Below are 60,948 nucleotides of genomic sequence, written 5' to 3' on the forward strand. Positions count from 1 at the left end.
AGTAATCAGTCTACTCCTTCTTGTCAGTTCATTTATATCTTTTTAAAATATACTGATATGACACCAGGATGTTTTCCTTTTCTGGAATTTCTTTGTTATGCCAAGATTATTAAAAATTAGCATCAGTGATTGACTGTGTGATTCTGTAGCGAGTTTACAAGACCATTTGATAGACTGTGTAGGTAACCTAATATATCTGAAGGCATATGATATTAGTACCACATATTTTAATACACACACACACATGCACACACACACAAACACACACACACACAAAAAAAGCCCATTCTGAACTCTAAATTCCCTCACAAGAAAACAAGCACTCAGTGGAGAAAAAAATAGACAATAAGTCTTTAAAAGGGTAGGAACAGGCAGTGAATAAAAGTTTCAGCTGAATTTCTCTGGGAAAAAATTAACTACTCAATAATTTCATGGTCTGAAAACAAATAAAAATCAATGCTGCCATTAAAATATCCAACATGGGTAGAATGGCACATAATGATAAAGTCAAGCAACCAGTCGGAGTAACCTGAATATCTTGATAAAACCAGTTCAACAAAGGATGTGTCTTAATACCATTGCAGAAAAATACGGACAAGTAATGAGTTCCTATCTACCAAGTGTTGTCTATATCCTGGGAAGTAGTGACTGTGAAAAGGACCTAGCATGACGATGAAGCAGGACAAAGTGCTTTGACAAAATGCTAAGGCAAACAGAAATTATTGGGTACCCTACAGGGAGAAGGGGTTGAATGTAACAGTCTGTGAAATACCAGAGCCTGGTCTGGGTGAACTAATGGTCCCTTCTGGCCTCATCTGTGAATGTTGATAAGACTTATTTCATCTGAATGGATTTGTGTATTCCCTGCTAGACGTTCTCGGTTATTGCTGAATGCAATGAAATATATAGTGTTTCTTAGCTACACAGGTTTTCTAAGCTAGAAGGGACCGTTATAAACAGGCCTCATGTGTAATGGGGCTATACTAGCTATCTTGTAGTCTGTGGTCCAAAATATGTTTCTGTACCCAGTAAGAAAAACATGAATATGCCATTCAGGAAATCTGTACATTAGCTTGGGTTGCTAAGCAAATAAATTAATCAGAATTTCATAAATGAAGATTAAATAACTCAAAACATGCTTTCTTTCTACTCCTGCTATTGTGGGCAACTACTAAATCTCTGCTTATAGGATATACTAACCCTATACATAATTTAAATTATTCCACTGCTTCACAACAGTCTTTTATCAAGTAGTTCTTGTGTCAAAGCAAAACATTTTCACAGAATCACAGAATCGAAGGGGTTGGAAGGGACCTCGAAAGATCTTCAGGTCCAAGCCCCCTGCCAAAGCACATTCCTTAGAGCAGGCTGCCCAGGTAGGCGTCCAGATGTGCCTTGAATATCTCCAGAGAGGGAGACTCCACAACCTCCCTAGGCAGCCTGTCCCAGTGCTCTGTCACCCTCACCGTGAAGAAGTTCTTTTGCATGCTGGTGCAGAACTTCCTGTGCTCTATCTTGTGGCCATTACCCCTTGTCCTATCCCCACAAACCACTGAAAAGAGGTTGGCCAAATCCCTGTGTCTCCCACACCTCAGGTATTTATACACATTGATGAGATCCCCTCTCAGTCTTCTCTTCTCCAGGCTGAACAGACCCAGGTCTCGCAGCCTTTCCTCATAGGGAAGATGCTCCAGGCCCCATATCATCTTTGTGGCCCTCCGCTGGACTCTTTCCAGGAGTTCCCTGTCTTTTTTGTACCGGGGAGCCCAGAACTGGACACAGTATTCCAGATGAGGCCTGACCAGGGTGGAGTAGAGGGGGAGGATCACCTCCCTTGACCTGCTGGCCACGGTCCTTTTAATGCACACCAGGATCCCATTGGCCCTCTTGGCCACGAGGGCACACTGCCAGCTCATGGTCAACCTGTCGTCCACCAGGACCCCCAGGTCCTTCTCCTCAGAGCTCCTCTCCAGCAGGTCGTCCCCCAGCCTGTACTGATACATCCGGTTGTTCCTTCCCAGGTGCAGGACTCTACACTTGCTCTTATTAAACCTCATTTGGTTTATTACTGCCCATCTCTCCAGCCGGTCCAGGTCTCGCTGAATGGCAGCACTACCTTCTGGTGTGTCAGCCACTCCTCCCAACTTTATGTCGTCGGCGTACTTGCTGAGGGCAGACACTATTCCCTCATCAAGGTCGTCGATGAAGATGTTGAGCAAAACTGGACCCAGCACTGACCCCTGGGGAATGCCGCTAGTCACAGGTCTCCAGCCGGACTCTGCGCCACCGATCACCACCGTCTGAGCTCAGCCAGTCAGCCAGTTCTCAACCCACCTAACTGTCCACTCCTCTATCCCACACTTTCTCAGCTTTGCTATCAGGATGTCATGGGAACAGTATCGAAAGCCTTGCTAAAGTCAAGGTAGATGACATCCACTGATCTACCCCTATCTACCCAGCTGGTGATGCCATCATAGAAGGCAACGAGGTTGGTCGAGCACGACTTCCCCTTGGTAAATCCATGCTGACTACTCCTCATAACATAAATAACTCTCTTCCAATTGCTTGGAGATGACATCCAGAACGAGCTGTTCCAACACCTTTCCAGGGACAGAGGTGAGACTGACTGGCCTGTAGTTTCCCGGATCCTCCTTCTTGCCCTTCTTGAAGACCAGAGTGACATTGGCTATCCTCCAATCTTCAGGCATCTCTCCTGTCCTCCAGGACCTTTCAAAGATGATAGAGAGCAGTTCAGCGATCACCTCTGCCAGCTCCCTTAGCACACGTGGATGCATCCCATCGGGACCCATGGATTTGTGTGCGTTGAGCCCACTCAGGCGCTCCCCAACTAACCTCGGGTCAACCACAGGGGAGCCCTCCATTTCCCAGCACCTTTCTCCCCCCACCAGGGTCGAGGAGTCCCAGGGGGGAGTCCTTAAAGCAAAGACTGAAGCAAAGAAAGCATTCAGTATCTCCGCCTTCTCGGCATCTCTCATTACCAGGACACGCCCCTCGTTCAGCAAGGGACTTACATTATCCCTAGTCTTCCTTTTACTGTTTACATACTTAAAAAAACCCTTCCTATTATCTTTTATCTCTTTTGCAAGCCCCATCTCTAGGTGGGCTTTAGCCTTCCTCGTTGTGTCCCTGCAGGCCCTGACAACACTTCTATACTCTTCCCAAGAGGACAGGCCCTTTTTCCACATTTCATAGACCTTCCTCTTCCTTTTGATCTTATCGATTAGCTCCTTGCTCATCCACGCAGGTTTCCTGCCCCCCTTCCCCGATTTCCTACTCTTAGGGATGCACCGATCCTGAGCTTGGAAGAAGTGCTGTTTAAATGTAGCCCAGCTCTCACAAGCACTCTTGCCTTCTAGCAACCTAGCCCAGGAGATACTTCCAAGCAGGTCCCGGAAGAGGTCAAAGTTGGCTCTTCGAAAGTCCAGGGTAGCAATCCTGCTTTTAGCCTTACTTCTTCCACCAAGTTCCATCTTGAACTCCACCATCTTATGGTCGCTGCATCCCAAGCTGCCCCCAACCTTCACATCCCTAATAAGCCCATCCCTGCTGGTAAGGAGAAGGTCCAGAAGCACCCCCCCACCTCGTTGGCTCCTCTACCACCTGCGTCAGAAAATTGACTTCAACGCATTGTAGGAACCGTTTGGACTGCTCGTGCCTGGCCGAGTTGCTTACCCAACAGATGTCTGGATAATTGAAGTCCCCCATGAGAACCAGTGCCCGTGATCGTGAGGCTACTACCAGCTGTTTTTAGAAGGCCTCATCGACCACGTCCTCCTGATCTGGTGACCTGTACTACACCCCCACAACATATTATTTTGCATAATATGAACATTTTAATTTAAATTTTATCTATTTATTTATTTATTACTAAAAATGTTAGAATGGGATCTTATCTAACTGTTTTAGTCTTAGGCCTTTAGCTGTTTTTTAGCTTATTCCAATGAAATTTAAGTGATTTTTGAACTTTCTCATCAGCATCCGCATTCTCCATATCACCTACAGTCAAAGGATACTTTCGAGTACTTGTATAGGAAGACCGTTTTTTTGTTTGTTTGTTTGTTTTTTTGTTTTGTTTTGTTATGTTATGTCCCAGTGGTCATTTGGCATCACCTGACTTTCTCATCATAGAGTCACAGCCACACACATGCACGTGAAAGGAAAAGAACCACTTATGAAAACTGAAAGGCACAGATTTGTCGGGATTGTATTGTTTTCTGAGCTGGCATCACCATATTTCGTCTAGGCTAATACAATAAATACAGACAGCAAAAAATTAAGTTCCAAGGACAGCTTCAGTGTTAGAATACTGTCTTTTCCAGTCTAATTTGCCTCTGGTCCAAGAATAAGATGGTTTTATAAATGAGTTGGAGGGTTTTGTTTGTTTGTGTTTTTCCTTTTTTTTTTTTTTTAATCTATGTTTGAATGGTCTCAAATGCATCATGTCACCAAGGACCTGACCTACTCATGGCATAAATGAAAGTAACCCCAAGGCCACTTTAATTTACACCATTATGTTTGTACGACAAGGAACTTGTTCTGGTGACAAAGACAGTGTGGGTTGTAAGAAAGTCCCAGACAGGGTTATTTTACTTACACTCTTGACACCAGAGTGGCTTATACAGCAACTACTGAGCTTGCTCTTCACCATCTGGAGATTTACCCACACAGAAGAAATTCTCAAGGGGACCGTTAAGCTGGTTTTCCAACTGCAAAACAGCCTGAGCAAGGACCAACATCTGGCTAAGTTAACCTGTCAGGGGTCTATGTTCAGTGTGCATGATAAACATGGCTCACAGTTATTCTTAGTTTAGTTTCCTCTGTCACTTGAGATTATAAGGAAAAAAATAAATAAAAATATAAAAAGCAGCAGATAGGCAAAAGGAAAGCAGAAATGATGTGGTAAAAAATTGCAAGAATTTTCAAAAATTTTAAGTTTGAAATGACATCACCTTCCTTAGTAATAAATAACATTTTATAAATGAACTATGGTTTTGTTCTAGAGCCATTAATTAATGCTCATGGTGACATTAATAACAACTCTCACTGGCAAAGTGCAGCACATTGTAAATATTGTGAATTACTCTTAGAATTTTCATACCTGAGATTGTCATTAGTTCCTGCCCAAGCTCAACCAATCTGCCATCCTTTCTTGCATTTACGCACATTCTCATCAACTGCAAAGAATACTTCATCTTCTTTTGCAGAACCATCCAACCTTAGTTATCCTAAATCCAAATCACAAGCAGCACTGACTTAAGAATCCCATCATTTTTAAATTTTTTATTCTCCACATCTCCATATGATCTATAGCAGATGTACTTTTATTTTACCTGTAGTCTATAATACTTGTGGATCAGTGCATAATGCACCCAGCCTGGACATCTTATACTTTATTCATTAGCGATATATTTCTAAGTCCCAAAGCTTAATCCAAGTTTTAGTTTACACATTGCCTATTTCTATTTTTTGACACCTGGTACCTTCCCAGCCGTCCATTCATTCTCCTCCATACCTTTGGTTGGCATAAGACTGTCAGCATCTCATTTCTCATCCATGAACCTGCTGCACTGCCTTTTTCCTAGTCCTTCTGTCTGACCCCTTTAAATCCATCTTCATTAAGATTATTTCTACAACGTAATATCCAAAAAGTGGAAATGCTGAAGTATCAACTTGACTTTACTTTGTACCTTGAAGTTTAATTTCAACAACCTTACTAGTCTTCCAACACTAAAAAGTTCCTAAATGTTTATAATATCCCGTGCTATCAGTATCTTCTCTTATAACTTTGATAGTATGATTAGATAGGTTTGTATATTTTTATAATTATTGCTGGGTTTTGTTATTTCTAATATAAATATATTTTCTAATATTTCTAATACGAGTAACATATACAGAAATAGTTTTTGTCCTGTTTTTGCCTTTAAGAACCCCATACTTGGGAAATACCTGTGCTCTTGTATTCCCTTTAATGGGGTATTTATTCCTCTGAGACACTGGTCAGCTAGGAGAATATTTATGTGGTAATAAAAAACTTTAACAGAGGGTTGTTTGGATCTAATAGTCTCAGGTATTTCAACACATCTCTGCTTGTCATGTGTCATGCTGAATTACATCGTGGCCTGCATGTGACAGCAGCCTATAACGTGACCCATGTAATATAGTTTGAAATGTAATGTAATGGGAGGGGGGCTTAAGGGAAATATCCCTTGTTCGTGCTGGATAAAAGCTGTGGATTCAGAAAGAAAGCAACTTCAAACTGTCAAGAAACTGGAAAAGATTAAATGACAGCTCAGCTGCAAGCCTACAAAGAAATCTGCAGTAATAGATTAAATGACACCTGTAACACATGGCATTAATATTAATAACTTCCATTAATATTTTTCAGTTTTACAGCACAGTTCATTTTTTGTCTAAGTCATCATATCACTGCTAAATGCTAATTTGTCAATCCAGACTAGGCAAATTATAAATGGTTTACAATTAAATACAAATACAGAAAGGTAAATAAACTTTCACAGAGGATAAATGGCTGGCTGGGATATAGGGACAAAGCCACAGGGAGAAACCAGGTGTCCTGATTCTCAGTACTGAGCTTTAAAAACCTTTTGGTAACATCTATTTTCTGCAGTCATGCACTCATACCAATGTTTCCTGCTTCTGGCTACAGAAAAGACTTGGTCTTTTACTGGATAATATGGATGTATCTGGTAGAAAAAGAATGTTAGAGAGATTTCCATTTGAGGTAATAGAATGAAAAAGTCCTGTTTTTACAGAGGATGTGATTCTCTAGGGAAATTATGCTATTTGTCTAGCTGAGGAAAAAAGGAAAAAAAAAAAAAACAAACCTGTTTTTTGCTGGCAGGGATTGTAAAATTTCACCCTTCAGCAATTTGGTGAAAACTGATAGTTCTGGACACTTCTCAGCCTGGGTAACACAGCAAAAGACTGTGTCATGTGAACTGGCAGATGCAAAGAGAGAAAAAAATATATAGCACCTTAAAACTCTGCACCAGACTGTCCATCTCTGATATCTGCTCTGCAGTCCTCCTTGCTTGCACAGGGTTGGTATAAACAGGAGAGAACCACGCTCATTTTTGCCAGCTGAGAATTCATCATGTGATAAAGCAGATCATTGAGAAGCACTGGTGAAGGGGTTGCTCTTTAAAGGGATTCTTTGAGCATAGGGGTTCACTCAGAGGCACACCCCAAGCTGTGCCATGATCGTGGTTCTTCTTTCCTGCATGAACAGGAATTAAAACACAGATCAGACCAACCAGATCAGATTTAATTTTTGGAGCTGCATATAGAAGTGGGACCATGACACCCCTCCACAGGAGAGGGAAACAGGCCAAGCCACAGAGGAGAAATGGTGAAAAATTCTAACACAGGACAAAATGTGCTTGCTGTATTTTGCACAAGTCAACACTGGAAAATAAGTTCAATTTTAAATACCAGGAAAAAAAATACAGAGGAATGTTTGACACTAGGAAAGACAGTTGCACTTAGATCCAGAGGCTTTAAGTGAACAATTCATTTTGATCAAATCTTCTTCTCTTTGAATGTCATACCGAATTAAAAGATTGATGTACCTAATATCTAATTATTACATCATAATTACTACATAATCCCATATATTATTTTCTAAACAGAGCAGGCAATTTGAATTGCTAAAATAAAATGAAAATGAGCATTACAGTGTCTATGCTAGTATTATTATTGTTGTGTTGTGTTGCAATTGTTTCACTTCAATTTAAATTTCAGGAAGTCCTGGGTATGAAGCAAGAAAAAATTTCAAAGTTTTTTTCCTGCAGAGTAGAAATGCGTGTCTCTCAATTTTGGACAGTCCACACCTTAACCTAATTTAAGGCCATTGTATCAGACAGGGAGTAACTATTCCAAAAATCAGCAGTGACTTGCCAGGGTTTGAACAAATCTGCGCTCAATGTTTTGCTCACTATCAAGCTCATCTCAATGTGTGCCCCAAGAGAAAATGTTGCTTTTGAATGAATACTTGAATGTTCTTTTCAGTACTTTTTGGTCAATAATTAGGGAAACCTTGCCATAGAGAATTTAGTAGAAAGCTTTGAAAGTACCTGGGTACAACACCTGTAGGCATCTTGTGCAACCTGAGATGCCCCAGGGTACCCAGGATGGCCACACAGGGCTGGCACATGTGTCCCGGGATCTATAGGAGAACAAAGCCCACCTGGTGTGGATGCTGGAAGCTAGGTGGAAAACCTGGGGTATCTCCAATGGCACTGAAGACTTAAGTTTAGTAAAATAAGTTGAGCTCCCTGTTTCTCTTCATTCACTATAAAGAGAACTGGAGAAGACTGGTTCCAATATAGACAATTATAGATCTATTCAGTCATGTAGGCCTCTTGTGCCATCTGAGACATCACAGGTTTTCCCCCTGGCCTCCAGCTGTCGCTCCAGAAGGCTTCTGGTTTCCATCAGTCCTATGTCCTATCTGTCAGTGCTGTGCAGACGTCTTAGATATCCTGAAGTACCTCAAATGGCATGAGAAGCCAATGTTAAGGCAACTGAATTCTGCTACTATAATAGAATTCAGCTTCACATTTAGACAAAACTCCAGATTTAGTTATTAAACACAGGCTTCTAGTGATGTTTGAGGTGCTTCAGCATTCCTGAGACATCTGCACAACACTGGCAGATGTAACACAAGTCTTACAGGAGACCCACAAGGTCTGGAGCAGAAATTGGAGACCAAATGGAAAATCTTACAATGCTGGAAGCAGCACAATGTGCATAGGGAAGTAAATCTTGTCTAGCTGACTATCCAGATGATCAGGACGAGATGTTTACACCAAGAGAAGCTTGCTAGTTGCCCAAGCTCTGTTGGCTGTATGGATTAGATCTCCCTTGATTTAATGGGAACTTCAGCACACAGCTTACATGGTAGCACTACCTCTATGTATGCAATTCTGAAACTGAATTCTACCCCAGTGTTTGTATGATGAATCTTACCCTTGTTTAGAGGAAGGAATGAGAATCTCTTTTTAATAAGGAACAAATTATTTATTTACTTACTTATTTGTTTATTTCCTGAAGAAGAATTCATCCTAAAGTTTCCACTATTTTCACTGGTCTCTCAAGTACTCATACATAAATAAAATGGAGATATTTGCCCAGTTCTGATCTGACAAGGACTTTTTCCTAAGTCCTCTGTTATGGGTTCACATAGTAAAGCTTTAAATGAGCTAGTAAAACCTTTGCCAGCAATGTAAGTCTACTATTTTGGAGCTATTTTTCCCAGTGGATTCTGAATATCATACTTTACGCTGCTGTAGTTAATGTTGACACCTGAGTCAAAGTGAGGTAGTTCTTCAGTGTATCTACAAAAAACTGGAGGTGTTGCTTTGAGAGAAGGAGTGTGAAAAGTAACCTAGACATACTCTATAGTATGTCCAGTATGTCCAGTAAAAGGTTATTCTCCCTGGGAGTTAAGGAAATGTCATATTCTGATGAACATTAATGCTTTTCAAAGTATTCTGTCTGTCCGTAATAGGCAAGATGTCTGTGCTTATACTTTTATAAAGGATAAATGAGACAGATTTGAGATTAATTTAACTTTCTAATCAAATCATTAATCTGATGAAGTGTGGAGATTTGGGGGTTCTGTTTTGTTTTGTTTTGTTTTTTAATTCAGACAAGGTCGACTATGACATCCAAGGCATTCCCTTCTTAGCCCTAAATTCATCCTTTGTCCTCTTTACCTTGTCATAATATTTGGAGGTGGGACCCGATGATCTCTTGAGGTCCCTTCCAACCCCTACAATTCTGTGATTCTGTGATTCTGTGATAATATTACACGATGAACATCAGGAGGAAATACAGCTTGTGCTGGAGAGACCCAGACATGACTGGCCATGAAGGTTGATGGGATTTGTAGGCAAACTGTTTAAATGGGAAATTTGGTCTCAAGGAACTGATCTTTCAGAAGGCCCATGTCTAATTACCCACCACAAGTGTCATTCTGCACATATGTAGCCAATGAAATTTCACTACTGAATAAAAGAGTCACTTTGAAATCCTGTCTACCCTGCTTTTTTCTTTCTTCACGGCATGTAAGGAGTAATGCAATAGCCAAGTGATACAACAATAACAACAATAACTCCAGCAAGCTATGCTTTATTCCATTGCAGTGCAGCCTATGAGGGCAATCTTTTCTTTCTTTTAATAAAGATTTTATTGTACAAATTTAACAGAATTATGCCCTAATTATAGCTTTTTTTTTTTTTTTTTTTTTTTTTTTTTGCCATTGGGTGGAAATACAGCAGATGAAGCTGTTTGAGACAGCATGGTTTGTACAGCTGTATTAAAAGCTTCCAACTACTGTCTTTATGGTTGTTGACAAGTCAGGGCCAGACACGCACGCATTTTCTGAGTGCCTTTGAGGATGGCATGGATTATAGTTGTATTTTTCTAGAGCTGCTCAAATTACTTGCTGAAAAATAATGTCCAGCTGTACTTTTGGAACTGTTGTCTATAACCCAACTAGAATAAATGGATCCCTAAAGACAGGAAGTGACATTGCACAAATTTAGGACCTAAAATTTGCTTGTCTATAACTTGTCTACATTTCCTTTGGAATCAGCAAAGGAAAACAAATACTTTCTGAGGGGGTTCATTTCTCCCTGAAAGAGATGTGTAGCAGTAGGCCACAAAACGGAGTCTAAAAAGATCCTTATTTTTCTCCATCAATTTTAAAGGGAGCTTGGGGTGAGTACTTCACAGACAGAAATCTAATTTGTAAACACATACGTTTAGGTGAGATTAAACCTACAAAAAAAGAACTTAAGTCTTTTGGGATATAAACTAAAGCTGAACAAATACTGTGGTAAGATTTACGTATTCCTTAGTAACCAAGATAAAAAAAAGAGTCTCTTGACCTTATTAACTCATGCACCTTGTTCCTCCCCAAGTAAGAGATGAGTTGTTCATTCCTGTCCTGTTGTAATCAGTGTATGCATAGTTATACTCACATAGATCAGATTACAAACTGGCAGAGTGGGAAGCTAGATTTGGAGTCACTTTAGCCTTGTGATATTTTGAGTGCCAAGTGTGAAACAGGTGCTTGATTTTCATAAAATCAAGATCACACATGAAAACCCACACCAAAGCAAATAAAGCAAAGTTGCTATCCACAGCCAGTGACATCTAAAGCAACTGGTTTTCAAATATAGATTTTTGAAAGTTATAGCTTATATTATCATCTCATATCACTAGCATAAATCCAGAATCATTTGAATAGTTCCATTAACAAAGAAAGTCTTGGCTCTTTGACCATTGGCAGATGCAATAGACCAGGTTCAGGTGACTGATAAGTTTCTATAAAGTTTTAAATATTCAAATGTTTTATCTTAAATTCTACTCCATGGCTTAATATATAATTTACATTGAACAAATATTTTTTCTTTCTCTCTTTTACTAGATTGGCCAACAATAGAAATTTGCACATTGTCTTCAACAAATGCTTGTAACACCTAAACATCATTGTAGAACTAAACAATCTGGAAGAAATCCTAAGAGGAACAAAATTCCAATTAGAAATTCTCAAGTGTTTTTCATTTTCTTCTTAGTTGTGGCTCGTATAATAGAAACAAGAGGTGGATAAGATCAGCTAGTTAATATTAGTTCCCAGTTTTGCCTGCACATTCCTTCTTGTTTACTGAAGTGTGTCCAGTTCCCTGACAAGGCTATTGACCCTAGCAAGAAGTTTAAAGTGACAAAGTTTATAAAACTCTCTAGCATGAATCATTTACTCTTTGCAAGAAGTTTTTGTTGTTCCTGTTGTTACAACTGATATATTGCCAAATGATTGTCAATGTTTTGTTTTGTTTTGTTTTTCTTTCTTTATTTATTTATTTACTTTCACCTGCCTACTCAGAAGAATTGAATAAACTCATTGCTTCATGAAAAGAGATGTTCACCTATTCCTTGTGCAGACCAATTAGAGGAAAGTTGTTCTTTTGGTATTGAATTTATTCTGTAAGGATATGACTTGACTTCCTATCTTTGCCTTATAATTTCTGTGTGGTTTAGTTAAAACATTTACTTTTCTTGCATTTTTGATTTTTCATATTTATGGTGAGAAAATAATAGTTCTTTTCCTCATGAGGGGTTTTGTAGCTCATTATTGTTTGATAGAAGTCTTCTGGGGATGTTTTGAGTAGAATCATTCATCTCTTGAGGCCAAAATGACCTCCCCAGATCCCTCTTGGCCCAATTTTCTAAGCCTCTGTGATTGCCTAGATGATGCAGTAATAGGGAGCATATGATGACCTCGACAGATATTTTTAAATGACTCAACCAATAGAGCATCTGTGGTTACCTCTGGGAGACTCTTTCACAAATGATCTAACAGACACTTAAGAAGTTTGTCTAGATACCCAGCCTCGTTTTCCCTTTGCTCAATTTCATCTCATTGCCCCTAGTTATGAATCTGTGAACCACCCTCAACAATTCTTCTCCCTCCTCGCTGCACACATCCTTCAAATGCTCACAGAACTGCGAACATCTCACAACGCAGTTGGGGACAGCAGGGGAGAAGACTGGATGAGCACCTCTTTCATGCCCCTAAGCACTCAGGAAGAGAGCACACTGCCTGCAGAGATGCCCATGTGGATTGTCTATATTAGAGCAATGAGCACCTGAGGAGAAACCCACCTGGTGAGTGAGCTTGCTTTCATTTATTTTTTAAATATCATCAAATAATGTTTGCCTTACAATCTTAATTCAAGCACTTAATTAAAGCCAACAGAGGATACTAAAGTGAAGAGAAAAATTAGAGCAACAACTTTTTAATTGTGCTGTAGGCATTTTATCTCTTACTTTCTCTAAAAATGAAACGTCTTCTCTAAATACACAGTTAGAAAAGACGATGGCACAGTGCTACAATGGGCTAGAGTTTGCTAAGTGCTTAGCGAGCAAGTACTGGAGGTTGTCTGCTCAAATTCATGACCTAAATAGCATGGTCATCCCTTTCCAGGATTCACCTCAGAGTCACTCTTTAACAATCCATTCCCCTAGTCAGAGAAAAGAAGAAGAGGGAAAGAAAGGACAGGAAGTAGCTTAATCTGCAGGAATGTCTACCAAACAGAAAAACTGTCTAGTCATGTTGAAGTGTTACTCATCCAATGCTACAGCAAGTGGCCACCTGCCTTGAAATACTGGGAGAAATGAAGTCTTCTGGAACAGCACAGATACTGCCTCTTGACAGTAAAGAGCTGAACCTACAATGACCGCTTTATTCCTGCAGCATTACCAGATGCATAGCAGAAAAAAAAAAAAAAAAAGCCATCATTTTTACAGATATCAGGTGATTTTAGACTATTTGCAATGAAAAGAGAGATATTGACTTGGAGATCATCAGGCTTTAAATGTAGGTCCTATCAGAGTCTGTTGGAAATAGCTTAATGCAGACCCCTTTGCAAAAGAAAGGGGATATTTTCATCAATCCACATAAAAATATGAACAGGTTTACTTCCCTTCTGAGTGCAGTGTCTCCTGAGACTTTATCATCTCTGTTTTCTTAAAGCCACCCTATGTCAATCTTCAAAAGGATCCAGAAGATCCTTTTAGGAAATGTCTGGCTTAGAAATACTATGATCTGTACTGAACCTTATTCAGGAGAACATATTTATCGTAATCTGTGGAATTTGCCAGGGTAACTCTCAGTGGATTGTGTCATTAATTGCATCAAAAAAGCACATTAAAGAACAAAGGTCCTGGGAAAATAAACCTTAAAATGCACCACCTTCCTCATGGAATCATAGAATGTCTTGGGTTCGAAGAGACCTTAAAGATCATCCCCTGCTGCCATTGGCAGGGACATCGTACACTAGACCCATTTTGCTCAAAGCCCCATACGGTCTTATCTTGAGCACCTCCAGGGATGGGGTATCCACAACTTCTCTGGGCAACCTGTGCCTGTGCCTCACCACCCTCTGAGTGAAGAATTTCTTCCTAATATCTAACCTAAATCTCCCCTCTTTTAGTTTAAAGGCATTGCCTCTTGTCTTTTCACTATCTACCCATGTAAAAAGTCAGTCTCCACTTTTTTTTATAAGCCTCTTTTAAGTATTAAAAGTCTGCAATGAGGTGTCCCTGGAGCCTTCAGTTATCCAGGCTGAACATCCTCAGCTGTCTCAGCCTTCCTCCATAGGAGAGGTGCTCTAGCCCCTTGATCATCTTTGTGGTTTCCTCTAGACCCACTCTAACAGAACCACATCCTTCTTGTGCTAGGGGCCCCAGACCTCGATGCAGTGCTCCAAGTGGTGTCTCACAAGGGCAAAGCAGAGGGGCACAATCACCTCCCTCGATATGCTGGCCACTCCTCTGTTGATACAACTCAGGATGCAGTTGGTCTTCTGGGCTGCAAACCTACACTGCTGGCTCACGTCAAGCAGAACCTGCAAGTCCAGCAGACTTTTTGTCCAGCAGAACCTGCAAGTCCTTCTCTGCAGAGCTGTTCTCAATGACATGTTCAGCCTGTCTGTATTTGTGTCTGGGATTACTCTGACCCAGGTGCACCACCTTGCACTTTGACTTGTTGAACCTCAATAGGTTCACATGGGCCCACTTTTCTAGCTTGTCCAGGTCCCTTTGGATAGTATCCCTTCCTTCTGTTGTATCATCTGCTCCTGGTGTTGTCTGCAGCCTTTCTGAGGGTGCACTCAATTCCACTGTCTATGTCATTGATAAAGATACTAAACAACACCTGTCCCAAGACAGATCCCTGAGGGACACCTCTCGTCACTGTCCTCCACCTGGACATAGAGCCATTAGCCACCACTCCCTGAGTGCAGCCATCCAGCCAATCCCTTATCCACTGAATAGTCCACCCAGCAAATCCATCTCTCTCCAATTTTGAAATCAGGATGCCATGTGGGACCGTGTCAAAGGCCTTGCAGAAATCCAGGTAGATGACATCAGTCAGTCTTCCTTTGTCAACTGATGCAGTCATTCCATCAGAGAAGGCCACCAGATTGGTTAGGCATGATTTGCCTTTGGTGAAGTCATGCTTGTTGTCTTAGATCACCTTCTTGTCCTGCATGTGCCTTGACATTGCTTCCAGGAAGTTTTTTCCCATGATCTTCCCAGGCACAGAGGTGAGGCTCACCACTTTGTAGTTCCCCGGGTCCTCCTTTCTACCCTTTTTTAAAATGGGAGTGGTGTTTTCCTTTCTCCAGTCACCAGGGACTTCACCTGACTGCCAGGACTTTTCAAATATGGTGGAGAGTGGTTTGGTAACTATATCAGCCAGTTCCCTCAGGCCCCTGGGATGAAAGTCATCAGGCCCCACAGACTTGTACCTGTTCAGCTTCATCAGGTGGTCTCTAACCTGCTCTTTGCTTACAGTGGGAGGGACTTTGCTCCCCTTTGCTGTCTTCTGAAAATCTGGTAGACCTCAGTTGCAATATTCCATTTGTATGATTCATCCCACCAATCATAATTGGTGTCTACAGCTCTTGAGTGCACTGTGGTTTCCAGCTCCTCCTGCTTCTTTCCCATGCTGCATGCATTGGTGCAGAGGCACTTCAGCTGGGCTATTGGCTTCATAACCTTTCAAAGGAGCCCTCCCTAATTGCTTTGAGACAACTCATAGGTATTTCCCTGTTGCTGTCAAAAGTGTTGGTGTTCCCTAGTTCTTCTCTGCCACTTAGAGGTACATCCCCTTCCCCTGTTGAATCTAGCTTAAAGGCCTGCTAATAAGGCCATATAGATTGCTGCCCAGAGCATGCTTACCCCACCTGGTCAGGTGTGTCCCATCCAGAGTCAACGTATCCAGTCTCTCAAAGGTGCATTCGAAATCTTATCTACATTCACTCTGCCATCATTTGCTGGATTTTGGTCTAGAAAGAAAAGAAGAAAAATTAAAGCTGAAAGGAGGAGAATGTTTTGAACATTTCTGCAGGTTGTTCCCTTTCACAGTTACACAGACTTAAAACAAAGCAGACTAAGGCTTGCTAACAGTGAGAGAAGAGATTGTGGTCAGGATAGCAGAACTGGATCTAATTATGTAATGGGCGTTCATTTGTAAGAACATTGTCTTTGTGTGAACAAGACCAGATGTCTCATGTCTCAGCCTTTCTAGGACAACAGGCTGGAGATATTTCTTGGCTTGACTTTCCTTTGTTTGTGCCGAGTGGTTGGACTGGTGTATCTACTTCGCTTAGCCTCTGCACTCAAGAGACCCCAGCTGGGGCTCCCAGGGTGCAAATCCCATCATGTATTTTTATAGCAAGGATACAAACCAGCCAGAAACTTTTCTGAGATCAGGTATCATTTTTCATTATCTTTTTCAGACAAGTAAGGGACAATACATCCCAGTTGGAGAATCAGTCATATTCTGCCTCATTCTAACCTTTGGAGTGTCAAGTCGTAGAACAAAACCAATTATATTTGGCTGAAAAGAAAGATTTTGAGTTGTCAGAAAATTACGATGTTCTTTATATATAATGTAAATGTCTAAATTGTCCTGAAACAAAACCATTTCAATATTTCACATCAATGAGAAACCTCCTGTGACTCAAAGAAACTGTAATTATTTCAATATCACTCCTAAAAATAAGAACCATGAATTAACAAGAGTGTCCCTTTTATGGGAGATATAAATGCAGTTCCAGAACCCCACAAGGCCTGAGGGTTCATTCTAGCTCCTTCCAGGATTAAGCCATGGTTCTACAGCAAGAAATCTAGTTCAGATAACTCTGGATCCAGCCAGATTCCTCTGTGTATTTGTACTCCTTTTTGCAGAAATGAGATTTGACTCAGATAGAGTCAACTTTTGGAAAGACTTGAAACTCTTAATTTTATAACAGAAATCTGGGAAGGTGTAAGATTACTGGTTTTTACAACTCTCTACTAGTAAACTCAGCAAGACTGATGCATGGCTTAGGCCAAAGTCCTTGTCTTTCTGTGTTGCTTAGTAGTTAGGACAATCCCAGGCATGGACTCAGCCTATGCTAACTTGCATTCTCCCATACAATACCCCAACATGGTTCATGGTTGACCTAGAAGAATACAGCCTTTATCTAGAAAAATCTCGTCAGACCTGAGGCATTTAAAAAACAGTAATGATTCGTAAAGTCACATTGACCAATTGTTTTTTTCCTTTTCTGATTTATTTTGCTTAATTTCTCTTGAAAGACAAGATACCTGACATGACCCTAGATGTAATTGTTCCTGCCTGTTCAACAAGCCTCGTCTGACATTTCACAAAACACTTCATTGATATATATTTTATTTCCTCACCTATAATCATCCTGTCTCTTACTTATTGTTATTATCTGTCTCATTTATTTAAATATCAAGAGTGTGTTTCACTGAAAAAGAAAAGCCTTAATTGGACTGCAGCATTTTGGTCTCACTGGCTTGCATTTATCTCTGAAAGAACTGAGAGAAAAAAACAAACAAACAAAAAAAAAACAGAGAAAAAGAATGTAGAACCAACATCAGTAAAACACGTCATGATAACGTGCATTCTTCCCCAAATTGTGAGGTTGACTAGATACTTTAAATAAAAAGAAATCATTTATAGGTTTTAAATCTGAATTTAACAATATGCCAAAGCAAATTAAACAACCCTGTCAAATATCGTATCTACCGCATATTTCATCTCTAGATCAATCTGTCACCTGAAAACTTCTGGCTGTGTAACATGGTTTTGAACGTACTTTCTTTACATTATTTTACTGTGTCTTTGTTGGAAATAACTCAGGAGACATTATGAATCATTTTCTACTCCATTAGAATATGCTCGAAAGTGACTGACTGTACAGATCTTATCCTGCAGCTTCTTTGACTGGCTATTAGTTGCTTTCTCATTCTAATTAGCATGTCAGAAGGGTGTAGGGAGTGTATCCTGAACAGTTGCCTTTCTTTTTTATGATCTTTCTCATTAAAATGAAAAATATGGAGCATCTATCAAAATAGCATAGCAATTTACAGTTTTTAATATGAGATGTATTGAGAACAGGAGACAGTACATAAAGCATCCAATATAGCCCTTAAAAATGATCAGAAGCCTTCTGAAGGGTTTGAAAAATCTTTTTTGTAATGTTAATATTGGAAATAATTTCATGGCATGAGGCCATACCCAGAGTTGACATATAAGAAAGGGACAAATTCTACCTTGGGTATGTGATTCACATCAGTATCTGAGACTGATCTAATTTTATTCTTGGTCAAATCACTGGAAAAAAAAAAATCAGTCAGAATAGAATGATACTGAATATTTTTGAAATTCTCATTTAGGATTTCAGGCATTCTCTTTCACATACCAGCTTACCTGGTTGATGTTAATGTGGGCCCAATTATTTCCTCGTATTAATCGTTAAGGAATTTATTTTCTCCACAGACTTGTGACCATATTTTTGGTCAAACAATATTTTTTTTTCTGTTTTATACAGACACAGCAGAACTAAAGAAAGGTATAGAACTGTCTGCGTTTGAGACCGATGCCCTAATTTAATCACAGAACATGGGAAGCAGCTATAATCATCTTTCCCACATTGTTCCAAATATTATACTTTTATCCTGGTGTTTAGGATCAAATATTTTAGCTCCTTGCCCTCATATCCTCATTCAATCTTTGGCTTGGTATATGGGTGTGCCAGAAAGGGCCCCTTGTGTTCCCAGTCATGGGAATTATTTTTGTCATATTGACATTTGTCCAGAAGATGCTAAACTAAGAATGCTTATTTATTCCATGCACGCAAGTTAGACATCACCCTCCCCCAATCCGATTTTTAAAATGATCTTCAGTAAATAAATTATGGAGAGCTGTGCAATAAGATTAACTTGGGAACAGCTCTTAAAAGAGCATATATCTTTTCCTGCTAACCCTTATCTGGCAGACAATCATAATGGTTTGAAAAGTCAAAAGATAGGATTACCAATACTGAAAAGTAAGAAAGTGCCTGTCGCACTAATCTGAAAGTATTTGGATTATTATATGGATTACTACTGTAAACTTGTGTACACTGAGCTGGCAACAGTACTGCGTATTTATACCCGAGGCAAATGAATAAAATTGCAGGCATAAGCAAGCATGTACACTGCTATAGGAATCACACGGTGCATTGGTTCAGTAGGAATCAGATAGGTACCTCTGCCCAGTGGAAAAAAAAAAAAAAAAAAAGAAGGCTCTTAGTTGCTTAATAACCTAGAACACAAGTACTGATGTTGTGGTTTAACCCGGCTGGCAGCTAAACACCACACAGCCGTTCGCTCACCCTCCCCCCTCCCTCTCTGGGATGGGGGAGAGAAACGGGAAAGTGAAGCCGGTGAGTTGAGATAAAGACAGTTTATTAAGACAGGAATATAATAATAACAATAATAGTAATAATAGTGATAATGATAATAGTATTAATAATAATAATGTGTAAGAAAACAAGTGATGCACAATGCAATTGCTCACCACCCGCTGACCGATGCCCAGCCTATCCCTGAGCAGCCGGCCCCCCACCCCGGCCAGCCACCCCTATATATTGTTTAGCATGACGTCAGATGGTATGGAATACCCCTTTGGCCAGTTTGGGTCAGCTGTCCTGGGTCTGTCCCCTTCCAGCTCCTGCTGCACCCCCAGCCTGCTCTCTGGCAGGACAGAGTGAGAAGCCGAAAAGTCCTTGGCCTGGTGTAAACACTGCTCTGCAACAATTAAAACATCAGCATGTTATCAGCGCTCTTCTCATCCTAATCCAAAACATAGCACCCTACCAGCTACTATGAGGGAAAATTAACTCTGTCCTAACTGGAACCAGGACAACTGATAAATAGGAAAGTACATCCCCAAACTGAAAACTCAAGACAATAAGACATCTTCCTCTGTTTTGCGCTGATGCTATTTATGAGTAGGTATTATTGAAATGAAAAAATCTCTGAATCTCATAGCACAGATGAGGTTCAGAATTTCCCCTTTCTGTGCTGTAGACTGAGTATGGAAAGTTGCCTTTGCTCAAGACGTGATCTGTAATAATCAGAAAATAAACAGAAGGATCCAAATTTCCTTTTATATCCTTTGGGAAAATGGTGCCTACATCATAAGCTATGGATAATACAGATATATTTCTTCTGGCAGCTTCAACCTTCAACTAGTCTTTGGCCATATTTTTATTTTTTTTCCCAAGTTCTTTGTTATGTTATCCATCTTCATTTCTTACTTTTCCCACCTCTGTCTTTGACATTCCTGGGCTATATCTCTCACTCACTTCATCAATTTCCTCTTATTGTAAAGAATTCAGTGCAACATCTACAACCACATTTTCTTTCTTCTGCTTCAGGATAAATTTCTCAACCCCTCTGGAAAAAAAAAAAAAAAAAAGTGACACATGGGATACTGCCGTCACATAGTTGTTCTGCTGTATCTTTCAGCAACCCTCAGTGACTTCCCTGCTTCACCAGTGTGTATTCAGTCTCTTCATAAACACACTCCCAATCACTCTTTCTTATTAATAACTTTTTGTTCCCTACAGTTTTTCACATCTGTTCTCAGGAAGAAATAAAACAAACAAACAAAATAAAAGGAAAGCAAATTTCCAGGCAGATTTCATTTTACCTTTAAGAATTCCCCAAACTGGAAGTCTCAGCAAAGACACTCAAACACATTTCACCTACCTTTTGATGTCTACATTGCACTTCCAAAATGGTTACTGCAATTTCCCTTTCCTTTCAATGGGAGTAAACAGTTTTAATGGTGTTATTTGTCTGACCCACTTTCTAAGGATGAAGGAACTCCCACTCTGGAGTGGTCTCCTTCTCTCTGTTGCTATTATAGGCAGTCTTAACAACCAACTTTATCATAGATATCTTCATTATAGACATCTATAAGTAGTTGGATGAATCCCAAATTAAACAGCACAAATATGAGCCAATGATCAGTTAAGATGTCCTAAACAACAGGACAAATTCTCCTTTGGTTTAGACTCCTAGCCAAATGTATGACTCCTAGCAATACAAAATTCATCTTATTTTCAAAGATCAACATCACATTAAATAATAATAATAATAAATAGACAAGTTTCACTGAGACATAGTTAGAAATTTGCCACAGTTTTGTTAGGATTTTGACCTTGTTGCTTTGACTCTAGCCACACTGAACAGGTTATGAACCACTGCAACTGCACATAATTTACCTGCAGGTTACCTGATGACTTAAGATGTAAAGAAGGGTCAGTAGATCCCTCTCCTTCGTCTGAATTTTATCTGGAGATTCTTGAATGCTCAGGGTGTTCTTGGGCTGCAACGGCAAACTGGGCCAGCTGTGAGTGGACTTCCACTGAACACAGCCAGCCCAAATGTATTTGTCTTCATCCATTACTTCCTCACATTTTCTTCAACTTTGACTATTTTTTTTTCCTTTCCTGAGAATAGTTTGGAGTTCTAGCAATGTCCTTGGAGAAATATCTTGCCTGAAAGAAACATTTGGTTAAAATTACAATGGAAAACAAACAAAGCTAGCTGCTGCCATGTTTCCCTTAAATCCCTCTTCTGCTATTAAGCAAAGATTTCAGTTGAGCAAGGAAAGGGAAGACTGGGATTTTTTTTTTTTTTTGCTTATGTGTTTACTTATTCTTATTATTTAGATGTATTTAATGCCTCTAGAATTAGCTAAATTAATAGTCTTTTTGTCTTGCGTCTCTTTTCCTCTTTGTGGTACCTATGGAGCACAGCAGTCAATCTGCTTTGCTCAGTCTGACACTGTGTGGGCAGTGTTTTATGTGTTGGTGCTTTACACCTACCTATGTTACTCTTCCCCTAAGCTACTGAACTCGTGACAAGGAATCTCTTCTCTTGTCTGCTCATTTGTCTATTGCTTTCTTTCTTGGATCATATTTTCAAGTTTACCACCTTTCCTGAGTTTAAACTTCAGGTTTGCATGCCTTAGATCCATGGCTAGATATTAAACTTTGGATTACCCTGACAAAAACTAGCAAGAATTTATGTTAGTCATCCAGGTGTTTTACATAGGGTGTTATAGCATAGAAAAAAAGCTATTTTAGGGCAAAGCTCCTTTTATCTTTGGATACATCTATTGTTTATCTCAGACTTTTTTCATCTTAGAAATGTGTATTTCCCCTAATCAGCTATGAAGGAAATTCAGGATGGCTGGCTCAAAATTAAATATGTATATTGCAACATTAAGTGAAATTAACTCCACTCTTGGTATCCACTTCTCTAGTCTGCCTAGGTAATGAAAAAGTAATGCAATGGATGTGTTGTGCACTGAAGTAATGTACATAGAGCTCATCCTGAGCTTCCTGAAATCTATAGTAACGTGAACAACATTTTCACATATGAGAGTGGATGAGTTTCCTATAGGAATTAATGCCTTCAAGAAGTGAAGGTCCCTAATGGTTGAGCTGCAGGGTCCCTTTTATCACCTGTTCAGCAGTACTGAACAAGATAAATTGTAGTAAAACATGCCTGAACTGGTACAGCATTGAATGGACTAGAAGCAAAATACCTATTTAAACTCAAAGTCAAATCTGAGTTACTAAGCCTTGTTTGGAGGATCAGGGTTGTCTTAATGTCACATTAATACGGCTAGACTGCTTCCAGGTCTATGATCACTTGAATGCTTAGCCTCAGCGTTGAAGTCCCAGCCATTCTGGGTTTTGACTTACCTGGGCAGAACAAAAGCAGGTTTTACTGGTCGTGGCAGAAGAGATATATCAAGTGAGATTCAGCTCACCTAACTTCAGAAAACTTTCCTCATTGAAAAATTATATGTCTAGTCATGCCTTTTTCTATAATCAATGCGGAGAACAATTTTCATCTCGTCTCTGGAGATACAGACTATTGACCATAAAACGAGGGAACTGATCTAGAGGGAACCTGGGTTTCTGGTTATATGGGACTCTTGTCCCTCGTTAAGGTTGCAGGGACATGACAAAGCTGTTGAACAGACTATGTGAAGCTACTGGGCTTGATTTGAGAAACTGCTGGATGTGACAAGTAACAGTGCAAGAAGCAGAGAAAAGTTAGATTGCTTCAAGAGGGAAGGATGGACAGATGGTTACAGAAGGTTATGTAATAAACAGTCAAATATCACAGATAATTGGAGAGGATTACTGGGGACATCTTGGTCCACTCGAACCGAACATGTTGTCTGACCATATACATTAATCAAATCTTCTGCAGTCATGAGTACCAGAGGGATGGGATAAGATGAGATTAGGATAGGATAGGACAGGACAGGACAGGACAGGATAAGATGGGACAGGACAAGCTATTTCCCAGGACTGATACAGATCAAATATCCTTGCTAAAAAATGAGAATCCATTGGTTGTCTCTTTTTCCCTGACAAAAGATATATACAGTATTACATACATAGAAATAAACAGATTAAAAGGGATCTATCCTTGAATATAGGCCCTCACAATATATATCCCTCTTTTATTATGTTTCTGTCCTAAGAACCTGAAATCCTCCTCTTTCATGAACAGACAGGACAACTAAGTCCAAATGTCTTATATCAGCCATGAAATTTAAATTTGCACCAGTAAACTAAATAATTCCAGGGCCTGTTCTTTGGCCAACCTCAGGATCTGGTCATTTCCTTACTCTTAAATCCTCATAGCCTGCATCTAACCTGCTTGTTAGGAATAGTTTCAGGCCAACACGAAAACATGAACCGTTCTTGGGAATTATTCAAATACTGCTAGTTTTCCCTAAACAAAACTGTACCAGGGACCATAATCAGTTCTGTTGTCTGAATCTAAGCCCTGGAACTGTTTATTTGTTACAACAGATACAATAAAAGAAGTGAGTCTATTGAAACAAAGTCACTGATTTTATTTAAAGAATTTCAACCTGATACTTAACTTTTAATTCAATCCAAAACAGCTCTCGTGTTTTGTTTTTTTTTAATCTTTGTTTGTTTGTTTGCAAAATTCTTTCTTGACCTGCAGTCAATCACCAAAGAAAGAAATAAAGAGTAGACAACTTGGTTTCGCCACAGTAATCAACATGATATGTTAAAAGGAAGGATGAGTAGGGAAGGTAGGAGGGCTTCAGTTGCCTTTTGATTTGTTTTATGCCAAAATCATCATTCTGCAACCACTTAGTAACATGGTTTTTATGATGTCTCATATTTCATCCCTAATTATTTCTCATCTTCTCCGATCTGACTGAAATAAAACCTCAAAAATTGGTTTCAGCAGGGCACAGTCTGGTAGGAAGAGTACACTATAAATACAGTGTAGAAAGATATAGCTGTTGCTTTTATTTGACAACCTAACTGTTCCCCAAGCACTCATCCACCAGCCTTATAAAAGGAAATGTAGTTACTGAGGTCCAAATTCACCGTTGGCTTAAGTGTGTGCAATTCCACTGAAGTCAACACAATTGTATCTGTTTACTTTCATGGTGAATTGGGACCCAGACCTTTGCTGAAGTAATAAAAGGTCAGTCAAACATACAGGCAAGAGACCAACTTATTGTTTAAATGAAAGCTGTGGCTTTGCTCAAAGTTTTTGACATAGATGATAGCATCAGTTAACAAATGAACTGAAGAGGTAGTGAAAGAATAAGCATTGTGGTATATGAGTGATTTACATAAGTTTATGGATATGTTAAGTTAGCTGAGCTATGATAAATAATTTAATTTTTTCACCACCTCTAAAACTGCAGAGAAGCATGTCTTAGCTTATCTCAAATAGCAAGACTGAGTACCTTTTAAGTAAACATGCGATATTTGCCAGTAAAGACAAAATGAGTCTGATACAAAAGAGTTACATATACTTATGTTTCATTCCCTCTGAAGACATTAGGTTTTGTCAGTAGGACTTAAAGCCTCACTTGGTTCATGAAAACAACAAAATTCATCTGACAGTCACTCAGTTGTTTTGGGGAAGCTCATACAGTATCTTCATCTTTACCCCAACAAACGTGTCTAAGATAGCAGAAGTTGTAATACATAGCTAGAGAAAAGGATGAGTCCTACTAGCTGGATTTTATTTGATCTCAAGGTTAGAATCTCATTTACTCATATTACCATACTGCATGGGAACATAATGGGAGATTTATTAGGATTCATATTGTCTACATTGAATGTGTAATTAGGAAACTAGTTTAAATAGATAAGATTAAACCTAGGCTCCTCCTATAGTCGGTGGAGGCTGTATAATTAGTAAAAGTGATTACCATCCTGACAGTGATTCTCCACAGCAAAGAGATATGTGTTACTTGTAGCACAAATAGAAGATATGCATGCAGGGGGACATTGGAGGGCAATATGGGTGGGAACCTACGGCCAAGAGAAAGACACCGGTAAGAACAATGTTGATAAATACACTACAAAGCAATCTTAGAGCAGTGAACCTACAGCAGCATTATTCAGTGTCTAACTCACACCTCTGGATCTTAGCCTAAGACACCAGAAGGTGTTACATGAAAAAAATGCCAACCATATAACACAAGAAAGCAACAAGAACACAAACAAAGCAGTAATGAAACTTTCAGAATATACCTAACTTATTAATTTATCACTTAAAAACGTTGTGTACAGATTGAAGAAAACAGATTGTATTCTTTCAAAAGCTAGATGGGTAGAGATAATAGTTGACAATGGCTAGTATACCTACTAATCTCAGTTGCCCTGGTCATATAATAGCAATGATGACAACAGAAAGATCTTACACAATTTTAAGAAACTCTCAAGATGAATTCCTTCTTTGCAGAGAAGGCACTTTCAGCTGGCAAAATGAAGACAAAAAAGGGAGGTGTCTATGGCCTCCTGCGTGGGGAAAAAAATCTCTGAAGAGAAACTGAAGAGTTTCTCAGGTTAGCACTTCATCTGCTAGACCATGTAATTTATTTATTCCCAACTATTTCTGTTAACTCTGTGTTCTTGATACACAGATATTATTGCTCCATGGTTTAGTCCGTTGACTTTACCTTTTGTGTTCATAAACAAACACATCAGCATCTACAGTAGTAAATGAAAAGGGACAGGAACAAGTATCTAGCCTGAAAGCCAGATGGCACAGTGTAGCTTATATCAATGGCTAAACTCTCTTATGTCCAAACAGGTTGTTGCATGCAACCTGGCTGTTGGGAACAGCCCCTGGATTGTGCCATCTTTGACCCAGGCACTAACTGGAGAAGTTCCAGTTGGCCCAAGCCATGAACCAAGCAAACAGTTTAACAGTATGGTTGACGTAATTGCGAGTCATGAGCCCTTATTCTGGCCTTTTTGAGTTTGCTCTTTGCCTTAATTTATTTGCTACATAAAGATGTAACTGATGTGTTAAACCAGAGAGGAAATCATTTCAGTCTAGGACATGAAAATTCTTAATTTTAACACATTAAGATAGAGGCTGCTCCTGAGAGGCAAAATGTTGTTTTATGACATTTTTCATTTTCAAGATTCAGGTACAATATGTAAAAATAGGCATAGAAAATAGGGCTCTGACTAGACCTCAGGAGATCATTTAGTCCATCGTCCTTCCTCAGGGCAGGGTCTTCTATATCAAACTGTTTATGGAATATGTTTATTTAACCTACTCTTAAAATCTTCCAGTGATGGAGATTCCACCACCTCCCCAGGCAGTGCTAGCCTATACTTTGAAAGTTTACCTAATGACTGACTTAAATCTTTCTTGCTGCAGTTTAAGACCATTGCTACCCATCCTTTCCCCAGTGGGCACAGAGAACAAGTTATTTGCTTCATCTCCAGAGCAAACTTTTCTCTATCTGCAGCCTTTTGTCCTCTCTCCCTTCTGGTTTCTTTATTCATAAGATTAATAATAATTTAAAATAAGTATAAAATATTTAATATGCACATTAATTCCACAAACATTATATTAAACAAGATATTTGTAAAGGTAGAAAATGCATATATGAGATTTTTCAGCAGTGTGCTTGTTTAAATGCATTCTCTATTTTGATTTTCAGCTGGGAGCTGTTTCAGTCATGGGGGTTTCTTTGCATCTTTTAAAATATCCAGGTCAATCTGTCTTTTCCTTTAACTCTCAAAGGGTTAAGTCCCTGGCTGATTATTCCCCTTGCAAGTCAGATCCGTCATTACAAACAGAACCTTTACAGGAGGACATATTTCATTTTTTAACTGGAGCATATCTAATGATCTGGGGGAAAGCCCTGTCTCGTAACATTTGATCTAGCCTCAGACAAGAGGAGCAAGGTGGCATCAGCCTCTTCCTATTTAGTCATGAGCCAGGGAACTGCACCAGTATACAAGTGACATGCAGAACACATGCATCAAAGTAGCAGCTCAATCTGTACTGCAAATAACACTCTTTCATGTCTCAGCATGGTTGCTGGCCCTGAGCTGTAGTTCCAGTAATTGACATAGTTGCCCAATGCTAGAAAACAAACTCGAAAACTATTCTCATTAGACGTCCCCCTGGTTTGCTGCTCCGTTATTGTAAAACCCAAACACTGAGCTTCCTACCAGCGTGGCTCTGTTTTTAATTAGTTCTGATGGCACTGGGCGACGCGCCAAGGAAAAAAATGAACTTCCTGTGATTGAGGCTTGTTGCTCAGTATGTTGCTTCCTCCACACAGAGATTGTTTTCACAACATTTTCTGAAAGGGAGCTACTGACAGAAATAATACAAGTTTTTACTGCTTTTGATTTTTTTATTCTCCCTTCCATGCTTATAAAAGGCAGCTCAAAGTCAAGGATCCTTTAAGTTACTGTGCTATTATTCTGCTTTTGTGTGACCTGGCTGATTAAAGACATCCTAGCAGACTAATTTTTTAATAGAATAAGCACAGAATCCTGTTAAAAAAAATTAAGACTGAGGACTTTTAAGTGTTTTAAATAAATTAATTTGGATATGTGCAGGCATGGGGTGGGGAGGGAGTTGAGGCTTACATTTAACAGCGGAAGCTGTCACAGTGTGAGTATGAATGAGTGAAATGGCAGATGAATGTGATTCAAAATAGAGTGCTAGTGTGGAGAACTGACCAGTGATGAGGTATTCGGTGTCTTAGCAGTCTCCTTCATTTCTTTTATGAAGTTTCTCAAGTTGATTCCTTATGAAACAAGGCTCAAACCCAATTTCATTCCAGTAAGTGCTGTGTGTGACACAGACTCAGACACCTACATTTAGGTGCCTCCGATGAGCATGTCTGCATTTGCATCTTCTCTGATTTGAGTCAGAGCCATTGAAGATCCAGCTGATACCCTCAGTGTAGTGACCAAATGCACGTAGGTATTCCTAGTGTGAGCTGAGCTGCTTTCCAGGCTCCATTGACTGTATGGACAGGATTTCCATCAAGTACAGTGAAATATCTAGAGCAGATGAACATATCTAAATTTTAGTTTCCTAACTACAGACCTACATAGAAGTAAGCATGTATCTTTGGGTGTGTTGAACTGATCTCTATTTTCCTACCGACAACACATGAAGGGCTTGATTTAGCTGTCCACACATGTACTAAGTGTTATCTCAGATCCCCCTAACTCTCATCTCACATCCAGCTGCCTCTCTAGAAGGGCATAAGTCTCCTAGTAGGTCCGGTGATATATCTGCGAGTCACACATGGATGTCTCATAGATCCTTGTGTCTCAGATGGCACTAAAAAACTATGTCAAGTTAAACCGAATTAAGCTCTAGATTTCATTGACTATAATGAGAGCTTAGGCACCAGGTACAGATACAAATTTCCACATTGCAGTCATCAAAATCAGGCAGCTGAACCAGGGGAGGAATCTCCCCTGCCATGCGACATTCCCTGGATGAATGCTACTCTATTTGATACACAGGTAGGTGTCTCACAGCTAATTCTGTGCTTTACAAATTTCATTTTAAAAGATGGTTTGAGAGAAAAGGGATAAGCTCAGCCTGAAAACTTCTGAACCTAGTTTGTATGGTTGAATGCAAGCTGTGACAGCCTGCTGCTAAACTATTTTGTGGCAGTCTCATTTGTATAGGTATATCTAGAGATAAAAGATCCATCCAATTCAATTATAATGTCAGTCAAGTCAAAGACGAAATACAAAGTCTGTTTTCCTCTGTCACTGGGTTTCTAGCATTACTTGTTTTACATTTTAAAATAAGAGTGTGAGGTGCATCAAGATGCATAACAAGTATGCCATACCTTGGTGACATTCGTGCACACAAGATGGCAGATTTCAAAAGTGACCAGCTCTTGCAGTGGGGATTCAATGGCTTCAACAGACTGTGTGAATGACTGGAGGTTAACAACTGGGCACTAAACAGGGTGGGTGATCTTAAGACTATTCTCTAGTTCTGTTATTTTTATTTTTTTTTTGTTGTGGTTTAACCCGGCTGGCAGCTAAACACCACACAGCCGTTCGCTCACCCTCCCCCCTCCCTCTCTGGGATGGGGGAGAGAAACGGGAAAGTGAAGCCTGTGAGTTGAGATAAAGACAGTTTATTAAGACAGGAAAATAATAATAACAATAATAATAATAATAGTGATAATGGTAATAGTATTAACAATAATAATGTGTAAGAAAACAAGTGATGCACAATGCAATTGCTCACCACCCGCTGACCGATGCCCAGCCTATTCCCGAGCAGCCGGCCCCCCCACCCCGGCCAGCCACCCCTATATATTGTTTAGCATGACGTCAGATGGTATGGAATACCCCTTTGGCCAGTTTGGGTCAGCTGTCCTGGGTCTGTCCCCTCCCAGCTCCTGCTGCAACCCCAGCCTGCTCACTGGCAGGACAGAGCGAGAAGCCGAAAAGTCCTTGGCCTGGTGTAAACACTGCTCTGCAACAATTAAAACATCAGCATGTTATCAGCGCTCTTCTCATCCTAATCCAAAACATAGCACCCTACCAGCTACTATGAGGGAAAATTATCTCTGTCCTAACTGGAACCAGGACATTTTTCTAATGTAGAGATTCAGTCTCTTCAAACTATATCTATGGATAAAGAATGTTACTGTCACTTGAAGTAGATTATCTTCTTTGTTTAAAAATATTGAGAGGTAGAAAGTGGTAGAAAAATCCACTGGCAACTATTACATACTAAGACTCAGCATTTCCAGAGTCACAGATCACCAGGAGACAGAAGAAATGCCTAGAAGATTTTGCCATAGACTTGCTATTTTATACAATTCCTTAGGCAGCCTTTGTGGAGATCAGGCACAGGATATTTGACCCAACAGACCCATTTTGCATTCAACCCATAATGAACTGACCTCTTTCTCCTATTCTTCTGTGGGGATCCTTCCATGCTTTGTTTTGAGCAATGGCAGCTGTGACAAAGAGAAATGATGTTTCTGTGTTGCCTTTGGTTATCCTCAGAGGGCTGCCAGTCAGGATATCATTAAAGACTGAAGTCCTCTATCATCTCAGACTGCTTTTGGATTATGAAGAACCTTATGAAAATAGATTTGAGAGAGATTTCACATGCAGATCTTTATGTGCTTAAACACTTCAGGGCCTACAAGCACCCAAACAATATCTAAGGATGATTAAAAAAAAAAAAACAGGTTAAAAAGTTTTAAGGCATGTATCGACTATCCCCATGACAGGAAATATGGATATGGGAAATACAGAGAGTAACCCTGCCCTCAGAAAAAAATATGTTCCTTTGATTGTACAGAGCCAAATATTCCTCAAACAGTTCCCAAATCTTAGGCCTTGCTATGCCTTTGGGCTACTATTCTCTTGTGTTTATATATTTCCAGTGTGCTTGAGAAGGCACATTCTGTTGACTGCTTATATATTTTGACCCAGTTTGGTGCCCACACTGGATAAGCTAAAAGAAGAAGTATAAAAAATGTCTCCCTTTCATCATGACAGAGGCTACAGAAGCACTTGAGACTCATGTTATCCTTCTTCAAAACCCTGTTCATTGATCTCAATAATGCTAGACATGAAGTGTTGTTTTGTTTTGATTTGATTTGTTTGTTTTTGTGAAGTTTGTATAGTTTGTACTAGTCTGATAGGTCTGTGCTGTCTCTTACACCCTCAGAGTCACATTTGCCTTTCATCCCTCTGTTTTGTCCAAAGCACAGCCTTTGGACCCTGTACATCTCCACTCACCAGTATGCCTTATACATGTAGCTGACCAGCTTTTCTTAAGCTTCTCCAAGGGCAACCCTGTGTGTTGGGGACAGGCAGAGATCAAACCAGGGTCAAAGCAGTGCCTAATTTGGGCCAAGGTGTGTTTGTGTGTGCATTTTTGTCTGGTTGTTTGCTTTGGTTTAGTTTGGTCTGTTTTGTGGTTGTTTTTGTTTTGTGGTTTGGTTTTTTTTTGAGAATACAATAAAATGGTTATTCCTGAGGACTGTTCCGATGCAGTTGGACTTCAGCAAACTAGTAAAACAAAATGTAATTCATCTAGTTCTATAACCCTGTGGTCTAGTTGTATGGTCTATTCATGCCAATACTACTAAATCTTTTTGATCTTCAAAAAAGTGTGGCTGCACTGAGTCTACCTTTTCAGATTTCATTCCCTGGCCCTGTTATCTTCTTAGTTATGTCTAGGTGTAATATATTGGGAGACCACTGGCTGGCATGACAAAGACCATTTTTATGCTGTGTCTGTATAGATAACTCATTTCCAAGGCCTGGGAATGTTCTTTGGCACACTGTAACTTACTAAGATTGAAGCAGCCTAAGGGACTAGATATGTTTAACTTAAGTCACCAAACAGGTATGCAATGCCCCTCTGGGGAGATAAGAATCATGGACCAGATACCTTGGGAAAACCGTAAATGCTGTTAAAACCTGAAATCCTGACCAATAAAATATTTGAATTACTTTCTTTAACAGAGGAGGTTAATTCCATTTTCTCAATCAGTTTCTTGTCCAAATTGTTCTGGTTATTTTTCTTGCTTCTTAAATATCCATGCAAGTTTGATTTAAACCATGTTTTCTTAACTCTCTGTCTTAACAAAGTATCTGGGGAAAGGGATTGGGTATCTCAATTGCCAGTTATTTCACATCAATTGAAGTCAAAGGCAACCACAGTCCTGAAGACTGACTTCTTGAACGCCAAAGTACATTTGTTTATAGCATAAGTTGAGGGATCAAACATATTCCTAAACATGGTTTCACCTACCATTCTTATGTAAAACCATGACCTCAATTCACAATCTCTCTCCTGGAGGGAATTTTGAGCATACTAGATCTCAAAATCACAGAACTGTTGCAACTGGAAAGCCGCTTTGGAGATTGTCTTGTCCAATCTCTCTGTTCAAGCAGTAACCCATAGCAGGTTGCATATTAAAAAAAATCATTCTGAAGCTAGATGGCTGTGGTTTGGAACTGTAATGGGACTCTTCTTACTGCCATTTAAGATCCATGCCAAGTCTTTTAGAAACATAAGTCATGAATTTCATAGAGTGATGAAGCTGCTTTTGTATGTACCACCAATATGTCAGCTTATATTGGCAGAGGTACCTATATATAACTAAACTTGTTCATGGCAGTTGCTCTTTTCTTGGTTTCATGGATTTATTGACAAAAGGAAGAAATCTGTGTAGATCTGAAAAATATAAGTCTTACCTGAGGGTAAAAAAAAAAAAAAAAAAAAAAAAAGTAAATAAGTAAATGAAGACTAGGCAGGATACTTTATTTATTTCAAAATCCGCTAGGGCTCATGTATGAGAAGCCAAACTGATCCCAAAGGGTTCACAGAATAGCTGATGTTGGAAGGGCATCTCAGATCGTTTAGTCCAACACCCTTACACAGAGCAGGGTCATTCTGAGTGAGTTGCTCTGGGCCATGTCCAGTCAGCTTTTGAGTATCTTCAGGGATGGGCACTCCTCCACCTTTCTGGGCAACCTGGTCCAGAGTTCAAACAAATGCACAGTAGAAAAAAAAAGTGCAAGAGCCTTCTCTTTTCCAGCCTGAACAATCCTGGTCTCTCATCCTTTCCTAGTATGTCAGATGCTTCAAATCATCAGTTGTCTTTGTGGTCCTTTGCTGGATTCACTCTAATAAGTCCATTTCTATCTTACACTGGAGAGGCCGGAACTGGCCACAGTACACCAAATGTACCTTGCCAGGTCTGACCTGTTGGCAGTGTTCTTCCTAATGCTGTCCAGGATGCTATTGTTCACTTTTGCAGTGAGGGCACATTGTTGACTCATGTTCAACTTCTCCACTAGGACACCCAAGTCCCTCTGCAATGCTGCTTTCCAGCTCTTTGATCCCTAGCCTGTACTGGTACATGGAGTTATTCCTCCCCAGAGGCAGGATCTGGCATTCCTACTGTTGAAATTCAGGAGGTTTCTATCAACACATTTGTCTAGTCTATTCAAAGTCCCCTTGAATAGCAGCACACTCATCTGCTGTAGCAGCTACTCCCAGTTTTATGTAATTTATTAATATGTTAAGGGTGAACTCACCCCTATCTTTCGTACAATTAATGAAGAGGTTACATAGTTTTGGCCCCGGTACTGACCCTTGAGCAATCCTTTAGTTATTGGCCACCAGCTTTGTCTCATCACAAGCTTCTGAACATTTCAGTTCAACGACTTTCCAGTATACCTCCCTGTCCATTTATCTACTCTGTGCTTAATCAGCTTGTCTATGAGAATACAGCTCACCCATCCATCAGCCTTGCTCCTTTGTTTGAGACGTTAAACAGAAGTTTATGTCCTACTATGCCCCATGCTTACACCTTGAGTTTGGTCTAAAGCTGAAATCCAGGTAGTGGTGGGATGGGAATGACCAAGAACCTGGTCTGCTGTGCAGAACTCAGACTTTAAACTCTTTTTCTCTCCCTGATTATCCTTGGCCATTATTTATTTCATGTTTTGAAATATTACCTGGGCTGCACCTAAAATGTGGCTCCATTCAAGGATCATCCACATTGTCATTTCTTTTTAATAGTTTTTTAAAGAAAAACACTTTTCAACAACAGCAATCCAATCTAAAAACATTGATGACTCTCTGATTAAAAGCTGGTGTCTTTGTTTGATATCGTTTTGTTTTTCCCTATCTAAGCTTTGGCTTCCTCCCCTACAAAACTTTCACAGGAACACCCTTTCAAATCACTTTTTTTTTTGTCCTAATCCTTCAAGGGCTTTGCCAAAATATCTTCTTTTTCTCATGGCACTTCAGATGCCTAAATCCAAACAATGAGTAATGATTTCGGACTCCTTTTCAAATCTGTATTTGCAAATGACTTTACATATCAGGTAACAGGAGCTGTATAGGTTGGCTTAATCAACAAGAATCCCCTTGAATGAAAGGGCTATAGAGTCCAGCCCTTCAGACCAGAGCACTCATATTTAGCTTACACATTTGAAGACCGGGTAGGTCACAATCTTCAGTGCTGAAATTCCAAAGCAGGCACTGGAGTTACACAAGGGATTAATTTGATTCTGTATTTAGATTAACAGTACTCATATAAATACTAAATTAGAGCTGATGTCAATCTTTTATGCTAATTCCTAGTTAGACCCTGTACAAAGACACGCTTTGCTTGGACCACTTTTCTAAGATTGCTATCTATCCACTGTGGAGAGATTTACGCATTTGCTTTCCATTAGCATTAATAGGAGCTGTCCACATAAATCACTCATCGCCAGCAAGAAAAGATAAAGTCCTACTAAGTTCAGAGAACACAGGCTTTCCCAATTGAAAAATCTATTAATAATAAAAAACCTACAATGTAAATATCTGACATCTGAGCTGCATAGTAACACTGTGATATGAAATAAAGTAGTCCATGAAGTGATGGCTTCAAGGGGTAGAACTGCATGGTTATTTCCAAACCTTTTCAAAAAACTCATATAACTCTTATGGCATTGGTAGAAACATAAATAAAGCAAATAGCTGTAGAGGAAGGAGGAGGAGCAGGAACATAGTAATTTCAATTGTTATTTTTATTGTCCTTTTTTTTTTTCTGTGAGATAGTGACAGATCCAATAAAAAGCCTAGTTATATGTGCAGAGAGGACAAAGATTGTTAGAAATAATAGGAAAAAAAAACACCTCTTAGCTAATACAGATGTAACTGGGCATCAGATCATTTGGGCTAAGAAGTTAAAGGTATCCAGATGCAATGCTTGCTGCTTTGCTCCTTGTTGCTGTTCGTTATAGAAATTGATGTAATTTATCTCACTAGGCCAGGGAAACACACAGATCATTGGCCGGGACTCCCTAGTGCTTGGCACTGGGCCAGTCATGATTATGATCTGTGCAACTGTATGACATGATGATATACAAAAAATAAAAGCAGAAGTGTTTTTCCCTTTCTGGTGTTGTAAATCTGTATGGATTCCAGCCAGCTTTCCACAAAGTAACACTGGATAATCAAAAATAACCAAGTTTCATCCATTAAACTGTTATTATTTAATACCTTACATAGCACTAATTACCATTTGTTAAAGTAAGGTTATAAAAGACTGGTCAAAATCTTTGTCTGTATTTCATCATATGTACACACATTTATCGTTTTGTTTCCTTCTACTCCAAAAAGAACTGAGCATTAATTACACGTCATCATTACAGCACTGAGCCATTGAAAGTCACCTATTAGAAAGCAAATTTGATACAATATTTTATTTTGCAATTAACGCTTAATCGCTTTACACTAATGAAACTACATGATTGCATTGTGTGCATATGTTTGTGTGACAGAGAGAAAAAAATTCTTCAGAAAACACCATTTTGTCAAATTAAAATATCTCATGGGAATAGATCTATTTAAATGGATATTTTTGAGTTTCACAGGTGAGTGTTTAACAGAATTATTTTGTTTTTCTAACAAGGAACCCATAGTTCTGGCTTTCTGATGCCACAGTGCTCACAGTTTATATTTGATTTAATTTGAAAACATCCCAGTTAAGTTTCTGCCATGGCCCTAAGAACATGTGGTAGAATCTGACTGTCTTCTTAGGAAAAAAAAAATCCTTAAACAAATAAAAACTGCAGAAACCACTGAGTCTCCTGGAAAGTTGTCTTAATAGATCAGCTGGAGTTCTCAGCTAAAGATCTGAGATTTCAGTTTATCCAGCCACAAGATCACTGGATCTCATGTCTTTGTTTCTTTGTTACATTAAAAAGCCTTCATGTATGGCATGTAATTCCCCGGTTAAGTAACCCAGATTGTGCTGATGAACTGATGATCTTTGTGAACCTATATATTCATTTGGGGTTTGGCCAAGGTTTTACCACTGGCACAGATTATTAGGTGGAGAGGAACAATTCCTCTCTCTTAAGGAACACTGTTTCAGCCAAAGGTTAGATTGATTTTGGCTGCCATAGAGCAACATCTTTCCAGTTTATCAAATGCCTGATAAGCTTGGATTCATGCTCAGTACTCAGTCCAAACATCCATCGAATTTATTTGGGAAGTTGGTTTGAAGGAAACAACCGTAAGTAACAGTGATAACTTAAAAATACTTGAACACCTGCATGAATGGAGGAACAGGGTGGGAGTGAAGTGTTGCACTTGACAGGGAAACGAGCAAAAAAGACTGAAAGCTAGTAAAATGCCTAGATATTGTGACATGCAGCTCTGAATATGCTGCTGAATTGTATTCATTTTCTTTTTAGGGTTGTCAGCCTTGGGATAAGATCCTCACAGATGAAGTAGCGCTTGTTTCATTTCTGTTCAGGACCTATCACAAGGAAGGAAACATAGACAGACAGACAGAAAGGTAGATACTAAGAATATATTTGTGGTCTCATTTATAACACAGTACCTTAATGATCTTTGTATCACAGTGACAGCATGCAGAGCCCAATGTGCAATTTACATGGATGAAAAAAAAGGTAGAGAGGCCACAATGCAAATGCAAAGAACATGAAACTATTCCTCATCTATACAGAAATGCATGAATGGGTTTCTGGTGATAATATTTTAATTAGGAAGCTTTATTTGTTACAGACAGGTCATTCTGAGAGTGCACAAAAGGATCCAGTGGAACAAAAATTATAAAAATAATGATTAGAATGAATATTCTGAAACAGAGGCTGACAAAGAAAAAGAATCCATTGTTCCTGTGAGCACTAAAAATAACAGCAGAAAGAACCTGTAGAAAAAGTGTAAAATTGGAATTTTACATGTAAACACTTTCAACCAACAACATTAAGACTCTCCATTAAAAAAAAAAAAAAACCTCTAGAAAATGTAGTGATTATATAGATACATACATAACTAAGTAGACAGATGCAATCAAAGAAGAGATACTATGGTAAAAGAGAAAAATCAAAAAAGAAAGGAAATGGCTGATTCTTTCTTTGTGACATATTTTCTCTCTCATCCTTGCATATTTGCATTAAAGTGATTGTGAATAATGTACATTTGACCAGTGCTGTCTGCGGAACTAATGCCTATTAAAGTGATGGGAAGTAGCATATGTTGTGCCTTGGGCAGAGAAAGTCCAATCACCCCCACTGTGTGCAAGTCTCCAACTAAAATGCAGGACAGCCTGGGTTTTATCCTAAATGAACCCAGCAGGGAGAAACAGGACATAGTCCCTCATTCCACATTTAAGCTTCTAAACTAAGGTTTAAAGAGTCAGATTCAGAAAAAAAGGAACTGTAACATCCATCATTTAATTTACAATTGGCGCTAATGTTATTTTATCTTTTGCTGGTACTATCACTGTGAAGAAAAGCATTAAGACAGGGAAAGTAGATGTGTATTCAGTTGTTTCAAGAACTGAGATGCATTTACTTTACTGGTACCAAAAGAAAGAAGAAAAGAAGAAAAAAAAAAAAGAAGAAAAAAAGGAAAAAAAAAAAGGAATAAAAACCTCTCCACTACTCCACTCCTGTTATTCTTTCACATTTTCTGCCAGTGCACAATTTCATCAGTAATTGCAAAATGGTTTGGGTTTGTTTGGTTTCACTTTTATGTTCTTGCACTGTACTAGAAATGTTCTGCTATTTGAACAGTTTGTAAAGCTTTTTGAGTTGTATTACATAATCTTTCCAACAACCTCCAGCATCAAGTTCAGATCTAAAGCAGTCTTTCTTCTACCTGTGTGAACTTGAGAGCTGGGGAAAAAAAAAAAAAAAAGGCAATTACAGAACTGTATGAGAATAACAAATTTAGCTGAACTAAGGAAATAAAATTTGCCGAATTGTCATGTTTAGATCTGTAGTGATGATTTTGCTTCATTACCTTCAACACTGAAAAAAGAGGAGAGGGCAGGGGAGAAAGGGAAAGGAGTTTTTTTTCTTTTTTTTTTTTTTAATATGTAGTATTTATAGGAGGAATTTACTTCCTTTTCCAGAGAAATAAATCCATCTTAAATAGAACTATATCTCAGTGATCTGGAAAAACATTTGCTGCCAATGTAAATCAGGAATAACTGCGGTGAAATGAATGGATTGGCATAGAATCTTACTTACAGTGGTGCAAGTTCTGAATATCCCACTGACTTGACATTAGTGTATAGAAGGGAGACTGAAATTTCTTCTTTTTTCTTTTTTTCAGCAGAAAAGTAAACTATACAGTTACTTTAATGTGTAATCTTGAATGCAGATTTTAGTATGTTTTGAACATTTTTTTTTATATTTTTTTTTTCTGCAGGGGAAGTTTCAGAGTTAATACTTTCAATTATTGTTTTATAGAGTCTCAACTAAAAGTTCTGAAGACAGCAAGAACCCCCTTTTTTAAAGCTACCAGTGAAATTCCAATCCAGTTGTAGTCTGAAATTCAAGCATATCCCAGCTCCAAAATACTAAACAGTGGGGTGCTCGTTTGCACTTCTATTCAGTAACTGTAGGTAGGAAATATCACCTTTTTTTTTTCTGTTTATTGCACATGTTATTTAATTTTAAATGGTAATGGGTAGATAGGGGGAGAGGGGGCGGGGGAGAAAAAGAGAATGTATTGTTGAGAAAATTACAAGAGGTTATTCCCATTAACAGAGCTTAAAATATATGATTAGTCTTCCATCGTTTTCCTCACTGTTGCCTAGGAAATCCAGACTGGCTTTGGAGGAATTATTTTAGTTTTTATTTCCTTTTTCTTATCTCCCTTGAATAATTCCTTAACACCAAGCATAATAACAGTGCTATTAAATACTCAAATACCCCAGCTGGATTCCACCACAGTAAGTATTCTACATCCACATGCTGTGGCTCACCACTGCTTTAAGCCACTCTAAGCACAGATAGCCACAAAAATTGGCAGCCTCACCCAGGGCCATGCTGCTCTGCCCCTTCCTCTTCTGTTATCATTTGGGACTGTGCAACCTCACAGTGAGCTGGATCTCCAGACTGATCTTGCTGAAGAGGAAGAGGAGAGGGAGAGGATTAATGTTCAGGCAAATCATGTGATGACCGCTCAATGTGATAAAAATAAGAAATAAAGATGCTGGCATGAGAGAAAGGAGGAAAATATGTGGGTGTGGGAGTGTGTATGCAGAGGATCATTATACTATAATCATTCCAGCAGACCACTAAGAGTAATTGGGAGATTGCAGCTGTAATAACCAATCATCTTACTCAAAAATCTGTCAGTGTGAACAGATAAAGAAAAAGTGCTCGTTTCCCCTTAAAAAGGAACTGAAGCACAGGCTGACCTGAAGGTTGGATTCAGTTCAAGATTAAGCCATTCAGCTTTGATGACTACATACAGGTGTCTAAACAAAAAGGGAAGGTGTTTCTGCTCTCATTGTCAGTAGAGATATAATCAATACAGTCAGTAGAGCCATGCCAGGATCATTTTGCCAACTGACAATGTCTGTCCATGTGCATGCTTTGAACTCTTGTACCCTCAAAAATGAGACAGACACATCTTGACTCCCTGGTGGGAACAATCTTCAGTCTGTGCAAATTCAACTGAGCCCTAGAAGATTTTCCAAGAGTATTAACTGGCTTACTCAAAACCATGTTAGAGTCCTGGGTCTTGGCACTGTTTTATTTCCTAGAATAGATGTTAGAATCACAGAATGGTTTGGGCTGGAAGAAAGCTTAAAGGTCATCTAATTCCAACCCCCCAATGGACCAGGTTGCTCAAAGCCCCATCCAACCTGACCTTAAACTCTTCCAGGCACGGGACATCCATAATTTCTCTGGGCAGCTTGTGCCAATGCCTCATTACCCTCAAAGTAAAGAATCTATTCCTTATAACTAATCTAAATCTACCTTTTTATTTTTATTTTTATTTTTTTTCAGTTTAAAATGATTCCCCCTTGTCCTATCACTACACCCCCTGAAAAAAAGTCTTTCTCCAGCTTTCTTGTAGGCCCCAGTTAGGTACTATCAGGCTGCTATAAGGTCTCCCCAGAGCCTTCTCTTCTGAGAAGAGCTGAACAACCTCAACTCCCTCAGCCTGTCTTCATAGAATGCAGGACCTTGCACTTGGCCTTGTTGAACCTCATAAGATTCACACAGACCCACCTTTCAGGCCTGTTCAGGTCCCCCTGGATGGCATCCCTTCCCTCCAGCATGTCGACTGCACCACATAGCTTGGTGTTTGGGATATTCAGTAACATCCAGCACCCTAATAACACTATGGACGCAGGTGACTCAGTCAAGCCTGAATTGGCATTTTAGACATCTAGCCATAAACACATAAATTCAGGCATATTAATCATGAAGGAAATCTCATTCTAGAACTTCTGAGTTCACCACTGCCTCCATTACCTCAAGAACATAAAAGCAACGAGGTCATCCTCACACATACTTCAGTCAGGTATTGTTAATATTGTAATAACTGAGTTAAAACAAAGCTGAGTGGTTTCTGACTTCATACTAACTACAGTCAACAGACTCCAGCCCCTGATGCAGTTAATGAGAAAATAAACTTGAAGGATTTGCTGGAATGAATAATTCAACACTATAAATATTTTTCTCCGATTACTACATTGTAAGTAGAGCCTGACCCTTCAGAGTTACTAAAAACTTAAAACAATATCTTATGTTATCTTAAATTTTAATGTTATTGCACTCAGGTTAGAGACCTATAAGAGGCCATCTGTATATGTCCATATATCTTTTTCTCCCCTTGTTTATTTCCATAGAAGTCAACAGCTAAACATGTTCCCATTCCTCTCATACAGACTGTGGTCTTTGAAATTAATAGACATATTATACTGTGAAGGACTTGGGCTGAAGTACACAAGGATCAAATTCCAGAACCAAAGGTACATGAAATCCAAATAATTCCACATATCATCTTTGTTCCTACCTAGAGGGCAGCCATCTATTTCCTCCTGCAGTAGGTGTTTTCAGGTTGGACGCAGACACATTTCATCATCTGTGACTTATTCAAAATCACAAGATACAGCTGATTTCAATGTATTTTAAAAACAGACTTGATCTAGGTCATGTAAGATTTAACATTGGAGGCTATTCTTCTCATTGCAGAATCCAGGAGTCTGAGAGTGTCTATGGTCCTGAGAGGTCTTAATAAAAATTCAATTGTCCTTCACAGTTTCATCAGGTCTTACTGGTCTGTACTATGCGTATCTCCTTGTACTATGCGAGTCTATCCTTGACGCATTCAGTGGTCGCATTCTCTAGTTTATTTGGACTCTTTGCATTTTGTGTTTTTATGTGCTTAACCTTAATTAGTTCACTTCTCATAATTATTGTTTCACTTTAGGCTGTATGTTTTAAACAAAGTCCAAGTATAAAATAGTCTAATAGTCTCTGTGCACACTGTTTGGTGTACATGTTCCTTAAATATTTCTTCCAAATGCTGAGATGTGCTCATTGCTATTTTCATGGTATTTGCATCATGTTTATGTCTTGCCCTAATTTTGCAATCTTTATTGCTCTCAGTTAAGAAACTGGGAGGGAAATAGGTGTGGAAATCCTTACAGTTATTGGATTTGACTTTACATATTCATCTGAAAGTAATGTAACTAACATGAACATTAACGATAGCTTTCCTCAGATCTATCAAACAATCTAATGATGATAACAAAATGCTTAAACCAGGACTAAGAGTTGTGAACCAAAGCCAGTTCAAATTTTCAAATCCATATTCAACCCTAAGGAAAACAAGTTTTTGAAACACCAAATTTACAGACTCTATGTCCTGCAAGGCTGTTCACTATTGTAAAATCTATTTGGTGAAGGCATACCAGAATTGAAAAGAACCTCAAAGCTGTGTTGAGTGATTGATTTTTTGTCCTTTTTGATGTCAGTAACATTTTTGCCATTGACTTCAACTGCATCCCAATTTCTTTCCTAGCACTTTTTGTACATGAACAGATACATTTTTTGAAGAAAGTTATCTATTTTGTGACAAACTGTGAGATGACAGAGCTTGTGGCTTGCATTTATGCTTGAAGGAAATTTTGTGCAGTGGAGGCTCTTTTACACCATGGGAATACTATACCTCACTGCTAAAAAGCTTTATAACAAAATATATAGGTGATAGTATAAATAGACTCAGTGATGCTACTAGGTCAGTAAGAAAATCAGCATCTCTTTCAGGGACAGTTGGAGAGTATCACATCTGTACAACTTGCTCACTTTTTTGATCCTATTCCTATTGTTAATTTCAAAATGCATTTATTTGTCCTGTGAGTGGATATGTTTGGCAAAGAAATTACAAGCAGCTACCACCGAGCACAGCTGTTCATTGTCATCTTTGATAGCAACAAATATAATCAGTCCAAAGCAAGATCAGTCCTCTAAGGGGAAAGTATATTTAGCGATCATTCAAAATCCTCAGCCTGATATCCTTGATAGTTCAGTAACTCACTGTTTTGCCAGTGGGGCTGGTAGAAGTTTCTTTGTTGTGATGGATACATTTGCCATTACTCACCATACCGGTTCTCCCCTCCCCTCCAGCTGTTTTACTATCGTACAATATCCAAAACCCATGAATCTTCCAGTATCCTAGCAGCCCACTCTGTAACATTCCAGCTTGACAAAATTAGAGCTAATAATTCAAACAAGCTAAAACACCAAATGGGAAAAAGTCAAAAGACACTTTTCATTAGACACGTTGACTATTGGGAAAGCTGGATGATAAATTGTGATCCAGTAATCATCCTTGTCAAATTGGAAAGTGTCAATGTATTGATTGTATCATTATAATTGAATTAATTACAGTTGCATCTCTCTGGATATTTAACTTATAGCTTGATATTAGAACTCTTTTTGCTTGCCAAAAAGACGGGGCTTTATATCATGGCCTCCAGAAGTTTATCCTAAGACCCTTTGAAGTTTGGTTTTCTGGTTTTGGTTGGTTAGTTGCTGTTTTGTTTTGTTTTTGTTTTGTTGTTTGTTTTTTGGTTTGGTTTTGTTTTCAGTACGAATTCCATGTTTTGCAAAAAGATGGTGACCTGGAAAATGAATTTCTCTGCTTATCCGTGCAAACAGACAGATTACATCTAGAAATTTCTAGTCTCCTAATTCCTTTTGAGATACTTCTGTGAAACATAGCTATAAGAAAAAAAAAAAGAAAAAAAAATTGTGTCTGTTTCACTGGAATCAGAAAGACAATATATTCTACAACATGATGGAGTCTAATGACTGCATTTGTGATTTGACTATTGGTAAGCAAGGAACCAGATTAGAAGAGCCAACTTAGTCCACATGATCCAGCCAGCCGCTGTTCACAGCTTTATGAATAAATGAATTTCAGTGTTCTAGCCATCAAGCACTGACCTCCTGGTAACACGTCTATGCAGTAATTACAATACCAGCATGTCTTTCTAGTTTTAACTATCTAAGACCACTGTATCTGAATGTCCCTCACCTAAGTCAACATTTCAGAACAGAAATTCCATGTGTGATGGAAGGTATTTGTAATTGCTCTTGCTTTAGTGAATGTCATTTTGATTTACTTCATTAGTGCTGCTATACTTGATAGAGATGATGTCTGATTTTTCTGTCATCTCTTCACGCATTTTGTTTGCAGGTGCTTGATAGTGTTGCTCCTCTATACCTATATGGAAATACAGACAGGAATATTATGTGGCTTTTCTAAGTTATTTCAGGATAATAAATGTGAATGCAGCTAGCTTGGGAGTCTGAACAGACAGGGCAGCATGCTGTTCAATAATCTATTTTCTCTTTCTGCGATATTATGACAACATCATTTAAGTATCTTGTTCTTATTTAAAGTTAATATATATTCCATTTTTATCTTTGTAGTGTCCTCATAATTAATCTGGAGTAAATAGGATGAAATCTAATACTGGATCATATCTGCTGATACATCAGAGCAATCATTAATAAATCCAACACTGTTAGGCTGCTCAGGCTCAGTTGTCTTTGTGTCAAGGACATGAAAAATATTTGGAGAAGAAAATGAAAATATAGAATTCTGTTACGGTGAAAGGTGTAGGTCTTTTGCAGGTGCATGTGGTGTTGACTGCTTCTATGTGAGGGGCATATATTTAATGCAAGATTAGTTTATTTTTGTTTGTTTTTTTGAATTAACATAGTTTTTGGTGTTTGACTTTGGGCCCACAGTTAAACACAGAAAGATCAAGAGAACACACTATTTTTTAATTGCTAGGTTCAATTGTGAAGATCATGCTGCCCTGTGGTTCTGTTTCAGCAACAAGGGTCACATTAGCAAAGTGTCTCAAATCACTCCATAATTACACATTCTTTCATCTGGAATTTATTTACAGCTTCTTTCACCTGAAGTTCATTTACATCTCTTGGAGGCTGTGTCCAGTTAGACTATAACATTGATAGCTTCTCCTATGTAAAAACTACTTTCCACATTAGCTTTGTGCAGTAAATAGAGGAGAAACCATGAGGTCTAAAATCTAAATTGAGATACATCCTTTGCTCTCCAGTATAAATGCAGGACAATCATGTCTGCAGACAGTGGAAGAACACGATCATTCCTTGAAAGATGCAGACTAAGAAACCACATCTGTGAAAACAGTTTGATAGCAGGGAGACCAGAGATTGTTTCATTGTCTCTAGTTCCAAAACCTTATCAAGGCACATATTTCTGCTTCCTCAATGCTATATCCTGGAAAAAAAAAAAAAATCACATACAAACTGTTTCATCACTAAAGCCAGGGACTCAGAACTTTGTGGTTCATAAATCAGAACACTATGTGAAACAGGAGCTGAATAAAAATTTGTTGATTGTGTTGAATGCACATCTCAGCTCACGTTAGAAAGGAACACTGTATGTTTTGAAGAAATAGTAAATTGGACAATTCTGAATCCAGGTCTTATAATAACACCTCCCATCACTTTCATCAGTCACTTAAAATCTCTGGTTTTTGTTGTTGTTGTTGTGTTGGTTTTTTTTTGTTTGCTTTGTTTTGTTTTGTTTTCCTGATATGGTACTACTTCTATAATAATAAGAATTACCTCACAAGAAAGACATGAAGCTTAATTAAATAAAGACTGGTTATCAGAAAATGAGAGCATATGCAGAGCCTGTTTGCTATAGCTAGTTTGTTGTTGTTGTTGTTTGGTTTGGGGTTTTTTTGTTAGTTTTTTTTTTCTCTTAAGCTTTTCTGCTGATCAAATATGGACTACAAGAAATGATTTATATCATCTGTGTCAGAAGAAATATGACTCATCCAAGACCACAAATGAGGCATTATTTTGATAACGAGATATTTATAGAGGAGACACAGGGAAAAGGATCTCATGCTTCTTTAAGCTGGCTCCTATTCTAGTCCCCTATAAGATCTCCTTAAAAATGTACATAATGGTCATTCAAACATCTTGATTGAAAAGGACTAGCCAGCAATTCATAGAAGATAGAAAGCAGATGACACTCAGTCATTTTTACACCTAAACTCAAACCAGACTTCATCAAGTTCCTCTAATGTTCTTACGTTGCTGGTCGCAAGCTGGGACTGGAAGTGGAAATGCCAAAGCATCCCAAAGACAGGCAGTATTTGTGATGGGATGAGAAGCAGATGTTTTAAAAATCTCTTAAGAGACGACCTTCTCACAGAAATATCACGCTTCTTCTGCAAAATTTAAGTCCAAGACTTCAACAATCAGGTGTCTTCAACCTCCACTCCAAAAGAGATCTATTTACAGTATCTCCTGTGTCATATCTAGCAGCTTCAGAGTCATTTGAAATATCTTGAATCCCCCTCAAAGGAATCATGACCTACACATGAGTTGCTAACTCAGTCCCTCTGTGTACGTTGCCTCCAAATGTAATGTCTCATTTGGAAAATAGAAACCAAAAGTTGTATTCATCTCACCTGTGCACCTTTAAAGCCTGAATGGCTAAAGTTGTACTAACTCACTTAAAAGTATAGCGATCACCTGTAGTAATAACTGTAAATTTCCTAGTTAAGAGGAAAAAGAATAAGGTAGTTCCAGAGAGTCCTTCATCTCAGCTTGGTTATGCTCTTTTTTTAGGTCTATTTATCTCAAGAATCACTTGTCTTCTCCATTGACTACAAAGGGAACCCAGAAGAACCTTCTTGGATCCGGACTTTGAACTTTTAGATATCTAAATTCCACCTCAAAAAACACTGAGATGTAATTTAACACTTTTAACTCTAAACAGAAAGTTGGATGCAAGAATCTTCTAACAGAATGTTTATAATAAGATTTTGGTGTATTAAGAAAGTACCTTTGTTTAAGTTACTATTTTAAGAATGAATGCATTACATTTTACATTTTACAGCTCTACAAGGAACCAACAGAATGTAACATTTTGACTAAAAAGTTTTTTTTAAGAGCAATCAAACCAAATGGGTATTAAATGAGGATACTGTAAACACATTCATAAAATATTATTTCTTTTTACATGTGCAATATCTTTACTGTTTCCATTTACCTGAGTATTATCATTTTTGCTTCTAACTCTTACAAAAACTCAGAGCACTTTACAGTGATTAATTAATTAATTATACCTCAAACCCAGTCTCTTGGGTAAGAAAACTACCTGATGGGTTCCCTGAGGCACAGAGTTCCTTATGGTTGGAGAATAAGTGTGTGGAAAAATTAAATCTTCCTGCCTCCTGCTTTACTTCCAAGAAGACTCTTACATGGTACACAACAGGATTCAGGTTACAATTTTTCATTCCAACTCTTTTGACCTGTGGATATCTGAGGGTGTATGTTACCATGGCTGTTGATGGGCAGAGGGAGAGGGGGCCATGAGATTAAGAGTAACTTCAAACTCCACCAGGTACATGTTTTTAAAATAAATAAATACTTCACTCCCATGTATTGAAGCTAAAGGAAATTAGGAGACATAGAAACTTCATTTCTTAAAGAAACGATGATTTCTCAAAAGATTTGGGCTTATATTTCTGAATCAAAAAATGGTTGAGGTTAGAAGGGACCTCTGCAGGTCATCTGATCCAACACCCCTGCTCAACCAGAAACACCTAGAGCAGATTGCCCAGGACCATATCCAGGTGGCTTTTGGAGATCTCTAAGGAGGAGACTCCACAACCACTCTGGGCAATCTGTTCCAGTGCTCTGTCACCTGCACAGTAAAGTGCTTCCTGCTGTTTAGATAGAACCTCCTGTGTTCCTGCTTGTGCCGATTGACTGTAGGCCTGGGACTGGGCATGGCTGAAAATGGCCTGGCTCAGTCTTAAAGCACGCATGAAGCTCATATCACTAATACCTGTTAATGGTGGAACACACCACACTTATCCCTGAGTTAGGCATTTGGACCGAAGCAGCCATCTAGCTTCTGTATATGGTTTCAATGCCAGAGAATAGGAACCTCCAAACAGTGACTCATTCAGTCCTAAAATAGGTTGTTAGTTGATTAACCAGAGCTAGGTACATAATCTATACACAACCAACATGAAGTGACCTTAATTCCCCCATAAACTGTCGGCTACTGCCATATTGCAAGTCTTACCCAAATTAAATCAGTCTTTTCTAGTACCTGGTCAACCAGAACACTTGTTTCAAGCCCAAATAAACATATCCTATAACAACAAAAACCAAATGTGAGAATTACCACCATAAACGCTCATTTTGACAAAAAAATAAATCCCTGTTTTCCAAGGCAGTCTAGCTTAAATCAAACACCCAGCTAACCCTTGAACCAGAATTGGGAAGTTTCCATTCCAATGAGAGCTTTAGGAACACTTGCCAACAACCTACACTCTATCCCCAGTTGGCAGAAGGTTGGCAGGGATACAAAAAAGCATGTTAACAATGATGCTTTTTTTCTATATATACAGTAAACCTTATGTGTATCAACACACTTGTTTAAACAGCTTTTTGAATCTGACTCACAATCTTCATGAATACATAAAAAGTTCCAGATGTTAAAATGTCCCAGGACATGCATTTTAACCAACTTTGTTCTGCATTTGTAGCCTGACATGCAAAGGGGGCATATTGATTAGAATTACTGGCATACTTACTAATTCAGTTTTCCTGCTTCCTACCGAGTGGTATTTGCTATGAAATGACTAGTCTTTGTGCTATTTATTCTTAGCACAGTGCTCTTTGGATCCTGGGTGCTTTGGAAATTCCCTTTCCATCAGTAGTTGGACAGCTGAAAAAGGAAGAAAGAGAAAAAAAAAAGAGAGAGAAAAAAAAATGCAGTCAAGACCTCACAGGTGCAATAAAGGAGAGGGTGAGGAGAGGAAGAGGGTGAGCAATAAAAGCTATTTCTCCCTCTTTACCATTACACACAGATCAGGTAATGATCAGATAATACACAGATCTATGTCCAGGAAAGAAGACTGCTGAGCTGCAGTTCACCATTGGCATGTCCATTGCAAAGCCGTCTGCACCAGTGCAAAGTCACTGTTTACTTTAACTCTTACCCGTTATTAAATTTAAGACTCAGAATCCCCTGTAGCCATTTGCTTTTATTAACAGTGTGCATGTGTGCACTGCCAGAAAATCCAAGGCCTGGGAGAAATAGACTGCAGAATGTTACCGCTTCAGAAAAGGCCCGTTAGAACCAAGGTATTCTGGATGATTTGCATGGGAATTATCATAAAGGCTTAGTGGAGCTTAAAAAACAGATTTTGTGACTGATTCTGACCTTGCTTGAGTTGATTGTATACCGGTGCTGCTTTGCTGATTTCAGTTCAGCTACTTCTGAATGCAAATAAATCAAGTTCATGTACATTTTTCTTAAAGTGACCCCATTATTTTGTCCTTAAAAATGATGAAGTGCTTAGCTTTGGACCCATAAAGGATTGATGGAGCCTTTTCTCCTCTGCACTTAGATCCAGATCTTAGAACCTTATCCAGATCATTTGCTACAAACACCCAAAAAAAGGCATCACAAAAAGCAGCAGATAGTCACTGAACTACTCAGGGTAACCCAAAACGTAACTATCAGAGAGTGTCCCAGGTAGGGCAAGGGTATGAAGGGGAATACATATGAGGAGCAGCTGAGGTCACTTGGTTTGTTCAGCCCAGAGCAGAGGAGACAGAGGGGAGGCCTCATGGCAGTCTTTTATTTTCCTTTCATTCCCTTAGTCCCATAAACTTTGTATTCCTCATCTGTGTCTGGTGGCAAGAACTGAGGATATTTCCTTATTTCCTTCCTTTTCCCCCTTCACATCAAATCTCAAGCTGTAGAATGGTTCTTTATGTGGAAGGGATCTGGGATCCCTTCTGGGCAGGGGGGTCAATGTCTTCTTCAGGCAGAGAGGTTATTCTTCAGGCTCAACTCCCGCTGTGCAAGTCTGGTTTCTGGGACACCTGACCCCACAAGGCCTTTAGGCACAGCAGTATTTGGTTCAGCAGAGACAGACACTGCTACGGGTATCACTTGGAGATAAAGAAGTGGAAAGGTGGTAGGAGCTACAGAAACTTGCCTGCAACTTTCGGTGCACAAAATATCTTGGCATCAGGGGTTAGGACAGCATAACTTATATTTGTCCTCTCAATTCAGGCTTCTGCAGTACCAAAATAAAATTAAATCTAAGGGTGAGCTGCCACCCTCTCTGTGCTCCGCTGACCTTGCTAACTAGATTTCTACCTCCCATAGTGGGCTGTTTGATACTTGGAGAGCCCATAGGCACCTGCACATTCAAAACAACATTTAATTGCATTAATCTCTGACTGATTCCCACCTCTCTTTATCTCTGAATTATACTTTAGGTATCTACATGCTTGGTTTCATCTGGCAGTGGGTTGTAGGTAGCCCGTAAATCTAGGCATAGGATTTAGGTGTTGTCTAGGTAGTAGGAATGTGGTCTCATTCCCCATGAAATCAGACAACGATGACAGAGAAAGGACAGATGAAGGAGAATACTGTAGCAATACAATTAATGCTTAAAGACTGGAGTTGTACGAAAGCTTGAGTAGTCCAAAGCCTTTGGCTTTCTAATATTTAGATTAGCAATCTAACCTAATGTATCTCAAATGTTAAAGTTATTTATTTGGATTGGAAAAGTTAACCTGGAAGCACAGGAAAAGCAAATTCACCTCGCCTAACTTTAGCCATCAGAAAGTTAGACATCTGTCTACACTATTTAATCAGTTCCTCTTACAGTGTGAAGAAAGATACAAACCTCTAGTAATGGCCTAACCCATCCTAGTATAAGTGAGATGAACTGCTCTCTGGAGGATCCTGTCTGCTTCCATTGACTATTGAGAGATGATCAACAGCTTAGACAACTAGCTTAGATTAGGTACCGACCGTCTAGACATGTAACATTACATGAGACTAATCTACCCCCCAGATATTCAGTATCTCTTTAAAAATCTCATGAGTCTTCTTGCAGTAATAAATACTGCTTTTTCATATTTATGCTTCCCAGAAGCAAATTTTCATTTGCTAGTGTATCTCAGCAATGATTGTCGCCCTTCTCTTCCCCTCTCTAAACACATGTATATGTGTATGTGTATGTAGGTACATACATGTAGTGTACATGTGAACTAGTTATGTTTTCGTATATAATGCAGCATACTTGTATTTTATGGGTTTTGTTTTCATTTGGTTTCTTATGCACAGAAAACTTGGAAATCTGACAAAATATTCAAGTTTCTATATCTGAATTCTAGGCACAATATATTTTTTTCTGTTAACTATTGACCACAGGAAACTTCTGGAACTTAAAAGCCTTAGGAAATTATTATTAATGTTATACTCTTAAGGGTTATTTTAAAACCACAGTCTCCCAGGTGTTATACTTAGTTTGTCCTGGGATATTTAAGTCATGTTAACCCTTGAACCTGTCTCATCTTTTCTTCAAAATTTAGCCAGCTGAGGCTTTTAAAGTTCACACTTAAAATTAACCTCTTGTCTGTTGAGTCATAAATGTTCTAATCTATAGCTTGTGATTCTGAAATGCAGACTGCTAGCTGCACAGCAGAAATAGTCAGGCATTTTTCAGCATTAGAAACCAAAAATAACATTAAAAATATATATTAAAAAAAAAAAAAGGACAAACAATATATATATATATATCCTGTATGTACCCTAATAATATCAGATGGATTTATTTGCAGGAAAATAAATTACCAGATATATATAAATAGCTTGCTTGGATACTAAACAGATTAGTCCTTCATGCCATTTAAAGGAAGAAAACTACTTTGCAACAGGAAAATTATTTTTATATCTCCTATCTCACCTGGTGCATTTCCCTTCCATTCTACTGATAATTTCAACATACTTTTTATGAAGAGCAATTCCAGACCCTATTATTGTTCCAAGCTCTGACATTCACATAGGAAATGAAAAACTGCCCTAACCTTCCTTCCTGCTCATAAAGTCCTGGAAGAGGTGGATAAGACCACAGAATCTTTTGACTTAGGGTACAATTTTTTCTGCATTTGCATAAATCCCCCAGGCAGGCAGGAAGAGACAATATTTCAAACCCAATCCCAAATATTTCATTTGGAGCGGTTATCTCATAATTACAGAGCTGCTGCCAATTAGCAAAAAGAGAAACCTGTAGAATAATTTTGTGCTGTTAGACATGGAGGAAGGGATGGGGCTGATGGGCTTTAACATGTATTGGAGGTAAATACATAGTCCTGAACTAAAACTGGCAGTCCCACAGAGTGACCAATGACTTCTTTGCCTGGAGGGTACACATACCCTATACACATCGATCGAAACACCTTTTTCTCTTGAAGACATTTTCCGCTGTGGGACAATCATTGCTGTCACAGTGATTTAATAGAACAATGTAGTATTGTGGGAAATCTGAGGCAAAGATTTTATTCTCCCACCAAAAATGCACTGAGAATTTAAAGATAATACAATTTTCTTTGGCAGAATTGAGGGATTAGTGCCCACACACAGAACTTCCCTGCAAGTCTGACAGCTGTGGACAAAAAAAAACTTTCCTTCAGCATCACCTGAAATATGTCAATAACAGTCACCCCCAATGTCATGTGGGTCCAGAATATGGTTACATGAAGTTACCTTTGGGCCATATGCAACTTCTGCTGAAAAACTTCCTCTTGAAGCATCTCATACTCCCTATTCACCCACCAACACATCAAACTTTGTGATTTAAAGTGATTTAATGTAATTTGATACCTTTTTATTGAAGATTCCTAACCCATTTATTTGTTGGTCTGTGCACATGCTACTTAGGTTTATAAACTCGTAAAAATATGGGCTGCAAGTCTTTTATAGATGAGGCCATAGTAAGAAGAGGTTAGGGCAGGAGCAAAAACTGAAAAACTCTTCCATCTTCATGTTATATGTAACACTTATGAACCAGACATGCCCTGTGATTTTTGCTAAATAAAGAATCTCTACAGCACTTTTTTTCAAGTAAAACAGTGAATGTGTTTTTCCTAACATTAACATCAAAACCTTGTGTCTGGATATGAGATCAGTGTTCCCCTTGAAGAAGTGATTACCATCCTTTTGGCTGAATAAGAGTGTAAAGTATCGTCTTACCTGTTAGAAAAGGTCCATTCATCACTCCTAAATCTTGGAGGTGAGGAAGACATCTCTCAAAGCATGGCTATGTCTACAGCAGGTTACAAGCGAACCTGCGATAAGTATGGAATGTTTCTTATCCTCTGACTTTTGAAAATGTTTCCAGTGTAGACTCATTATAGACCACTTATGTGCTTACATACCATGTGTATGCAAGTAGACGAGCTCTATTTTTGTGTGGAGACTAGACATCAGAAGGATGAGAAAATCACAGAATCACAGAATGGCCGAGGTTGGAAGGGACCTCAGAAGATCATCTAGGCCAAGCAGGGTCACCTAGAGCACATTGTGCAGAATGGCATCCAGGTGGGTTTTGAATATCTCCAGAGAAGGAGACTCCACAACCTCTCTGGGCAGCCTGTCCCAGTGGTCTGTCACCCTCACAGTAAAGAAGTGCCCCCTCATATTCAGCTGGAACCTCCTGTGCTTCAGTTTGTGCCCATTGCCTCTCATCCTTTCATAGGGCACAACTGAAAAGAGACAATCTCCATCCAATCGACACCCTCCCCTTGGATATTTATATATATTAACGAGGTCAACAAAATGTAACCTTTGTGTCCCCTCAAGGTCAACTTGAAGGAACATAATTTTTCATCTGCTTTTGTATGAGATCCATAATGGAGAAGAAGTACCATGTCACCTCTGCTTGACAGTCAAATCACTTTTGTCCTAGACAGAGAGTACTTGAAATGAGCTGGATTTCCAGATATTATTGGTTAAGAGATGTGGAAACTCTGTAGTTTCCTGGATACTACACAATAGATAACTAAGTAAGTCTGCTCATGCAGTGAGCAATGTGTTGAGGATGCTGAAGATCACGTTCAGAACAAATCTGATGACTGCAAATATGTTGAAGTGGAGAGGACAAAAGATTATTGATTATTATTGACAGGTACACTCTTTGCTGGGTTAAAAATGTCTGGACAGCCAGACCCAGAAAGTAGTGATTAATGGAGTGAAATCCAGCTGGCAACCATCACGAATGGTGTTCCCCAGGGGCCAGTGTTGGGGCCCATTTTCTTTAATATCTTTATTGATGATTTGAATGAGATAATTGAGTGCACCCTCATTAAGTTTGCAGACAACACCAAGTTGTAGGGAAGTGTTAATCTGACAGAGGGTAGGGAGGCCCTGCAGAGGGACCTGGACATGTTGGATAGATGGGCAGAGGCCAATGGGATGAGATTCAACATGGTTAAGTGCCAGGTCCTGCACTTTGGCCACAACAACCCCATGCAGGGCTACATGGTTTGGGGGAGAGTGGCTGGAAAGCTGAGCAGAGGAAAAGGATCTGGAGGTGTTGGTTGGTGCTCACCTGAACATGAGCCAGCAGTGTGCCCAGGTGGCCAAGATGGCCAATGGCATCCTGGCTTGTATCAGGAACAGCGTAGCCAACCGGACCAGAGAGGTGATCGCCCCCCTGTGATCTGCTCTGGTGAGGCTGCACCTCGAGTGCTGTGCTCATCTTTGGGCCCCGCAGTACAAGAAGGACATTGAGGCCCTGGAGCATGTCCAGAGAAGGACTACGAAGCTGGTGAAGGACCTGGAACACAAATCCTATGAGGAGCGGCTGAGGGAACTGAGGGTGTTTAGTCTGGAGAAGAGGATGCTCAGGGCAGACCTTATTGCTCTCTGCAACTGCCTGAAAGCAAGGTGTGGGGAGCTGGGGGTTGGCCTCTTCTCACAGGTAACTAGTGATAGGACTAGAGGGCTACTAGAGGACTCCTGCCTCAAGTTGCACCAGGGGAGGATTAGGTTGGAAATTAGGAGACATTTCTTCTCAGAAAGAGCAGTCAGGCATTTGGATGGATTGCCCAGGGAGATGGTGGAGTCACCGTCCCTGGGGGTGTTTAAGGAAAGGTTGGACATGGTGCATAGGAACATGGTTTAGAGAGTAATATTGGTGGTAGGGGAACAGTTGGACCAAATGATCTTGGAGGTCTTTCCCAGACTTAATGATTCAATGTTTCTAAGATTATCGCTCATAAACCCTCCCTAAGGAAACTAACTAAGGAAAGGACTCCTGTGGAGTTCCCTGCCCTATCTACAATGATAGGATTTCTGCCTACTAATTCACTAGCCCTATGTGATTTATAATCAGAATTTATCTTGATTGTTTCCATAAAATCTTTTTATTTACAGACGTTCTACAAGGAAAGTTATTTACACAAGGATATTAAAATCACATCCTTGGAAGAAATTCTATAATCCACTGATTCTGACCCATCCAAAATTATATGAGATGGGTTTTCCTTTATGAAAATTTAAGGAACTTTCCTTGTTGCATTCAGAGGGTGGGAATGTGAATCAATTACTTTACAATGGACAGCATTGATTAAGGGCAGACCATGTTCTCACTGAAATCAATTAGAATTTTGCTACTGATTAAAATGGAAACTGAATCAGACTTCATAACTACTTTTCTGAGTACTTTAATGGGCATTCCTGTGTTTTTATAATGTCTGTATTTAAATGGCTTATTCTTTTAACAACATCCTTTCTACTTCATTTATGTTACAAATAAACAGAAATTGTTGAGCTGATGCCTAAAAATGAAAAATAAGTAATAACAATGCAAATACTTGCTACAGCAACAAATAAAAAAACTAGGATTCACCTCTGGCCTGCCTGTGTTAAGGATAAATTGGATCCAGTAATTTTTATTACATTCACTATAAAACAGACCACACACTAGTTTCTTTGAGAAATGTTTAATCGTGGCTTTAAAAACATTTGCATGGTTCCTAAGTCCTGCAGCACCATAGGATGTACAGAGGGTATCTACTGAAGAAGCTCACCATTTTCCCCCTGATCTGTTCAAGGGAATGTAATTATTGGCTTTGGAGGTTACAAAGAGATGGATCTGGAGGCATTGCTTACCACAGGCATGACACCAGAAGGTGTGATATTGTCTGCTTTTGCATTAAAGTCACCGAAATGAAGAATAATCTGCCCCATATGGATATGCCTAGATTGTGGCACTTCAGTCAATATGTGCCCAGTAAGTGTGGGCTGACAGCTCCAAGCTGTCTGCTGTAAAGAATGAACTTATAAGTCCTTATGTTAGAAATACCATTTGAGTTTCCTATTTTTTTTCATAATGTCTAGAAAGGATCACCATATTGGACACAATCTAGAATATTTTCCTTTTTTTTTTTTTTTTTGTGAAACTTTTCCAGTTGGAATTGGTTAGCTTTGAAAGTCCCTTCCAACTGAACTATTCTGTTCTATCTCATTCTATTCTATTCTATTCTAGTCTAATCTCATTCTATTCTATTCTATTCTATTCTATTCTATTCTATTCTATTCTATTCTATTCTATTCTATTCTATTCTATTCTATTCTATTCTGTTTCGTTCTGTTCTGTTCTGTTCTGTTCTGTTCTATTCCATTCCATTCCATTCCATTCCATTCCATTCTACTCTAGTCTACTCTGTTCTACTCTATTCTATTCTATTCCCTATCTTTTCCACCTATCCAAGCAAAATGACAGTCGACTTAATGCCATCCTACATTTTAAGTAGTTTGTGAAAACAGAGAAAAAAGTGGAGGGGGAAAAAAATGAGCAGTAAAAATTAAGAGATTAAGAATAAACTAATATAATTAACAAATAAATGGAAGACTAGTATGTTACTAGGGCAACATTATTTTTTTTTCACATTTCATTTCAAATTGATAGAAAGAATAGAGGAATCAAGAAAGAAACGCCAAGAAGTCCTTACAGCTCACCTAACTACTATTTTTCCTGAGGTCTGGAGCACACTCAGCCTCTCCCTTGTGCACTGCATCATATTGTTTGGTTACCCGGCAGAGAAATTAGTTAATATTGGAAAGCAAGCCAAGTGCATGCTGTTCTGCATAAACATTAAATGCTCTTGTTATCTAGAGAAAACTGCTACTCCATCACTCTTATAAAAAGGGAGCTTCTCATGGCTGTGGTTGGGGGCATAGAGGTATGAGCCTGAGTGGTCAGACTAAAGACACCTGCATACTGTTGTGTAGGTGCTTAGGAACTCTGCCAAAATAGGGTCTGTAAATGCCATGCATGTTTCCAAACCATGGGTTATGGGTAACCTGTGGAAAACTTGTTCATGTTTCAGCCTGCAGGTTAACCAGGGAGGTTTGAGGGAAGGAGGGCATCCTGTACCTGTTTCTGCTGGGGCTGCCAAAAGCTTCTGCTGCAGTTTACACCTCCAGGGACCATTGGCGAAGAAACACCTCACAAATTTTCAGTTGGTGAGTGCATCAGGAAGGCCTCTCCCTGTCTCACTGTCACCATTCACACCCAGGGTTATGGTCTCTAATAACCTTTCACATGGCCTGAGAAAGGCCTGGCCAGTTCCTCTATTTTCCCCATAATAAGAAAGAGCAGAAGAAACTTTGCAGTTTATGGACACAATAATCTCATTAAAGCTTCACCATGGCTTCCAGAAGTTTTAATAAACCAGCTGATTAATCACAATAATATCCCTCCCCCCTTCACTTTATGGAAAGATCCTGCGGTCAGGAAATATAAAACTCTCAACACGTTGACCACAGCGAGGATTACAGCCTCATGCAGTGACACTTTTCCAACTGTAGATCTTGTGTGCTGCACAAACCTCAAACAACCTCATAAACAAGTTTGAAGCAGACCTAACGCCAGGCTTGCCAAAGAGAACATCAAGAGTGATTCTGTTAATGAGGTCTGGCTGGAGCTGAAACACCTCTCTTAAGTGTGTTATTTTTAATCAAGTCATTTCCAGCAGGAACCTTTATAGAAGTGTGTAGTGATTCATTCCTTAAAATTTACACTTGAAGGGCCCAGTCTTGGGCCGCTGATGTCACTGAAAGCTTTAGCAGTGACAGATGGGTGTTGAATCAGACACTGAGGGTTTGATATTCAATGACTTAACACACACAGATCACACTAAAATCAATGTCCTCAGACTCTCATACCTCAAAGAAAGGCTGGGAGCATAATCCAAGAGCTCACTTCTACAACTGATAAGAAAGCTAAGAAAAGATCAGCAAACAACACTTGCATTGCATCAAAACTCTCATGAGCTGAGCTAATATGCTACCTGCATGAGGCTCACAAGTGGGTGCCCCTGAGCTGCCATTACTAGAAAATATGTGCTGTTACTATCAAAGCGTACAAGTGAAATCAGAGTAACACCAAGCAGCTGAGACAGTGTCAGAGCAAGGTGGATGTGGTGAGTACATGTGACTCTAAAGATAATGCAAAAGTTCAGCTGATGTCTTACTCAATAGGCCACAAAACCACAATTCTCCTAGGTCAAACCAAAGGGATCGGTCCCACGCGTTACAAACTAAATTTACTTATGCAAAGAAACGCAGAACAAAGAAGAAGGAAAGTCTACAGTAGCAGTAAGACTGCTGGGGAAGCGCAGTTCTTTGTGTCTCAAAGTTCTTTTCAACATAAAATAAGTAGCAATGGTCACCTTTACACCTCTTATCTGTGCCTAATTTAGCAGCTCTATCAGATGTGGACTCATAGTTCAATAACAATAAGGGGATCAGTAAAAGTAAAAGGAAACTGCTACCTCCTATGAGTTCTCTGGGTCCCCATGAAGCCAATTGAGAAACAAAGACAGTGATGTTGGTCATCCAGTCTATCTACTCACGTTAAGGTGGCACAAACCAGCCCCTGGTAAAAGCTCTCTCTATCTATGTAGAGGGAGCCTCTGCAACTTATTCAGGTTCCTACCTTTTAGACAAGCAAAATCTAGTGAAATTAACCTCAGTCCCTCAGTAAAACACCAGGATGTGGGTCCTTATCCCCATTTATACATATAAAAATTAGGAATAAGACAGCAGTTTCAGGAGAATGGCTGAACTGAGAAAAGACTGTGCTTTTTCCTTTCTCCCATTCCATGTCCCTACTCACTGGGTCACATTGTTTCTCTCACATTTTTCTACTCCTGCAAATTTACTATTTCTGGATAATGGTTCCCAAGTAGTTACTTAATTAAAGCCCCCGTGTAGCCAATTTTATTCCAGAATTCTGGAATAGCTATTCTGGTAAATTCTGAAGTGTCAAGAAGCCCTAAGGCATGTGAAGAGAAGTGTGTGCCTGTCTCAATGAGAAGCAGTAAAAAGGAAGGTAAAAATAATAGGAAACTTACGTACATTGGCAAATGGCAATGAGAATGTTGCTGGTAGCGTCATTTTCAATCATTCTGGCACACAAACAAGTAAAGCTGAGCCACTAGTTTGGAAGGAAAAAGAAGAATTGAATTAATTCAACTTTTTTTTAGATTCACACATGGTCTTCGAGGTTACGATTAATTCATTATTCAAAGCCACATTCCAAATTATTTCTTTGAGGCATCTTGGTCTCAAGTCTATGGGCTGTTTGTTGTATATGTTTGATATATCAAAACAAAGCTGGGCTAATTAGTTTTGTTTAGACACATAGTTTATGATGTGTTAGTCCTTTGCCTTGATTGGATTAATTTAGTTCTTAGAAACACATGCTACATGTGAAAAAGGTATTTGGAAATACCTCTGCCACAAACATCCTCTAAAAGTCATTTGAAATGCCTTGTTTGTAAAATCTTTCCTGCAGTAAACTTACAGACTAAACTATACATAAAAAATTAATACACTGGAAACAGGAACACAGCAATATATATATATATATATATATAAGTATAGTATTTTATTTGAGCAAGTAGTCAATGTTTTGTAGACTAGCCCAGCACTGTTCACTACTGGGTTGGTTAATTACATCCACTAATTTTGTAGTCTTTGTTCCTGGTACTGAGCACTTATTCATGCATGTTGAGCTACATTAAAGTCAAAGAGATTGCTTGTGACTTTCAGCACGCTAGTGAAAGCACTGTACCAGCTCATGCTTCAATTTAGAAAACCCAGGCTGCATTTTGATTATACCCACACCTCTTACATCCCTGACCCCCAAAACATGGCTGAGCAGCCTGTCTCGTGTGGTCCTGTTGGTGCCATCCTGGCTCATGAGAGTCCTCCAGCATGCACCAACTCCAATGCAGACACACTCAGATACACTCACCTTCAGCTTCAATCATGCCCTCTTCCCTCCACTAACATGTACTCACTCAGACACTTTCACATTTGGTTACATGCCCAACTCCTGGCACTCACATTCAGTTATGTTCGGAGTGCTACACCCACACTTAATTACAATCACACCCTCACACTCCCCATTCAGTTACACCACCAATGTTGCCCACATCCCCCCACACTCAATTATAATCACATGTGATTAAACCTGCAATTCTGCACCTACCGTATAATCCTTCGCTGGCATTCACATCCACTTATGCTCAACAGCCTTCATTGGGATACACGTCTGCTCGTCACATTCATGCATGCATGGAAACACCAGATTTCTTCTTCTGTCCTGACAGCAGAACCTTTTTTTACTTATTTATTTATTTTACAGCAACAGAAAGAGAACCACTTTTTACCAAGGAACAAAAACATGCTGCTGTTCTTAAAGACTACTACCTTCCCAGAAAATAACCTTGAATCCTCACTGTTTTATACCTCCTGAAGAATGTACCCTACAGTTGTTATTATTTTAGTACCTAGAAGGAATGAAAACCAAGTGGAAACATTATGAGAGCAAATTACTGGTGTTTCCTAACACATGACCAATGTTGCAGAAACCGGCAGTCTAAACCAGATGTGTGTCTGCAATCCCATGACATAACACATATGTATAGTCTCTTCTGCATAAATACATGGCCATCTTTTGCAATTTGCTAGTAGAGATGTCCAGGTGAAATCTTTCTTCTCCTAAAGTCAGCAAGGAAGTTGTTTCAGCAATGACGAACCTGGCCCTGTGTTCTCCCTGATAATGAGAACACCCGCCTCAAACATATATGAAGCCCACACAAATGTTAACAAGAAGTCTGGGCTGTTTTCACCAGATACACTCCATTCCAGTAATACTAACCATACTCATGAATATTAATGAAAGATCAGAAAGAAAGAAAAAAAAAAAGATAGGAAAAAGATTCCATATAGACACATTAGAGGCATAAACAGAGCAAGCACCATTTGTACCAGCCCATGTGCACACACATGTACAGACACCTTATTATTTTTCCCATTATTTAAAACCCACAGTCAGTCTGAACCAGACTTAAGAGGAAACTCTGGTAATCTGAAGTGATTTCTAAAGAAGGTTTTCATTTAGAAAGATAAGGCAAAGCTCTGACTGAGAAGCCA

General features: G+C 39.1%; 2 long non-coding RNA genes across 2 annotated transcripts; both read right to left on the reverse strand.

Annotated features, from left to right (window-relative positions):
* Positions 1-36,403: 36,403 nt before the first annotated feature.
* On the reverse strand, positions 36,404-43,761 carry LOC310897508. Its single transcript, XR_014582355.1, has 3 exons — positions 41,110-43,761; positions 39,115-39,203; positions 36,404-37,964 (listed from the first exon to the last, which is right to left on the reverse strand). It is a non-coding gene; the product is annotated as an uncharacterized lncRNA (long non-coding RNA).
* Positions 43,762-47,454: 3,693 nt separating this feature from the next.
* On the reverse strand, positions 47,455-60,332 carry LOC310897507. The gene is made up of 3 exons (XR_014582354.1): positions 60,002-60,332; positions 58,864-58,942; positions 47,455-48,357 (listed from the first exon to the last, which is right to left on the reverse strand). It is a non-coding gene; the product is annotated as an uncharacterized lncRNA (long non-coding RNA).
* Between the last annotated feature and the right edge of the window lie 616 nt (positions 60,333-60,948).

The sequence above is a fragment of the Anser anser genome, assembly GCF_964211835.1.
Source record: "Anser anser genome assembly, chromosome: 3".
Classification (NCBI taxonomy): Eukaryota; Metazoa; Chordata; class Aves; order Anseriformes; family Anatidae; genus Anser; species Anser anser.